The sequence below is a fragment of the Sarcophilus harrisii genome, chromosome 4 (genome assembly GCF_902635505.1).
Source record: "Sarcophilus harrisii chromosome 4, mSarHar1.11, whole genome shotgun sequence".
In the NCBI taxonomy this organism is placed as follows: domain Eukaryota; kingdom Metazoa; phylum Chordata; class Mammalia; order Dasyuromorphia; family Dasyuridae; genus Sarcophilus; species Sarcophilus harrisii.
This window is the reverse complement of record NC_045429.1, coordinates 7,107,314-7,179,001: the sequence shown is the minus strand read 5'-3', so window position 1 is coordinate 7,179,001 and position 71,688 is coordinate 7,107,314. Positions and strand designations below refer to the sequence as shown.

Here is a 71,688-nt window from a genome sequence, read left to right as displayed (position 1 = left end):
TCATTCATTTTTATAATACTGATGTGGCTCTGTGTGAGTTCATGCAAGTCTTGCCATGTCTCTTTGAAATAATCTTTTTCCTTGTTTTTAATAGCATAGTGATCTTCCACTACCTCTATACACCCCCACTTATTCAATTATTTTTCAATTGATGGACAGCTTATTAGTTTCCAGATTTTTTTTAAAAATTGCTACAAAAAGAGCTGCTACAAATATTGTTGTAAATAAAGGAATTTTTCCTCTTTTGTTGACCTCTTTGGGATATAGGCTTAGCCTTGGCTTAACTGGATCAAAGGGCACACACTATTTAATAACTTTTTTATTATAATTCAAAATTGCTTTTTTCCAGATTGGTTATGTCCGTTCACAGATCCATCAATAGGATATCAATGTGTCCCTAAACATTTGTTATTTTTCTTCTTAGTCATCTTTGTCACTCTGATGGGTGTGAAGTAGACTCTCAGAACATTTTTTTCATGTTGTTATATATAGCTTTGGTAGCTTCCCTGGAGAACTGTCTATTCATATCCTTCTATTAGGGAATGGCTCCTTATCTTATAAATTTTAATCAGTTCTTTTTATATCTTGGAACTATGACTTTCATCAGAGAAATGCTACAAAGGTTTTCTGCAGGTAATTATTTCCCTTTTAATCCTAGATTTATGGACAATTTTTTTTTAATTTTATAAAACCAAAATTATCCATATTGTCTTTTGTGATCCTCTCTAATCCTTGATTGGTGATGAGTTTTTTTTCTTTTTCCCATAGATCTGACTGGTAATGTTTTGCTGTTTCTCTGATTTGTTTATCATGGGACTTTTTAAAAAATATCTAAATCACATATCCATTTAGAGCTTATCTTGATATAGATTTTGATCTTAATCTAATTTTTTCCATGTTGATATACAATTTCTGAGCAGATTTTAAAAATCATATTATAAGTTTTTATTTCAGAAGCTTGAGTCTTTGTTTTACCAAATACGAGGAGGGTATTTGAGAAATTTACTTCTACATATTGTATATCTAGTCTGTGCTACTGATTGATGTCTCTATTTTTTTAACCATGTCAAATTACATTATTATTGGGACCTGACATCACTAGATCTTTTTCCTTTCCTTCCTTTCTTTTATATTATTTCACTGAAGAGGCTTGATCTTATGTTCCTTTCTATAGGAATGTCATTATTTTTTCTAGGTCTATAAAGTAATTCTTTGGGAATTTTATTATAGTGCATTGAGACCTAATTTAGGTAATATTGTCATTTTGTGATATTAGCTCACCCTATCCATAAACAATATCTTTCCAATTATTTAGGTCTATATTTCTGTAAACAGTTGTTTGCAATTGACTTTATAGTTCTAGTGGTATATAACTTGGAAGATAGGCTTCAAGTTATTTTATATATTCTGTTAAAATTTTAAATGGAATTCCTCTATTTCTCTTATTTCTGGGTTTTATTGCTGTTACATAGAAATGCTGATGATTTGTGCAGGATTATTTTATGTTCTACAAGATGGCTAAACTTGTTAACTGTTCCAATTAATTTTTAATTGACTTTTTAAGGTCATTTCAGTACATTATTATATCATTTGCAAAAAATGCTAATTTTACTTCTTTATGTATGGTTATTTCCTTGATTCTTTTTTCTTATTTAGAAAAAGTGGCAATGGACAGCTTTGTTTCACCCCAATTTCACCCCTGAAATGATTATAATTTATCTCCATTGCAAACAATGGTAGCTCTTAGTTTGGGGGGGGCTATTTATGATTTTGAGAAAAGGTACATTTCTTCCCAGGTTTTCTAGTTGGTATTTTTTTAAAACAGAAATTGATGGTATATTTTGTTAAAAGGTTGTTGGATCTGTTGCTAATAATCTTATTAGATTTGTTATTTTTTACTAAAAGACTGAATAAAATTTATAATTTTCCCAATTAGACCAGCTCTGCATTCTTGTTATAAATCCAAGCTGGAAATGGTAATATAATCTCTGTGATATGTTGTTTTAACCTTCTCTCTATTACATATTTTTTAAAAGTTTTGCTTCACCATTCATTAGGTATATTTGTCTGCCATTTCCCTTTTTCTGTTTTGATTCTGTTTATATATAATGACCTTATCTCTATCATGGAAGGAATTTGATAGGACTTCTTATTTTGCTTTTTTAACATACAATTTATTTTATTTTATTTGTTTTATTTTTTCTGGTTATACATGTATATTATTTTTGTTAATATACACATACATACATCTAGGAGAGGGGATGGGGGGAAGGAGGGAAAAATCTGGAACAGAAGGTTTTGCAAGGATTAATGTTGAAAAATTACCCTTGAATATGTTTTGTAAATAAAAAGCTTTAATAAAAAAAAAAAATGTAAGCTAAACACAAACACACACACACATGCATAGATACTTTTCAACATTCACCCCTGAAAACCCTTGTGTTCTAAATTTCCTCCCACCCCTTCCCTTAGATGGCAAGCAATACAATACATGTTAAACATGTACAATTCTTCTATACATATTTCCACAATTATTATGCTACACAAGAAAAATCAGATCAAAGAGGGAAAAGGGGGAAAGAAAACAAAATGCAAAGAAACCATAACAAAAAAAGTGAAAATACTATGTTGTAATCCACATTCAGTCCCCACAGATTCTGGGAGCAGATAGATGGCTCTCTCCATCACAAGTCTATTGGAATTGATCTCAATCACTTAATTGTTGAGAAGAGCCACATCCATTAGAAGTGATCATTGTATAATCTTGCTGTTGCCATATACAATGATCTCCTAGTTCTGCTCATTTTACTTAGCGTTGGTTTATTTAAGTCTCTCCAGGCCTCTCTGAAATCATCCTGCTGACCTGCTGATAGAACAAGAATATTCCATAACATTCATATACCATAACTTATTCAGCCATTCTCCAACTGATGGGCATCCACTCTATTTCTAGTTCCTTGTCACCATGAAAAGGACTGCCACAAACATTTTTGCACATGTGGGTCTCTTTCCCCCTTTAAGATCTCTTTAAGATACAGGCCCAGTAGAAATATTGCTGGATCAAAGAGTATGCACAATTTGAAAGCTGTTTGGGCATAGTTCCAAAGTTTTCTCCAGAATGGTTGGATCAGTTCACAAGTACATCAAACAATGAACATTCAATTTATATAATATTAGAACAAATTGTTCTTTCAGAGTTTGATAGAATTCACTTGTAAATCCATCTAGTTATGGAGTTTTTTTATTCTGAAGTTCAATTTCGAGTTATTCCATTTATCCCTGTAAAACTGAATTGTTTAAATTCTCTATTTCTTCTTTAGTTAATTTGGGTATTTTATATTTTTGTAAGTATTTATTTAGTTAAAATGGTAGGATTTATTCATTGTAGTTGAAAAAAATAATTTCTAACAATATTTTTAATTTCTTCACTTGTGAATTTCCATCTTTATTTTCTATACTGGTCACTTAGTTTTCCTTTTTCTCTTTTTAATTAAATTAGTCTAAGGTTTATCTATTTCATTTTTTCATACCCTCTCCTCCCCCCAAAAAAACTAACTCATAACTTTATTTATTAATACAATTGTTCGTTCTCATTAATACGGTTGTTTTTCTCAGTTTTGTTAATTTCTTCTTTGATTTTTAGGATTTCTATTTTGGTCTATAATTGGAGATCTTTAATTTATTAGTTTTCTAGTATTTTTAGTTGCATTTCCAATTCATTAATTAATTATCTTTTTTTGGCTAATGAAAACTTTTAGAAATACTGTATAAATTTTCTCCTTTCTTCTGCTTTGGCTGAATCCCCCAACTTTTGGAATGTTGTCTTATTGTTGTCATTATCCTTAGTGAAATTATCTATCATTTCTCTGATTTGTTCTTTAATCAACAATTATTTAGGATTAAATTATCTAATCTCTAGTTAAATTTCAATATTTTGCATAGCTCTGCATTTAATATAATTTTATTGCATTTCATAACTAAAAGATATCCATAATATTTCTGCTTTAAATGTCCTAAAATGCAATCACTTTGTAAAAGTGTTATACACAGGTGAGAAGTATGTATACTACTTTCTGTTTCCATTCAGTAATCACCAGAGGTGAATAGTATCTAATTTTTCTAAAATTCTATTCAGATTCTTGGTTTTTTCTTGTTTTTTTGTTGTTAGATTTATCTAGGTCCAATGGGATAAATTGAGGTTCCCATTATCATTCTTTTTTTTAAAAAAAAAGATCTCTCCTTGTAATTAGTTTAGTTTTCCTTTGAGTATTTAGAAGCTATGCTATAGCAGCATTTCAGTTAAATATTGAAATTAATTCATTGGCTGTGTTACCTTTCAGCAAAATGTAGTTTTCTTCTTTATGTCTTTAAATTTGATAGGAAAAGCCAACATAGGAAAGAAAGTGAAAGGGGAAGGCTAAGTACCCTATGCTGGGGCCTGAAGGAGGAGTCTGAAGGAAGGAATCTCAAGACCTTCATTTTTTTCTAAAATTTCTTCTTTTAATTTACCCACCTGTGCCCTCAAGGCCTTCATCCTTGTTCCCAAGGCAACCTTAGGAGCAATGATTTTCACTTCCTTCTGACAGCCTCATCTGTCACCATGTGAATTATCAGATTTGATAATTTGCCTGATTTGACAAATCTTTGTAAATTCTCCCCCACATCCTGGGTAAGACTCTGGGAAAACTGCAGAGGTTTATTTTATTAGGGGCAGGTTAACAAATGGATGCTTCAGCATCCCTTCTCAAGAAGTCACCAGGCACCAATAAGTCTCTTCCTCCTCTGATGGGTCTCCTGATGTAAAGTGTTAATTCAGAAAGTCCAATTCTCCTACTTCCTTCCATAACATAAAAACAAACAAACAAACAAACAAAAACCCTTGATATTGCTACTTAGGTCCAAGTATTCAGTGGTTTTCTTCTTACCTTTAATTCAGTTCCAAACTTAAGTATGGGTGAGGTACCCCCCTTTCTCTGGAGATCATATTTTTTTTTCTCTTCCTCTGAGAGTCTGTGATTGTTTTTGTGGTCAATACTGTCCCACACATTGTTCAATTTTTAATGTTCACATTATACCTCTGAAATGGGAAGATGCTACAACTCAGGACTTGATTTATTATTTTGTCCATTGCCTACACTTAAGGATGTGGTGGGGAAAATGTTACTAATGCAGATTAAACTTCAAGGAGAATCCTGGATACTCTCCAAAGGCTTGGTGTCTGAGGCTTCCCAGCACCCGCTGGGGTGAGAGGCACCCAGACTGGCATAGATTGTACAACCCTGGACATTCCCCTCCTGGGCATGGACTCCTTGGAGCCCCTCAATAGTAGAATTGAACTTTTGCCTTCTAGAGTTGACCATACTTAGGACAGTCATTTTAATGTCACCTTGCTCACAGTCGAAGTTAGTTGGTTAAAATCTCTAAATCTCCAAGATTTAGTGTGTAGAAAGAGGTGGTCTCCTGACTTACTAGTCCCCCAGGGTCTGTTCTCTGTATCCATCATTGTTCTTAGTACAACCTGCCAGATGCTGCATTTGATGAGAGTATTTCCAAGTGAACAAAAGTAGTTCGCAAAGATTGCATATCTTTGGGGGGAGTCTTGGCAAACATCATTGGTGAGGGACAATTTGGCCCGATATTCCTGCCCAAACTGCTTGCAGTTCACAGCCATGTGAGTCAATAGGTCCTGAGACACATTTGTCTGTCTATGGCATTGGTGTGGGTTTACGAATGTAATGATTTCAGGGAACAGAAACTTTACATGAGGAATTTCCTCTTATTTCCTTCTCTCAAGGTGAGATGGCTACAGGTTGGAAGCACTCAGGTAATTTTCAATATTTAGAAGGAACTGTCCTGAGCTTGTAAACTTGCAGAGGGCTTTGAGATAACCATCAGAACTATAAACAACAATCTGAGCTCTCTCTGCTCTCGGGCTATGCCTGGAGGCCCTTTCCTTCTCTCAGGTGCTTTGTAGAATCCTTTGCTCAGAAGCCTTCAGGGCTCAGCTCGAAGTTAACTCTTATGGGACCCTTTCCCTCTCTTAGCAGGAGGAAATGGCTCTGGAAATGACTTTATATTCACTCGGTGAAATGGAACAGAGTGGAGTATGAAGAGAGAGAAGTAGAAAGCTGTTCTTTTTTTATTTAATAATATTCCCCCCCAATTATATGTGAAACCAATTTTTAATATTCATTTAAAAAAATAGTTCTAAATTCTCTCTCTTCCCAAGCAGTAAGCAATTTGATATAGATTGTAGGTGTGAAATCATGCAAAACATATTTCCATACTAGTCATGTTTTTCATCATGAGGATTTTTTTTTAAACAAATGAAGAAATGATTAGTGTTTCCAGATGGTGGTCAGGTTGTGGAAGTGCCTGGGTCCAGTATTCAAATCCAGTTCTCTCAATTCAGTTTCAAACAGCATGATATTTTAAGACCTGATATTTGGCAGGAAGAACTTTTCAGAGTAAAGGTTGACATTACATTATGACTGAAGGGCAAGGAGAGACTTGGAAAGATTTTATGATGGAAGAAGGAAGTATATTTGCGAGAATTTTAGCAGATAATTCTGGGAACCAGCAGTTTGGTAGTCCTTAATCTTCTGGCATGTTTGTACTCATCAGGGTTGTACAAGAACTGAATCTGCTTGAGTAATTATGGGACAAAACTATCCAGCCTCTCATATTTTCTTTTTACCTTAGAGGATTTTCTTTCCAGCTTTTGATTGTAGGTAAATTTTGAAGGAAAAGCATTGTCTTTTTCTGAAGAATTAAACACTTAATTATCTACTTGTTGGGGATCAATCACTCAACATGCATTTATTAAGTACCCTTTATGGGCCTAGTGCCATGCACCAGAAATACAAAGACAAAAATGAAACAAGTCCTACCTTCAAGGAAGGTGTCCTACCGAGGGAGAAAACATGTCCATATAAAGATGAAATAGCAGTGGGTCAATCAAATCAAGAAATATTTATTTAATATATGTCAGGTACGATGCTAGGTGCTAACGATTAAAAAAGAAAAATAAGTGAGTTCTCCCCTCAAGGAGCTGACATTTTATAGAAAATAAATACAAACATTTTATACAAAATAAATATACATTTTATACAAAATAAATACAAGGTAATTTGGGGTACGCTACCAGAGCTGAGAGATCTAGAAGGATCTCTTGAGGAGATGGCTCTCCTGCTGAACTGTGAAGCTCAGGAGGGTTGCTAAGAGGTAAAAGCAAAGAGCAAGCACACTCCGGGAATGGGGGACAATTTTCTTTAAAAGTAGGGAAATGGGAGGTGAAATGTCATGTATGAGGTTTAGCAAGAAAGTACCAGAGAATTCATGAAAGAGGTCATGTATAATAAGCCTGAAAGGAGAGATAGGAGCTGGGTTGTGAAAAGTTTTAAACACCTAAAGGAAAAGTTTGTTCCTTCCAAGTTTCTTCCTCCACTAGTTATTTGATTGCTATAACATAGCTTCAGAGACAACATTCCTCCCCAAACCTCCTTAATGAGAGTATCAGCCATCATGGTAAGTAAGTAGGTGAAATCTAGACTGTTTGCTTTGGGAAATATATCACTGACACTGAAAATCAGACACCAAAGAAAATTTAATAAAGAAGAATCTTAAGGAATCATCCTAATGTTTCTGGCCAGAAGAGAGCTCTGAATCTCTTCAGGAAGAGGAAGTGGAGCAGCTTTACACTTATTAATTTGGCACAGTCCCTCCCTTCAGAGAATGGACTGGTCTGTTCCTTTCTGGGATACAATCTTTCTGATATATCCACTATATGTTAACCTCTAAATATATAGAAATAGGTTCCTCCTCCCTCATCATATATCCTATGTTCAAAAATGGCAGAAAATTCCTCCCATGGGGTATGTTGTTTAATATTCAATTAATCTATTAAGCAGGTGCAGTAGTGATTTGGTCAAAGCCGGCATTGACAGCAACCTAGTTTGGACTGGAAGATAATATCTTAAGTTTGTGGTTTTCTCAAAACCAAGGGACTCTTTCTGATTGGCTGAATCCACCTGTGCCTTCCTGGCTCCTCAATTCCTTGTTTGCTCAAGGCTTCTATTAATCACTTAATTGTGCTCAGCTCAGATTCATCATCCCCCCTTTCTGACTTCTGGGGACATGGAATTCTGGGGACAAGGGAGATGTCAGTCTTCCACAGGAATCATGGCTACTTCAAACTGCAAAGGGGCAGAGTTAGGTCATCCTATAGGGAAAACCTTTTAAGAACCTTATTTCATTCAGATTTATGCATCTAGCAATAGATAGAGATGAACTAAGCCAAACATTCATTTGCCTACTTATTTAGGATATGATGATCATATATTTTCAGATAGAAAACGCTAAGGTCTCACATACTAGAGTTGTGTTTTATAGATTCTACTGACCACTTGTTCTGGTTATAGAAATTTGCTATAAGAGGAAAAAGCAGGGACATGATCATAGCATCAAAACAGACCCTCTGGGCTTCAGCCTGAGAGCACAGACATGACAGGAGAAAGCCTCCTTAGATCTGTTTGCCTTTAGGTAAATGGATGCAATAACAATCCCACTATGTAACCAGACTCAAGGAATAATCAGGTAGGTTCTTATGCAAAGAAACACCTCTGGAAAACCGAGTCAGGAGGATCCTCTTGATGAGGTTTAGATTTGGGGTGCCCAAATGAAATTGGGGTGTCTGGTGGTCAGGGAATTAAATAAGGTCTAGTGGAGGCACAAGGCTACGGAGTTCTGAGGATTGCCTTTCTGGCACGCCTAGAAAACCTAGATTGATAAAAGAGGTTTATTATGGGGATTAGAAGTAAGGTTCAAGTCTAGTTAAGGAAATAGGTGAGAGTAAAGAGGCACTGGAAACAATCCCCAGTGGGGACCCTTGGCGTTGGAACCTCTGCAGAGAGGATTTTAGGTTGGCTCTTTTTATAATTTGAGATTTAGCTAAAGGTTTTTTTTTTTTTTTTTTTTTTTTGGGGGGGGGGGGGGGGGGGGGGGGGGGGCTGGACAAGCCCAGATCTCCTATTCAAAGGGATGCTTTTGAGCAGGATTTGTGAATCAAAGGTCCTAGCTTCTTGACTTGATAATGCATCAGCCAGGAGGGGCTGGGAGTAATCTGAATCACAAATCAATCAGAAAGGACCACAAATCAGTTTCTTAAAGGGACCACAACCCGCTTCACTCTTGCTCAGACACTAACCTTCACATGTAACAGTTCAAGATCCCAGTCCTCTGAGTAGCTTGTGGCAATTTCCTTTCAGTTGATGGATGACTGACTTGATGATTTCATTAAACAATCATACCTGAATTTCTCTACTAATCCATCCTTAAGTACATTTTGTTCCAATGTTATTCCACTAACCCCTCTTAAGGCAGCAGAACTCAGGGGAAAGCTTCCAGCCATGCTATCAAATGGTCCACCAGTAATCAGTAAATACCTGTTTCCTCACTGTTGTCATTTCAGTAAAATCTAAGCTGAATAACTCAAGTTAGCTGACTGATTGTGCCCAACAACTTAAAACTTAATCACAAAACCCCCAGAACCTGCTAAAATGTTTCAGCAGTTCTGTAACTTGAAGTATTTCTGCAGACCCAAATTGGCCAGTTCTAAGTCCACAGAAATGTCAGGTTTTTTCTTTTTCCTTTTTTTTTTTTTTTTTTTTTGATGTGGCAGTTAAAGACTTTCTCTATCTCAAAATTAGTCCTTCTTCCCTCTTGAGATAAAATCTATATGCATAAATCCAATTATATACAAAACAAGCCCTTTTAAATCCAAAATGTGCTGATCTTTTCCTTGATAATTTGGCTGATGAATACAAAAGATGAAATACAGGCTCTCTCTCTCTCTCTCTCACACACACACACACACACACACACACACACACACACACACACGCAAACTGCTTTTAAATTTCTTTTCCTTTTATCTAGTACAGAGTTGTCTCTTCTCTTCCAGGTCCTTATTTCTTGACTGCTTCCTTGTTCCTACTCTGAGGAGTCTCCTTTTCCCAGGAATTCTGCCCCTTTCCCTAGGTCTAGAACCTGTTCCTCTCATCTGCAAATCCAGCAAGTTTCGGCGCAGCCCAAATCTGATCCCTCAAGACTTCTCTGCCACACACTTGTGTGTGGATTTCCTGTAGATTGTTTCTACAATCCAGCAAGTTTGGGCGCAGCCCAAATCTGCTCCTCAAGACTTCTCTGCCTCCTCAAGACTTGTGTGTGGATTTCCTGTAGATTGTTTCTGCAATCCAGCACAGTTTCTAGAAAGGAACTTCCAGATCCACAAAGGGTGCTTCTTATCTTTGTTCCATATATTGACTTGCCCCATCTGACAGCAGAATACCTGATCATTAAGTTTCTTCTGGCTATCTCAAGGCAATTCCAAACAGGAAGCATGAATTTGAAAGCACCAGGGGTTCAACCTCCAGACTGTTGAACTCAATGGGAGTGCTCTTCCTAAAGGGTCTGAGGTCCACAAGTCAAGTCATATGTTGGGGAACAAAATTATTTAAAAAAATAAACTCTTGACGCTGAAAACCAGATATCAAGGAAAATTTATTAAAGAAGAATCTTAAAGAATCATATTAATGTCTGCCTAGAAGTAGACTTCCGTCTTCTTCAGGAAGACCATAGAAAGGTGGAGAAACTTTATACTTATTAGTTTGGTGCAGTCTCTCTTTTCAGAGACAGATTGGTCAGTCCTCTTCTGGCTTACAATCTTTCTGATACACCCACTACATGTTTTCCCCTAAATATGTATAAACGTTTCCCCTCCCTCATCATATATCCCCTATTCAAAAAATGGCAGAAAACTCCTCTTATTGTTGAGGTCAGGAAGCGAATGTTGAGGTGTAGACCACATGTTGAGGTCTACATTTGGGGTACCTAAATGAAATTAGGGTTTAGTTAAGGTCTAGTGGCAGGTTTGGGATACAGGGAGTCAAATAGAGTTCCCCTGCAACCCCCTTGGATTCGGCGCAAGGATACGGCGGTATATGAGGTCTAGTAGCGGCGCAGATTCCCAATAAAAGCAAGATTTGTGAGTCAAAGGGTAATTTACATTAGCTAGGGGGTTTGGGAATCAAAGATTGGAATCTTTCCCGCATCATTCCCCCCTCAAGCAGTTGGAACTTAAATTCATTTAAGGAAAAAGACATGGGGCAAAGTCAGTTATTGAGACAGAATTGAAGATTTTCTCCTTCCAGGATTTTCCAAGTTCAGGGGTCCCCTCTTCATCCCCCCCTCAAGCAGTCACATCTAAAGGCATGTGGGAAAAGGGGCGCTGATCTCTTAACTGCTTCGTGCTGGCAAGGGTCGTAGAGATTTGGGGTTCATGCCAGGAGGTGAGGCGTGAGGTGTGGGATTTGGGGATGGCAGCAGGGCATCTAAGGGGTGTTTGTCCCGGTCAGTTGTTCCCAGTCAGTTGTCCCATGTTCTCCAGGCTGAAGGGCAGTTGCAAGTCCAAAGATTGAAGCCCAGATGTCGGGAGCAGGTTAAAACCGGGGTGTCATCCAGGATGGAGATGCATCAGGAAATGCATCAGGCTGCCTGTAAGAACCCATCTAACAAGGAGAAGTAGGAGAAAATGCTGGGAGCAAAAGATTATTTGTCTATAGTAAAAGTGTTAAGTAGCCTAGAGTTTAGCCCTTTCATTCTTAATTTCCAGGAAAGCTAATTTCTCCTGGGGTTGGTATTAAAGGGTGTGGACTAAGAAGTCAGGGTAGGCAAGAGGCCTATACATCTAGTCAAGATAAGAATGCAATTTAAGCTCTTAGAAATCTTTTAACTGTGCTGCCTTTCTTTAAAAAGAGTTGGTTCCTTAATAAACAAAGGCCTTGAGCCTTCCCCCCACTTTCCCCACTCTTATGGGGGAGGGGTAGAAGGGGTCAGAGGGAGTGTAAGGTATCTCAGCACTGCCAACCCAGTTACGGCCCCTGAGGTGTTGGGATTGTCCTGGGATAAAGGGAAACAGGGCTCAGACCCCATCCCTACTGGGGAGCAGGACGCTGGAGACCACCAGCCCCCTGTGGTGTGACGAGTTTCTCCAGTGTTCCTCCTGCTCAAACTCAGGACAGAGACTGGGGTTTCTCGGACAGTTTCTGGGACACCTACAGGCCTAAGTCTGGGAGAGATTTAAAAAGGCGCTTCTGTCGATGAGGCAGAAGTTGCCCTGAGAAGAAAAGAGCTGAGAGTCTCAGGTTGGAGGTAAAGGGAAACCAACAAACAGGTTTTAGCAGCAGAGTGGAAGAAACATGAGTTTTGGACCCCGAAAAAGTTGAGGTGGTGGGTGGGTCCTAGGTTTCATTAGGTTCAGTTTTTCAGCTTTAAAAGAGACAAGTGTGCTGGGTGTGTTTTGCTCGCGCTTTTCTGAGGGCACAAGTGTTAATCAGTCCCAGGATTAGAAAGAAAAAAGCACTTTAGAGGATGGACTTGTCCCTAGAGAGATTGGAATTCAGCTAATCTATTCAGAATTCAGGTGTTGAGATTAAGGCATTTTCTCAAGCCCAGTGCATTGACACAGCTTAAAATCTCCAAGGATGAGGGAGGGAAGCCAATTCATTGCAAACCCCAAGACTTTCCCATTCTATAACGTAACCTTCATAGACGTCTCTAGAAGGTGTCACAAAGGGCCTCCTAGAAGGCCGTTTGCCAAAGAAAAACCAGGATTTCGTCCCTACGATGTCTCGTAGGCAACTAATTTCCCAAGACTCCTGAGTCTGCCAGCAAGCTCAAATTAGCTGGAGATTTGAGCCGCCCTTATAGAAGGGTGATGTGGTGGGCTTGCCTCGGTGAAAAATCTCCTCAGAGGGCCACCATCATTAAGGGCAAGGTAGCTGAGAAGTGTGCTAGGAGTGGGTGTGGTGTAGTAGGAGTGGGTGTGATCTCCACTTCAATAGCTCCTCACTTAACTCTAGACATTATGCATATTCTATAGCCCCCGGGCTCCCTGAGCCAAAGTGTCTCAAGGAATGGGGGAGGGACACAGGGTACAAGTCTAGAGAGCTTGAGAAAAGCACAGATAGGAAAGACAGACTTCTTTCCTAAAGGTGTTCACCGAATTCTTAAATGGCTTCAGTTTCTCCCATTAACTCATTTCTTGCTGCAATCAAGGAATGAGGGGAGAAAAGAAAAAAGAGCCATCTTCTAAAGAATTTAATTTGCCTCGACCTGAATTTTATTCTCAGCTATCATTCCAAAGGTCTTCTTGAAGCTGCAACCTGGCCAGGGTTGGACCCCAGAAAAGAACCTTTTAATTGTTGTCAGGGCCATCGAACGCCAATTCAGAAAATAGAACAGAGTGTGCTAAGAGCAAAAGGTTTTAGGACTGAGAAAATTAAGAGCGTAAGAGTTCCCACCTGTAGGGTTAGGTAGGAAAGTGAGAATGAGAGAGACAGACCTAGCCTGCTTTACCTAGGTTATCTTTCCACAAGCAGCTGAGAAAAGGTTTTAAGTAGTGCCCTGAAGCTAAGAAAAAAACCGAGAGCAGTTTAAAATCCCCAGTCTTTGTAGACAGCCTCCATGCAAAAGCGTAATTCTGAGGCTTCTACAGTTAAAAGGCTGTTCCGGGAGGGGGCATTGCTCTAACACAGGATGACCAAATCAGGGAAACCGAGTCCCATTTAAAATGTATGGGCTGAGCACGCTTCCTGAGTGCTGGAAGCTGCGGCTTTAAGAGCCAGGTAGTTCAGATTGCCAGCAAAGTTCTGTTTTAAAAGTTGGTGAAAACCTTTCCGGAGATTTGAGAAGATTAAGAGTGAGTCCCCAATCTCCCCACTGTATAGTTACCCCAAAAAGGGGACAGGATAGGAGTATTTAAACGGCAGGTTGCCAAGCCACATGGGAGAGGTCTGAAACAGGCCTCGAGTTTCTACACTCCCCACTCCATGGAAGAGGGAGAGGAAAGGCCAGAGCGAGGGTGGGGGAGAAAGAGATGCCATCTTACCCAGCGCGGTGCATCCCGAATGGCGAGGGCTCCTCTGGCGATTCCATGCTGGAACTTGAGGGCGGGGCAGCTCATCTAAGCCCCCAAATCTTGCTGGGAGAGCAAGACCTGAAGGAGAGACCGCTCACCCCTGTCCAGGGAGTAGCAGCCGTGGGCAGAGACATTCTCTAACTTCACCCCAAGTCAGGGACCTTTCTCCTCGTGGCTGGGGCCTGACCATTAGAAACTCCATTGCATTTAACAGTGGAGTGGGAGAAAGGCTCAAACACGGCTCCTCTTACATTTCTCTGGTTATCTCCCCAGCACAGATCAAAGAGAGCGCTGGCCTGGGACCCCCGAGAAGGGTGGGGTCCCCAGAACAGCCATGTGTCTCTTTGGTCGGGGGTGGGGGGTGGTGGGGTGGGGTGTGTGTGTTAAAGAGACACTTCCTCTTGTGTCTTGGAGTCCCTGCCTGAGAGCAGGGCTTTCTAGTGATGAAAAAAGATTAGAAATGCATTGAGATGCAAAAGAAGGGCCTTAGTGTCTTAAAAGGATTTGGACAGAGGGAGTTTCCTCAAGTAAAGAATCTGCTCCAGGAAAGATTTTAGAGGCAGGGGAGTGTCTAGATTGTGGACAGGTAAAAAACTTTTAGTTTTCCAAATCCTTGCAGCCTCTCTCCTATCTCTTAGAGACAGAGAGCCGACAAAAGAGGCCTTTTGTCAAACCGCAGCAATTCCTCAAGAATTGTGCCAGAGCTTAGAGCTCCCACCCACGACCCAAGCCCGACCCGAGGGCGTTGGGGGTCCACTGCAAGATTAGTTAAGAAAAAGTCTTTTACCTTATCCAGAGTTCCGGATTGCCTGGTAAGAATAGAGGCCTTTTTCACCTGAAAGTCAAATAGGGTGAGACGGAACGCAGATATTCTCCCCACTATCTTTAGAGAGAGAGATAAAATAAAGAACACAGATTCTTCCCAGAAGAATATTGCCTGAACAGCTCAAAACCCAGATTGGTTCTGAGTGCCCCCAAAAGGTTGGGGTTCGGTTTAGTTGCCAAATTATCTAGCTTCCGGTGTTCGTTCCCGGTCAGGGAACCAAATGTTGAGGCCAGGAACCGAATGTTGAGGTGTAGACCACATGTTGAGGTCTACATTTGGGGTACCTAAATGAAATTAGGGTTTAGTTAAGGTCTAGTGGCAGGTTTGGGTACAGGAGTCAAATAGAGTTCCCTGCAACCCTTGTGATTCAGCGCAAGGATACGGCGGTATATAAGGTCTAGTAGCAGCGCAGATTCCCAATAAAAGCATTTATTGGCCCAGAGAGCTAGATTAATAAAAGAGGTTTATTACTGAGTTTAGAAGTAGGAGATAGGTGAAGGTAGAGATAAGGAGGGCACTGGATAGAGGGTCCAGTGGACAGAGGGTCCTCACATGGGGACCATGTTTGGAATCTCTGCAAAGAGGGCTTCCCAGTGTGGTCCTTTTAAGTCGGAGACTTAGCTAGAGGGGCTTTGGGGTGTAGCCCCAAAGTTGGCTCAGATCCGGGTGGGGCTGGGACAGGTCCGGACCTTCTATTGGAAGTCAAAGGGACCAAGATTTGTGAGTCAAAGGGTAATTTACATTAGCTAGAGGGGTTGGGAATCAAAGATTGGAATCTTTCCCGCATCATTATGGGGTATGTGGTTTAATATTCAGTTAGCCTACTAAGCAGGTGCAATAGTGATTTGGTCAAGTCAGTCCAAGGAGATTGGGCTGGATTGGCTTTTAAGCTTAAATTTGTGATTTTCTCAAAATCACAAGACTTTCTGATGGGCTGAGTCCACTTTTCCTAACTCCCCAATTTCTTGTTTACTTAAGGCTTCCATTATTTATTTAATTGTTCTGTAGAATCTTAGCCGTTCTTAACCTCTCAGGTCCTGAAAACCTCTTGGTCAGTAGTACTCACTATCCTACATTATCGGGAAGCTTGCAACACTCTGTAGAAGAAACCCAACTTTTCAGTATTTTTCACATTACTATGTGCTAAAAATCTGGAATTACAAAGGAAGGGAAAAGCAATTCCTACCCTCGTGCAGCTTGCATTCTAGCAGGAAGACAGAATGTGAATAATTAGGTGCATATAAGACATATGAGTGGATGGAAGATAACTATAGAGGAAGATGACCATCAAGTCATTTGGTGGACAGGGAAAAGAAAGAGTCCTTTGAGCTGAATCTTGGAAAGCTGGGGATTCTCAGAGGGGGAAAGTGAGGAGGGAGGCCTTTCTAGACGTGGGGGAAAGCCAGTACAAAAGCATGGAGGAGCAAGCGGACTAACATGGCTAAGTATTAAGAGGGTACTGAAAGGAATCAAGCAAAGGAAGACAACAAAAGGTGAAAGGGCCAGTGGGAAAGAGCTTCCAACGAGAAGCTTCTGTGTGCTCTTAAAGGCAATGGGAGCCCCAGAGGTTTCCTGAGTAAGGGGATGACAGGGCTAGTGCTCTGCTCTTGGAAAATGACTTTGGCAGGGTTATGAAGGAGGGAGAGCAATGAGCTGAGGAGCGGAGACCGATTACAAAAGGCCAGAGAAGGGACAAAGGGAGCAGAGGAGGGGATTTCTATTAGAGAAGTTGTGAAGGGATTGGATCTGAGGGCTGGGGAGAGGGACAGCTCCAGCTAAGAGGCTGGGAAACGTGTGTGTGTGTGTGTGGCTTCCACTGCAACAGGAAGGTGCAGAGGGGAGAGTTCTGAAGGAGAAGGGCTGGGACTGGCCAAAAGACAAGTGAGGCATCCAGCTCAAAATGTCCACTAAGACAGTTGGTCAGCGAGCTCGACGCGGCTGAGAGATGGAGCATGGAGGCGGAAGAGGAAGGGTCAGCACGGAGAGCAGAGCCCGCAGAAAGCAGTCTAGTGGAAACGCAAAGCAGAGCGCGGACCCCGGAGGGAGGGGGCGGCCAACAGCCCCGGAGGCGCCAGGGGGAAGGGCAGGGAGCGTCCGCATCGAGCCCGGCCGCTTAAGGAGCCGTCCTGGCCCCGGCGCCGCGGCTCCGATCCCGGTTTCGTAAACATCCCGGCCCGAGCCGGGGGAGGGTCGATCGCGCTCTTTGCGCCGGGTCAGCACAATGGTCGGGGCAAAGGCTAGGTGGGCTTTGAGCCGGGGGCTGGCTGCCCTGGCCGGACCATGGACCGTGACCTCGGCTCATTCCAAGTTCGCTCCTCCCAGTTTGCCCAAAGCTCCCCCGAGCCCTTCTCACCCCGACGGGAGGAGCCTCGGGCCGGGGGACAAGTCCGGCCCCGAACTCGGGGGCCCCGGGAACCCAGCCAAGTGGCGGGACTGAGCCCAGGTTGGAGGCTGCCGTGGACGTCAAGGCAACGCCTCCAGCGCCCTCCAATGAGCGACGGGGGCTCGCTCGGGGCGGCTCCTCATTGGACGGCACTGTCTCCGCCCCGTGGGTGACCGACGCGGGCCCGGGTGGCGATAAAGTAGCAATTCCCGGCCGCGGTCCGTCCCTCCGAGTCCGTGCGTCGGTCGGCCGTGTGCGCGCGGGCGTCAGGCTCCCTCCTCCCGCTCGGCGAGTGCTGCGGCGCCCGGGGCTCCGCCGCCTGCCGCCTCCTCCTTCCTTTCGCGCTCCTCCCGTCTCCTCTCCCTGCGACCGGCCAGCCCGGCCCTGCCCGCTGCCCGCAATGCAGAAGGGAGAAGCCCCCGAGAAAGGCTTCCGGCCCCACTTCCCGCACTTCGCCACCAACGCCATCCACGTGGGCCAAGAGCCCGAGCAGTGGTCCTCCCAGGCCGTGGTGCCGCCCATCTCGCTGTCCACCACCTTCAAGCAGAAGGCGCCCGGCCAGCACTCGGTGAGCCGCCCACTCTCCCCACAGCGTCTCTTTCGGGGAGGGGGCCGGGCCGGGAGGAGGAAGGGGAGGGGAGCCCGAAGGGCGCTTTTCTAAGCCCGGGGCAGCCTGGGACTCCGTGCTCGGCCTGCCCAGGAGGGCACCTCCCACGTGCTAGGAGAGTTAGGGAGGCTCGCTGAGCAAGACTGCGTGCCCATTGCATCAGGGCGTCACGGTCCGCGAGCTTTGGCCCGAGCCCCAATTCGGAGCCGAGAAAAAAGCCCAGCGTATTCGTTTTATAGACTATGATACGGGCCCGCAAAGTCACGCTTAAAATCACTCGTGCGCTTGAATTGGCAGGAATCGAGCGCTCACCATGTGCCAGACGCTGAGGAGCGCCGGGGCTTCCCCTCCCTTCCCTTCCGTCCCCCGGAACAGCGCAAGGTCAAACGGGACAGACTGACAAACGGCAGCATTTGAACCTGAATCTGACCTCAAACCCAGCGCTCTAGTCCGAGAGGGAGACAGGGGAGGCCAGGGAACGGAAGAGAGACAGAGATAAGGGGACTTCCCAAAGCCACTTCGAACGAGGGCTGGGATTAGACCTGAGGTCTCTGGGCTGCCAGTTACGAGGCTCGGCCCCGGTAACCCAGGTGGGCGGCCTCGGAGCTGAGCAGTCAACGCCTGCCACCCTTGGACTAAAATCCAAGGTCTGTTAAAATTTCAGTGCGCGACCCGGGCCAGGAAGGCAGCCTTGAAGTACCTCATTGCAGCAGCAGGGAGTTAAAAGCACAGTCCATTTAATGGGAGTCCAATAATAGTTAACTGGGGAACAGACCGTCCCAGGTAGCTCCTTGTGGCTGGCTTGGCACAGGCCGTGGGGCTGATAATGCTAATAAAACAGCCAGTCGGGACTTCCTGCTTGCTAAGTGGCTTCTTTCCTCCTTTCCCTGTTTGTAAAGTTGGGGGGAAACAAAGAAGTGAGATTTGGATAGTCCCAAGGGTTTTAGTGGAAAACCAAAGAAAGCTCCTAGCCTGGCTTTTTGTGTTTTTTTTTTTTTTTTTTTTGAAGGGCTTTTCCAAAGGCCCCTCGGGGGCTGCTTTTGAATATTTTGTAACTTTCTTTTGTTATGGAAATATTGGCTTGACTCTTTCCTGCCTGTTGATTGGCACCCTGCAGGGCTAGAGAGGGGCCACAGTCCCCAGCAACCTAGAGCGAGAGGTCAGCAGCAGCCAGGTGGGATTTTTCTTCCTTAACTATTTACAGAAATCAAATTTTGTAAATGGTTTTGGCTTGGGGGAGAAAATTCGTCTTAGGGATTTGCTAAAATGGCTAAGAACAATTTCATAAGACTTGGAAAATGAATAGAAATTCTTACATGTGTGTATGCATGTATATATGTGTGTGTGTGTGTCTGTGTGTGTGTGGAGTGTTCCACCCAGAGTTTGTTCCAGAGGCTACTGGCCTAGGCTCCTGCCTTTGCTAGTCCACTAGTTCCCTTTCACTTCTTCGGGATTAAACTTGGCTATGACAGTTTCGCTTCTGTGAGTTGTCTTCTTTTCACTTTCAGTCTTATCACTATCAGGTATGTGTCTTTGTGTTGGTTCTGCTCATTTGACTCTTTTTCAATTTATTTCAAGACTTCCCTTGCTTCTCTCTTTGTCCTTTTCATTGTTGTTTTTTCAGCAATATCTTATCTTATGTTCATAAACTGACTTTTTGAGCCAGCACTGTTGATGGGCAATTGCTTTGTTTCCATTTCTTTGCCACCACAGAAAGGACTTATTTCTTATATAAGGGGAGTTTTGATCAGGGAGCTTTTGGGGGTTCAGTTCCACTACCTTTTTCACTTTTGCAATTAGCATATTATATTCAGGAGACAAGAAAACAGAATTTCTTACTACTAGACCCCTAAATTCCCCCTTTCCCCCTCAGAGCTAAATGTCTGTAAATGATTTCTTACAGCAACTTGGAAACAACTTTTAAAGAGACCTGTGGCAACATATGACAGATTTTTGTGGTATTAACTCACTGATCCCATAGGGAAAAATAGGGGTTCTTCCTTATCATCTCTGGCTCTTGGAGCCTCCCACATCATACCCATCCATTTTGTGCTTGAATAATATCTCCCCCAATGGGGTGTGATGAGATCTCTGCATTTCTAGTCATTTCCTGGAAACTAACTTGGGAAACAGGGAAAGAGGAAGAAATAAGCATTTATGTAGCATCTACTGTGTGCCAGGCACTGGACTAAGTGCTTTACAAATATTATTTAATGGTTGATCCTCACAATAACCCTGTAATATAGATGCTGTTACCCTCAAAAGTGAATCATCCAGAGTCACATATGGATGCTAGTAAATGTCTGTGGTTAGATTTGAATTCAGGTCTTCCTGATTCCAAGCCCAGTGAGTAACTTCAAACATGAAGGATTAAAGAAAGTGAGGGGGAATTGAACATGGTAAGCAGGGAGAAAGCTATGTTTTATTTTTAAAATGTAGATTTTTATTGATACTGTGTTTTGTTTTGTTTTTTTTAGCTTCACCTACATTCCTCTTTTTATTTTTCCCTCCTATCTTTTGGAAGGAGATTTTATATATATATATATTATATACACACCCACATCATCATCATCATCATCATCATCATCATCCTATCTCAGTATAATATTTTTTATAATCCTTTTTTAAAGAAAAAGAGAAAGAGAAAAAAACCCACAGCAAACGCATGATTACATCAAAGCAGTTTGACATTATAGACAATGCTCCATAACCATTCCTCGCCAGCCCTTCCTCCACATCTGCTTTCTAGTAAGTGGGGATGCTGGGCCAAGAATGGTACCTCGTGGTGTCTAGGCTTACTTTGGGAGTCATGTTTGTGGTTTCCATTTAAAGAACCACCAGGCCTGGCAGGATGTGTCTCATAGCTTCCTGCTGTATCCTAAATAAGACTCTGAATCAATATTGGTCTCGGTACTTAGGGACGGTGACACAGGCTGAAATTAGTGGTAGGCTTTCATCAGGTGGATGCTGCTTTTTCCGTAAGGGCTAATGAGTTTATAAGATGTTTATGGGAATTTGGGTGAGAGCTAAGAATTCACTTGGAAAAATGAGCCAGCTGCTTCCTTCCCATGAGCCTTTTGCTTCTAGGATTTCCCAAGTCAGCCATGGTGACCTAAGTTCAGACTTTCTCTGACTTGAACTATTAAGATAACTTTGTTGTTAAGTTACCTATTAGTGTGGCCCTCTCCTCTCAACAGCGATGTGAGGGATAGCTTTCTGCCCTCAAACCATCTATGTGCCATCTACAGAATTCTCTTCCAATGCCATTCCCCTCTTCAAAACTGTCCAGGATTTTCTCCCTGATTGGCCAGTAATAGGTCCCGGGCCAAGCCCCAGTGGGTCCTTGGGTCCGATTGGCCCAGCTTAGATATAAATAGCAGTTATTTGTTTTGGTGAGAAACCTTAAAGGTCTTCGATTGATTGGTTTGACTTGGTGAAAGGAGATTCTTTGCCCCAGTTGCTCCCCAGTCTTAATCACTAAAAGGGTATTGATTGCCTCAGTCAAATTCAGACCTGTAGAAGACCTTAGCTTCAAAAGGCCCAGGTCTCCCACTGCATCCGGGGCCATCTCCAGTCGTCCTGATCTCTGTCTGGCCACTGGGCCCGCATGGCTCTGGAGGGGAAAGTGAGGCAGGGCCCCTTTCCCAGCCCTGTCTCAATCCAAATCCAATTCACTTGTATGTCATGGTCATGTGACAATGAAGGACATTGTGGAATCAAGAAAGAACTCAGCCTGAGATTCCAGGCCACACGCAGCCAGGGCAGGGCAGGGCCCGAGAACTTTTGTGTCAAAGCAGCCAGGTTTCCAAAGGGCTTTCTATACATTATTTTCCACCTTCCTCACAGTGACCTTGATCTCTGTGTTTAGCTCCAGTTTAACCCGAGTCTGTCTTGTTTAGAGGTAGTTGTGTGACTAACTTAGACTGTAAAATTCCTTAAGAACAAGGCCTGGCATCTTTTGCTCCTCCTAGCTTCCTTGTGTCCCTGGAGCTAGCACCGTGCTTGGCACCTGGGTACTTGATACTGCTGGTTAACTTGCCTTGTTGTTGGAATGGATGCTGTGATTATCCCTCTCCTCCAGGTCTCAGGAGCATCCTACTTAGGAACTGTCCGAGGTAGCGTTTGAACCCAATCCTTCCCGGCTCTTAAGTCTGGGATTGTGGCTACTTTATCTTTCTGCTGGATGTGCTTCCTTGCCTTAGAGAGAGGTTTAGAGCTAGAAGGGGCTAAATAAGCTTTCAAATGCCAACAAAAATGGCCAAATAATGCAAATTTGTATAATTATAGTGTAAAATTTGAAACAAATTAGGAATCAAAATTTGGGAGGGGGAAATGATGGTGGGCCCTTTGATGGCAATAAAGTCTGGCTCTGATACTTGCTGAGGTTTGTGGGTTCTCCACTCTGGCGGACCAGGGCCAGCCAACCAAGGCAATGGGGCAGGAAGGTTAAAGGCTGCACGTTATTGCATTCTGAATCATTGTCCTCTTCAGCCACTTTTTTACAGATGAGAGCCAGCTTGGCAGAATGGATGGAGCTGGTCATCAAGGCAGAGGCCCCGGCAACAAGTTTTCACCCTTTGCAGTATGCTAAGAAAGAGACTGATGTTCAGAAAGGTCCCCTGGAAGTTCCTGGAGGAGGAAGCAGAAACCTGGGAGAGAGAGTGGCTTCCTCAGGGGTGCCCAGATAGGGTCAGGGGTCTGATTTGAATTCAGGGCTTCAGACTCCAGAGCCAGAGCCAATCTTAACAATAGGTGCATCCAAGACCAGGCCTGGAGGCAGAAAGCCCTGAGGTAGAGTTCAGCTTTAGGCATTACTAGTTGTGTGACCCTGAGCAAGTCATTAACCTCTTAAAACAGGGACCTCCAGGACAGGGTTGTCCTGAGGACCCAATGAGGTAATATTTGTAAAGGGTTTCACAAACTCTAAAGTACCATGTAAATGGCAGCTCTATGCTAGCCAGATCCTTCTCCACACTCAGTTTCCTCATCTGATAAAATGAAGATTATGTTAGATCAAGGGTTCTTAACATGGAGTCTGTGAACTTTTTTTTTTTAAATATTTTTAGAACTATTTCAGTATCACTGGTTTTCTTTCTTACCTTATGTATTTTATTTCACGCATTGAAAACCAGTTCTGAGGAGTTCAATGTCTTCAGCCATTGTCCACAGCCCCGAAAACTTCAGAACCTCCTTTAAGGAGTTGCTCTTTCCTGGTTTTAGGATGAGAATTCCTGTCCCTTCAAAACCCAACTCACAAATCGGCTTCTTAGCAGGTGGTAGGGAAGGGAACAAACATTTATTAAGCACCTACTACTCAATACTAAACCCGGAGCCTCAGTTTCCTCATTTACAAGAATGGGGATAATAATAGTCATGATAACTACTTCACAGGGTAATTGTGAGGCTAGAAGGAGTTTGGTAAATCTTAAAATACTGTGGCAGCTTTTATTATTGTTGCCATCAACACCATTATTCCTCCCTAGAGATGGCCCCTCCTTTCTTGTATTTCAGAGAACTTACTACCTCTCCTGTATACTCATCATACTCTACTTTGTATAATACATATATCCTATGAACTATGCAGCTCTCTCTTACCAGATTATAAACCCCTCAAGTAGCTTTTTTTTTTTTTTCCCATTTTTTCTTCCTCTTTCCCAGCACGCACTTGGTGCATTTTGAGGGGAGGGAACTTGCAGTGTGAATCTGTTTACCAGTGCGGATCTGCAGTTTGGAGATTTGCCTCCTGCATTCAAAAGTTAAGTTGACTTGTCCAGAGTCACCCAAACAGTGTGGGGCTGAAGCAGTAGCTCAGCTCATTTTTGTGGCTCCTTTCATTGCATACAGTTGACACTTAATGAGTGTAGAATTTGAATTCATGCCATGACTCTCCATTTGTAAGATTAAAAGTGTAGAGTAAGGGAGTTGAACTCTGTTGGTTTCATTTAAGAAGATGGAGGAATAATCATTACAAATGACTTTATTATTGAATTGAAATGACACCTGGAAAAAAGTGAGCTACTTATTTCCCAAATTGAATGAGTTTGAGATTCAGTACCTCCCCACCCCCCTTTTAAAATACTTTGAGCTTCCACAGTGTCTATTCACCAACATAACAAAAAAATGTCTACACCTCCTGTGCCAATGCTTTTCTTAAGCCTTCAAGTCCTGGGGGAGAGAGCGAAAGCAAAAACAAAATGAGTAATTAGCATTATATGCCCTTTTCTTCTGATGGTCAAATCTTCTTTCTTCTGATGGTCAAATGAGCAAATCTTTGGGGCTCTATTAAGTCAAATAAACAAAGCTTTCTTTATTAAGCATGTCCTTTGTGCGAGACTTCACACTAGAACTGAGACCCCAGCTAAAAATGAAAGCGTTTCCGCCTCCCTGGGGCTGATTTTCTGTATCAGAGACTGTCTGATCTCTTCCAAGTTCTCATGTTTCCACTCCTGGGCCTCCCTTCAGTTTCTCACGGAGAATGCAGATGGGAAAGGGGCTGCTCCTCCACAGAATCATTCTAGGAAGAAGAGGCTTGACAATGACTGATCTAGCGGTGGCTACATTGTACGTTGATTATATTGTATCTTGGCTACCTTGCATCTTGCCTGCATTATATCTTGACTACTTGTATCTCTGCTACATTATATTCTGGCTACATTGTATCTTATCTGCATTATATCTTGACTACTTGTATCTCTGCTACATTATATTCTGGCTACATTGCATCTTACCTGCATTATATCTTGACTCCCACATTGTATCTCTGCTACATTATGTCCTAGCTACATTATATCTTACCTGCATTATATCTTGACTACATTGTATCTCTCCTTCATTATATCTTGGCTACATTGTATTGTATCTCTGCTACATTATTCTGCTACATTTATCTTACTGCATTATATCTTGGCTACATTGTATCTTAGCTACATTATTTCTTGACCACACTGTATCTCTGCTACATTATGTCCTGACTACATTATATCTTACCTGCATTATATCTTGACTACATTGTATCTCTCCTTCATTATGTCTTGACTACATTGTATCTTAGCTACATTATTTCTTGACCACAATGTATCTTTGCTACATTATATCTTGGCTACATTGTAGCCTTGTAGCAGTTCAGCCCTTCCATTTCTCTAGGGACAGAGCTGTGGTTCAGACTTTCCCCTCTCCCCTTTGACCAATCTCCTGCTTCGACTGGGTCAAGATGAAGGGACTTCTGCGGTAGCTTTTCATTCTCCCCTTTAGAACCAAGTTGACTCTGACCTTTGATTGATGTAAACAACAGCTGGAGAGCCCGGGAAACGTGGGAATCCCACTTTGGAAGTTCTTTGTGCCACAATGTGGCCAGTTTCAGAGATAGAAGGAAGAGAAGGGGGGGAAGGAGAAAGAGAGAGAGGGAGGGAGGGAAAGAGAGAGGGAGGAGGGAGGAAAATGGGGAGGAAGGGGAAGACAGAAAGAAAGAGAAGAGGGAAGGATCTGGAGCTGGAAAGCAGGAATGGGAAGGGCAATAAATAGGACAAAAGAAGTATTTGCACACCCTGAATCTGGCAAAAAAAAAAAAAAATTCCCATAATTTGGGTGAGCAAGTTAAAGTAGAAGTAGAAGTCTATATTGACAGAGCAGTGCATTTTAATCACATCTGAACTGGTCAAAGAAAGAAAGGACAGGAGAAGGGAGGGAGAGAGGGAAAGAGAGAGGGAGAGAGAGAGAGAGAGAGCAAGCGCAAGAGCAGGACCGCTCCAGCACTCAACAGGAAAACGGGAAGGGGAAGGATAAAGGGAAAGGAGAATAAGGAGAGCAATTAAAAATTACTCTAAATTGGACCAAAAATAGTTCTAGCAGGTTTGGGGATTAGAGATAAGGTTGGTATTTAGATTCTTTATTTCTGACTGTCACCAGTACATTTTTCTTTGATCTGGAAGCCTTGGATTTTGGCTGTTATCTAAAAGGAATTTTCATTTGGAAATTTCTTTCAGAAGGTGTCTGGCAGATTTTTTTCTGCTGTTTTTGTGCTCTGCTTTTAGGAGCACTGGACATGTTAAAAAAATGATTTCTTAAAATTTGATGTCTGGCTTTTCTGTCAGTCACAGCTTTCAGGTAGTTCTCTAATTCTTAAATTATCTCATTGATCTATTTTCCAGGGTGATTATTTTCCCTTATATCACCTTAAATTTTCTTTATTTTTAAGTTTATTGATTTGTTTAAAATATTATCTTATCTAGTCATCAGCTTCCTTTGGATTTGTTACACTTTAGGGAATTTGTCATCTAGACCAAGTTTTGTTTTTATGGCCAAGATATTAATTCCTTTTCCACTTCTTTCTTCCATATCTCTCATTTCTTTTCCTGTGTTTTTCTTCTGGTGTCTCTGTCTACAGAAGATTCACTTCCAAGGCATCACTCTCATGAAAAGAAAATTAAACTTCAACTCTCTTTATTCTTTAGGGTTTTGAATACAGTCGCTCTGGAAATCCCACCCGGAATTGCTTGGAGAAGGTGGTAGCAGCTCTGGATGGTGCTAAATACTGTGAGCAGTTTGTTTTCAAAATGTTTTCCAACAACCACATAGAGTCCCAGGTTGATCTGTAAATATGGGTGGGGCTCCAGAGCATCTGAGCAGGAGAAAGGTCCATAGCTGTCCAGTCTAGGAGTTCTTAACTTTGGAGCTGAGACCTTTTTAAAATAAGTTGACAACTATATTTTTATAAAAATGAAATTTTGTTTTTATGCCTTGGAAAAATTTCAGGAAGAAATTTCCATATGGATTTCACCAGATTGTCATCATGGTCCATGATACATATAAACATGGCTAAGAGCTCCCGCTCTAGTTCAGTCTTTCCTTTTAAAAAGGAGAAAATTGGCTCAGGGAGGGCATGTAACTATAACTAAAGAGCAGCCTTTACGTATTTTAAATCTGAATTGAGTCTTTCACAATCTTTAACTGGGCTTTGGAGAAGTTAAAAAGAAAAGCAAACAAGTAAATGTGAATTCACCTTGGTTTTGAAATTGCCAGTGGACACGGAGGGCTCATGGGAGAGAGTCGAGGCACTTGGACTTGGGCACAGAAATCTGTCCCGGGCTTCAGATCCTTCCCCAACTTTTTCTTGTTGTGGGAGGATGGGCACTCGGCTCCAGAGCACGCTGAGGAGCCTCCCTTATTATGTAACCTGTAGCCCTGACCTCAGAAAGCCGTGCTCCGAGTCAGAGGAGATCATGTAGGAACATATTCTGCAAGGATCAAAGTCTTAGGATCATCTCAGGAAATGAGGGAAAATGAAATGTTCTTTAAAAAACATGACTTTGAAAAACATCCACAAACATTACCACACACAAAGACCAGAGGATAGAGTATGAAACCATGAATCTCAGTCATGGGCTACTTATTAAAAACAGAGATTGAATTTTACATGACAGGTTAATGCTGTCCTGCTTTCAACGAGCATTTATTAGGCACCTTCTGTGTGCTAGGGACCATACCCGACACTGAAGACACACAGAAAAAAGAGAGGAAGGGCCCTGAAGGAGTTTTCCTCTGGTGCAGCGCCTGGCACTTAGTGACCTTTGTCTTTGGCAGTTCTTATGATCTTGTGAAACGACCAAGACCATATAATAGGATGATCTTGGGCCCACCCCCCGTGGCTCCTCCCAACAGGGCATCCAAGTTGCCTGATTAGAGGGACTTGAAGTAAATCTTAAAAGTCAGGGCTCATCCCCCCGAGCATCTTGACCTTTCAGGACTCAGATTAAGATTTTCCATGACTTTATGATGTTTGAAAAATGAAGTTGGCAAGTGAAGGTGAAAAAGTGACTAAGATAGGACGTAGCTCCCTCATTTGTTTAATAAATTTCTCAGTCATCTCCTGTGGAGTGGATAGGGTCAAGGAAGACCTGAGTTCAAATGCTGCCTCAGAGACCCTTCCTCCCTCTAGCTGTGAGTTTGGCCAAGTCCCTTAAAGACTCAGATTCTCGGTTTCTTTACTTGTCACGGGAGCTAATGACCGCATCTGATGGGGGTGGGAGCATGAATCTGTAGTGATCGGACCCTGATAGTCCAGAAAGGCCGGCATCCTGACACGTGAGGGGAAGCTTCGAATCCTGGCTCAGCCACTGATTATTGGTGGTCTTGGCCAAGCCGGGGAACTCGGCCCGCTTTGGTAGCCTCCGTTCCAGCGCCCGGTCTGTGGCTCGGGCTCCAGGGCACCGTCTGTGCCCGCTCTGACTCGGCTTCCGTTCTAGGTCTGGCCTTCGCTTCAGGCTTGGCCGCCACGCTGAACATCACTCATCTCCTGAAGTCCGGGGACCACATCATCTGCATGGACGATGTGTACGGAGGTAAGGGGCGTGCCCGGCTCTGGGGGCTGCGCGTGGGGGGCAGTGCCACGACCTGGGAGGCATGAGATCGCCTGTGGTCAGAAGGATGCTCTGATGGCCCAGTGACCGGCTTGGGACCCATGCCTCTACTCTGCCTCTGACCTAGAGGCAATGGAACACATGTGGGGTCGGTGCGCTGATCTCCCTGCGCTGCCCGGCTTCCAGACTGTAAGCCAGCACAGTGGGTGCAGCGAACACACCAGGGACCCATCCTGAGTATTCAGGCAGCCAGGGCTTTCTAACAAGTCTCTGGAGGAAGGGACACAAAACCGACCCCCCGAGAGTGACCTCTGACCTGCACAGGAGGCACTTGGGAGGATCCTCACGGCTTGTAGTTGTGTGGATTAGGGGGGTGAGATTGTAACAGAGCGGTGGGGTGGGGTGAGGTGGGGTGATGGGGTGGGGGTGGGGATGATGTTGATGGTGATGATGATGTTCCAGAGTCTTTTCTGGTTTTCCTTTGTGATAAAACTAGTTATCAGAGCTAAGGTGTGTCAGTCAGAAGGGTGGGAGAACAGGGTGGGAGAACGAGGAAGATTTCATGTCCTCTCCCTTCACTTATTAGATGTAGTGTTGTCAACTCATTTGCCATGGGCAAATTAGTGCCTCAGTTTTTTCACCCATAAAATGGGTGGACTAGAAGGCTGCTTCCAAATCCGTGATCCACAAAATGGAGAAGGAAATAGGACTTGAAGCAGCATAGGGAGTTATGAATTCTTAGTGACAATTTTCCTAGATTTCTTATATTCTTTATAAGGTGTTATTTTTAGAATGAAGTTTATACAATGAAAAACATTGAGGTTTCTGCTAATGTGCTTCCCCCCCCCCCCCCCCCCGAAGACGAGCATATTTTTGGCAAAAAGAAAACTGAATACTCAACAGTTTGTTTCCAATTCATCTTTCTCTAAGTTGGATGATTCTGGTCTTTGCTGGGAAGCACCGGAAACACGTCTCAGTCGTGCTCCAAGTACAGGAACGCGAGATGGAGCCGGTCTCCTTGAAAACAAGGCTTTCATTATTGATGTGCTGAGGTCCTCCAGGGGAAATGCCAGGCTCTTTGAGAAAGGCACAAAGGGAAAAGAGCCGGCCTTTTCTCTTCCTGTTCGGAAATCTATATTGGGACTCGGGTATTATTTTAAAAACATCCCTGAAACGTGAATTGTAGTTATTTTCAATTCAGGAAACATGAAGAAATTGTCCCCGTGTGTGTGTCTAGATGTATCAGGGAGCGCCTTGGGGGAGGTCTCAGGGGGTTGACATGGGGGGGGGGGGGTACAGTGGAAGGAGCGCCCAAGGTGGGAGAGCTCCCTCCACAGCTTCCCAACAGAATGACTCCAGAGACAGACAAAGACAGACAGAGACACCCAGAGACGGACACAGAGAGATAGAGAAGAGAGACAGAGACACACAGAGACAGAGTGAGACACATACACACAAAGAGAGAGAAAAAGACGGAGACAGAGAGACAGAGACACACAGAGACAGACACAGAGAGATAGAGAAGAGAGACAGAGACACACAGAGACAGAGTGAGACACATATACACACAGAGAGAGAAAAAAACAGAGACAGAGAGACAGAGACAGACAGAGACTCATGTTTCCTCAATTATAAAATGGTGTGTGTGTGTGTGTGTGTGTGTGTGTGTGTGTGTGTGTGTGTGTATGTGTGGAGAGAGAGAGACAGAGAGAGACAGAGAGACAGTGGGGGGAGGCTTGGGTTAGATGGTCTCTAAGGTCTCCAGCCTTTGGGTTAGGTGGTTTCCAGCCTAAAGATATGATCTTGGATGTTATTGAGAAAAAGTACAGTCTTTTTGTCTCTGGGTCCTTCTACCAACTGTTCATTACTTTTAGCTTTTAAATTTTATAATGGCTTTCTGCCCTCCCCATCCCTAATCTAGCAAGTTTTAAGTAATAAAATTGGAAATAAACAAAACCTGCCATCTTTACATTTTGTGCTCGGTGTAGAATTAGTTATACTTGTGTATTTTTAAAAATTATTTAAATTATTCATCTTTTGCATCACTTTCATTTGCAAATAAATCTTCCCCCTACGGGCTCCTCCCGAACCCTCAAATATATCCCTCCTTACAGTGAATTTAAAAATATTCCCCTTTGAATCTGATCTGATGGTAGTGGGGGCACTTTCTGGGTAGATGGCAGTTTCCTTGGATGTTCCAGGATTATAGAGACAACACTGGGCTGGGAAGTGCCGCAGGGGGGAAGTTCCATGCCTGGAACTCGGGGTTTTCCATGTTTGCTTGGATCTTTTTCTGCTGCAGGGACAAACAGATACTTCCGGTGCGTGGCCACTGAATTGGGTTTGAAGATTTCTTTTGTTGACTGTTCCAAACTCAAGTTGCTGGAGGCTGCAATCACCCCAGAAACCAAGGTACTGACTGGGACCTCGGTGCTCACTCTGTCTCTCCATCTGTCTGTCTCTCCATCTGTGTCTTTGTCTGTTTATCTCTCTCTCTTCCTGCCTCTGTCTTTGTCTCTCTGTCTCTGTCTCTGTTTCTGTCTCTCACTTTCTCTTTTTCTTTGTCTCTCTGTCTCCGTCTTTCTGTGTGTGTGTGTGTCTGTCTCTGTCTTTCTGTGTGTGGGTGTGTGTGTCTCACTCTGTCTCTGTGTGTCTTTGTGTCTCTTCTCTATCTCTCTGTGTCTATCTGTGGGTGTCTTTATCTGTCTTTGTCTCCGTCTCTCTGTCTGTCTCTGATTTTTTTTAATGGGAGAACGTATCTTCCCATAGAAGAACTTTTTTTTTTTTAAATTTTTAAATTTTCTTTCCTCTTCTGACTGTGCCCTAGCTTCTAGCACGGGCAACTTGCCCAGTTTACCTTAATCACTTTTTTAAGATGTAAAGACAGAATGTCCCAAGTACAAGGACCTTTTAGTGCTGGGCCTTCCAGAGTGTCTCAGCAGAGGCAGAACTAGGTGGGGGCCAATCGGGTTTTGCCTCAGGTGGGATCCCTGTTCCAGGACAAGGCATTCTCTGCGACTTGCTGTGAAGTTCCCTCTTAGGGGGCAGGGTTCATCTGACTCGAGTGATCCTGGCACAGGCTGATGAAGGTGCCCTCTCCCAAGAAGAAAGAGAAAATCTCTGTCCCAAATGCATTGTGAGCCAAACCAGTTCTCACGTTGGCTGTGCCTGGGGCGCCTGCTTCATCGGGCTTTCCAGAGGAGATCTGGAGCAGGGCCTGGGTTAGGCCTCTGGGATCCTGCTTGGCCACGGCACTCAGCAGAAGCCTTTCATCCTTAATCTATAATGCATTGCTAGGAAATGAATTGTTCTTCTGCTTCTTCATCCTGCAACCTCAGACAGTTTTTCCCAGATTCCTCTTTTCCTTTTCCTTTTCTCCCCTCCCTCCTCCTCCTCCCTCCCTCCTCCGCTCCCATTGCCTCCTAGTGCTCTGCCAGCCATGGCCTCCCCAGGAGCAAGAATTACAGGCTTAGGCTCCGGCTTGTCACCCTTAGTCACCTTTGCCAGCCCGATTATTATCATACAGTCTTTTTGTCTCTGGGTCATTGTGCCAACTTTTCATTACTTTTAGCTTTTAGATTTCACAATGTCTTTCTGCGTTCTCCATCCCTAGTCTAGCAAGTTCTAAGTAATGACATTGGAAATAAAACCTGCCAGTTTTACATTTTTGTGCACGGTGTAGACTTAGCTGTGCTTGTAGGTTTAAAAATTTTTTTTAAAATTTAAATTATTCATTGTTTGCATCACTTTCATATTATATTCATAATTGGCTGGGCCTTCCAAGATGGCGGACGCTTCCTCCAGGCCACCACAAACAGAGCTGCTATAAACATTTGTGTGGACGTGCTCCTTTCTGTCGTCTTTGAGCTAAAGCGGAGAGTGATGTTTCTGGGCCAAAGCATGTGCTGCAGTTCAGTGACTTTGGGGGGGCCTATTTCTAAGTTTCTCTCCCGAATGGTCGGACTAATTCACAGCTCCACCAGCAGTGCCTCAAGCTTCCTGCCTTCCTACTTGCCCTTTTCTGTCACCTTTGATAATCTGAGGAGTGAGAGGTGTGAGAGGTGGACTTCAGGGTTATTATAATTTGAACTTCTCCTTTAGTGACTTTTAGCATTTATTCTCCATATAGCTTTGGAGAATCACCTCTTCATATCATTTGCCCACTTGGGGGAGGGCTTTTGTTTAGATCTTTGAATCACTTCCCTCTAATTCTGGACTGGAGATTTTGTCTCATGTTCAACAAACTTCAAATACCGGCATACAACCCGAAAGATCTGTGTTTTTTATGTGGAGCAACCTTGGAAATTTTGAGGTTATATTCATAGATAATTCTTACGATAAATTTACTTTTTTCCTTGTTTGAGGTAACTTCCCTCAGTTAGGGCAGTAGGAAGAACTGATTCTCAGTCTTTACCTTGTAAAGGGAACGGTCCCACTATCTTTTCCTTTTGGATAGATAAGTCAGGGGAACTAGGTGGCTCCAGGAAGCAAGCCCTTTTCCCAGGAGCCTTTGTTCTTTTTAACCAGCTTCCCTCTGCTTTATACTCACATTCCCAGGCTGACCTGCACATATCCCCTAGCTGCAGGGATGCATATTTTAGATTCTTGCATAATTATTATCTTTTAACCAACCAACCAACAAATCAGTGAGCATTTATTAAACACCTACTGTGGGCAGTGGGGAAACAAAGTAAGATATAACTGAAACTAACCTTGCCTTTAAGGAAACAACATATACGCCTATAATTACATAGAAAATATATGAACAGAGGCTCTCAAATAAGTATTTAATATTCTTTTTTGCTGTAGCCCCTCTCTCTTTCATACTACAGAAGTGCATTTGCACACCCCATTGTGTGTCATTCCTGAGCAAGAATCTGTGTTTTGGGATGTGCTCTCCATAGAAAGACAAGATTGGGGTCATGTTAACATCCATTGACTACATTCATTGAATTATGTTTCAGCTCGTTTGGATTGAAACTCCCACAAACCCCATCTTGAAGGTCACTGACATCGCAGGCTGTGCTCAAGTGGTCCATAAATATGACAACATTATCTTAGTTGTGGACAACACTTTCATGTCGGCCTATTTCCAGGTAAGTGAAAGCTCCCATGTTTATGCAACTGTTTATACAGTTCACCATTTACAGAAACTTTTTGCATGTAAAAATATGCATATCTATGCGTTTGTAAACTTTAAAATAATCCATAAATCCAGCTATTCTTATTACATTATAGTAATTATAATACTCATCAAGTCAATTAACTAATAGTACTTTGAAATGCTATTATACATATTTATGAGACTTCACATTTAAACCAGAGCTTCTTAAACTTTTTCCTTTTTGCCTGAGAAAGTTTTATATGATCCCAGGTATATAAGTGTATAAAATAGGTATACAAATCAAATACTTCCTGATAATAAACCATAATTTTATAACCCCCACATTCAGTAATGAGACCCTTTATGGGGATTTTAAGACCACACCTTTGATCTCTACTCTGGTGCCTTCCCTTCAAAAAAGAGGAAATTACAGTAACATTTTTAACTTCCTGCCTAAAACTTGGACAAGTTTTTTGGAGCTGTAAATACTGTTTGTCAAATAATTCTTTGGGCACGGCTGTCCGAAGAAAGGCCATTGGCCATTTTCCCAGTTTTTTATATACATATATATATAAAATATATAAAAGACAGCTGTTAAATACATAGATTCCTATATATATATATGATAGCTGTTAAATATATATATAAATATATATTCATATATATATGATAGACAGTTGTTAAATATATATATATATATATGAATATGATAGACTGTGGTTAATTGCATCATTTCCACATCTGAGGGTTCCCTCCATGGTCAGGCTCTCAGATCTGTTCCAGATGACCACCCCCCTGTTTTAAATGAAGCCTTCACACCCCATGACCGGAGAATGAGCCAGCTGCCTCCCCAACCCCAAGTCCCAGGCTCCCAGGTCCCAGCATCCTAGCCCTTTGACTAGGCCTTGGCCATGTTTGCCGAGTCTCCGTCGCCTTAGATGTGGTTTAATGGTTTTCTTCAGAGAAGGCAAAGTCTGATGGTGATTAATATCTAACTTTGTGAGTCAGTGTTGTGGTTAATGGAAGTACATCGCGGCAGGGGAAGATGCCAGTTGCCAGAAAAGAATTTTTGGGCTGCGGGGCCGAATTCTCGGGGTCCTCAAGGCTCTTCCCAGAGTTCCGCACAGGACTGGTCTGTGCATGGCTTCGATAATGCACCCCAGGGACTAAGCCTTCCCTTGGAGAGCTCACACGGGACAAATGCAGGAAGACCAAGGGTCCTGTTGGCTGGGTGACGGTGAGCAGGCGAGCTGCCAGAACCGCACCTGCGGGCAGGTGCTGAGGGCTTTGCTGGGCAGACCCGCCTTCCCAGGAGTTCTCTGTGAGCCTGTCCATGAGGTTCTGGAATACAAAACCTCTTTTCTTGTCGGGCTGAAACCCAGGAGGTCTGATGATCCTGTTGTAAAATACGCCTTTTCTTTGGTTACTTTGAACATAGTCATATGAAGAGCGGAAGGTTAACAAACAAGAAAAAACATGGTAGGAAAAAAAACAAAACATGGTGGGAAAATGAATGAGCTCTTGTTCAGGAAATATCCTTGAAGAAAACTGGCTGATGGTACTTTGGCTCTATGGGACTCATTAGTGAAAGAGTAATCAGGCTGGTTAAGGCTCACACCAAAGTGTGAACAATCTTGACCATAACATGGGGTTAAAATGACAGAAAGTCTCTTCAGATTGGTTTTTGCACTTATTTTTGAGATTCCTTGAGAGTTAGGGGTAACTATTGGTATCTTTATTAAAAGAAAAACATGACCTTGGGTCCCTGTGCCATCTCAGACGTGACCATTAAGAGATTAAGAAACCTGGGATTTAACTGAGCTTCCAAAATCAGTTATATCGAAAATCTTAGCTTCCCCCACAGCTCAGTCAGGGGAATGGGAAGGAGGGGAACTTCCTAAGTTCTCATCTTTGTGTCCAGAGTCCTTGGCTCTTAGGAAACACTTAGTAAATGTTTATTGGCTAAATTAATCGAGTGAACTTTGCTGAAGGGCCCAGATTTTGGGGGGAAAGGAGAGGAAACTCTAATATGGAAAAGGATAGGAAATAATTCAGCTTTACTATTTGTGTTACTAACTAAGCAGATGCTTAAGATGGTCTAAAGACCTTCTACAGAGCTGGTAGAACAACACTGTCAGCTTTGGTAATCCCTCCCCAGATCCCCTTGCGCTCCCCATCTTCCACATAGAAACAGTAACCTTCTGTTTCATTTCAGCGTCCTTTGGATCTGGGAGCTGACATTTGTATGTACTCAGCCACAAAGTATATGAATGGTAAGTATGAGCACGCTCTCTAATTGGTTCTTTTCCATTGATGGCTGAAAAATAGCTCAGAGTTTGACATTTCAGTTTCCATTTTTTCCACAGCAAGTTCAGTTTTCCCTTCTGATTCATGTGGAGTGAAAATAGTGTCCTGCTCCACTCTGATTTTGGGAATGCCCTTTCTTTTCTCCTTTGGAAGAAAGATAGGAATGATCTTATAGTGTTGAGAATACTTGGTACTCAAAGTAATGTAGTAATGTAAGTCAAATGGAATATTTGTAAGAGAAAAAAAGTGTTTAGTACACATATTGGATCCTATATAATGCTTTTATTATATAGCACATATATAACATATATGCCTCCTTCCCTCTCCTTTCCTCTTTTCCCATCCCTCAACTTGGAAATTAACAAATAGAGAATTTTAGAGCTGAAGGCACCTTAGTATTATTTGGTCATGGAATCACCAAGTTTTAGAGTGGGGAGGGATGTCAGTGGGCTGGTCCACTCCATGCCTCTGCAATAACCCCCAGAGTGCTCACATTCAGCCTTTTCTTTCCTTGGGAGAGATCCTACTTCCCAAGGCAGCCCCATGATTCTAACAGGTGGAGAGTTTTTCCTGATGGCGTTTCCATGAAACGTGGGCTTTTGCTACTAGCTTTTCCTTCTGCATCCAAATAGAACAAATTGAATTCGGCTTCTAGGTGGCAGCCCTTCATATACTGAAGAGAGCCAGCCTTTCCCAAAGGAAACCTTCCCAATTCTCTCCAATTATCCTTAGGGAGCCTGGGCTTGGGCTCCTCCACCATCTTGCTTGCTCTCACCTCTCACTCTCCACTTACTAATGCCTTTCCTAAAATTAACTTGAATATAACACATTTGGAATGTGGGTTGACCCAGGCCGATGAGCTCATTTTACAGAAGAGGCCAGTCCGAGAGCTCCAGATCAATAATTGAACCCAGGCTAGCATCCATTCTCCTGGGCTGTCCCGCCCTGCCTCCAGCTGCCCCTCTTCTCTAGGAAGGGATGAGTAGATAAATGTGCTTGGTTATTTTTATGGTTAGTGGAAAGGGACTGTTAATCTTTGCTCAGTGGGGTGGGTTCACCCCGGCTCCTTGATTCTAGCCTTGTCTCTGTACAATTCAGTGGGAACAGGGAACTAGTTTTCGATATTTAGATCGGAAGCAATATTCCCAAGATTCCAAGATCTGAAAAATCTTTCAAAAAAATAATGGTTGGTCTCGATGGAATTACCCACCCTCTGAAAAAGTATTTGGGTTTTTTTTCCTAACTGCTTTTCGTTTTCACAGTGTTTTCCCGCCATTCAGTGCTTTGCAGTTGCTTTAGTGGGCTTATTCCTTGAGATATTCTCTTCACTTGAATACTCTGCTTGACAGGTTTAAAGGAGAACTGACATTCATTTCTGTTCTTTTCTTTCTTTCCCATCAGGCCACAGTGATGTTGTCATGGGTTTGGTTTCAACAAATTCTGAAGACCTCCATAAAAGACTCAGTTTCTTGCAAAATTGTGAGTATCTCATTTTGAAATCTGGGGAGCAGATTCCCTGGCCCCCGCCCCGGTGGTTCCCTGAAGCCTGTTTTCCATTTAGTGAGAGAGAGAATGCCTCTTCTCCTCTGTTTGCACCTTTGATAGGTTCAGCCCTGCCTTTTTGCATTCTTCCGTAGAGAGAAAACTGCAAGCTCCAGCTTTCTTTTCTAAATTTTCAGGGGGGTTTCCCATGAGGAATCTCTCTTTTTTTTTTTTCCCATGAGGAATCTCTTATCCTGATGGAGTTCTGGGTTCTTTATTCCTTTCTTTTTAAAGGAAACTTCAGAGGCAAGCCCAGGGGTGTGGGTAGGGAGATGATGTGATGGGTGGCTAGAATATCATTACCGGCACCTACTCTGGCTATCTCCTTTCTGGCTAGTCTCTGGATCACAAGGTCATGGCTGACTCATCTAGAGATTTTTTTTAACCTTTAAAATCATGAAACCCCAGGTTCATGTCCTGCCTCTGACATATAGTATATGACCCTATAGTAGTAGTAGAAGCAAAATTATTTTATCTTATGGAGTGTCAGTAGCCAGTGTCATCAAACTCGAGTAGAAATAGGGGCCCCTAAACCGTTCATCGGGATCCTGGCTTAGAAAACCACATGCTAACATTATCAGTGTTCTGTTGTATTTTTATTCTGTTAAGTATTTTCCAAGTGCTCTAATGGGTGGTTTGGGAGCCCACATGGTGCTCTGGGCTACTCTTTAAGACTGTAAGTTGTCTCTGCCTCGGTAGAGCCATTCTTTCCCTGGGATTTTCCTATACCATGAACCCACCCATCCAGTTATATCTGTCCCCAGTTTAGGGTCACATCCAGACTAGTGATTACTAAAGGACTTTGTCACTTAAAGGCTAAGACATTTTTTAGATGTAAAATTTCTTTTATAGTTCCTGCTTTGGGACACAAAATACAGTGAGTTAATCATGATTGTTTCATTTTAAATGGTGGTGAAAGGAAGAGCTCACGTTCCCAGTCATTTTCCTACTTTGTTTCCTTTTTTATTCAGTTAATCTGAAGTAGGGAGAACCTCCTGACCTTCTCTGCTCCCATTTCTGGTTTCATTTTATTAACATTGTTGGAGTTCTGCTTGTTGGACTTTCCACTGTCATTGTCATTGTGTTTTCCTGGGTCAGCTTCTTTCACTTAGCATCTATCTGGTCATGGGCCACAGCTAGATGGGACCCAGGGGCCATCTAGTCCAAACCAGTCATTTTCCAAAGAAGGAAGACCCAGACCTAAGTTAGCCTAAGGCTAGCCAGATAGAAAGAGTCAAAAGGGGGACCCCAGAGCCTGAGCTCTGCCCATTGTCCCCCACTGCCTCGTGCCTGCCTTCTGGGTTTCTGGGGACTCTTCACATTTACTGCTTCTCATGGCATTGCCAGTTTCTGCCATGTTCATGTACCACAGCACATTTGGCATTCCTGGGCTGATGGGCACCCACTCCGTTCCCAGTTCTTTGAACCAGTTGGCAGTGAGTGCCTGGTCATTGACTCCTATCACTGTGCTTCCCCTTCTTTCCTCATCAGTAGCTTTCTGAAAAAATAGAAACATCCTCTCAGAAAAGAGACATTAAAAAAAATTCCCTAAAATGGAATGGAAAAAGCCAAGAACTCCTTGCATGGGTGACAACCACCACTTTTCTTTTCTTTTCTTTTCTTTTTTTTTTTTGGAAACACTAGGAATGAACACTACCCCTGGATGTGGGGGCAAGAGAAGAGCATTTTGAATTTTCTGCTGCTTCACAAATAATATTATTTTAGTGGCTCCCTAAATTCCCGGGGAATAATAAACCAGGTAACACCATAATTAAGAGAAAAACAGCCATTTTTCTCTGTGTGTGCTTTAGGATTTTGTAGATTACTGGATAAAAGATTTAGAGTCAAATAGGCAAAACCAATAACAGTGATTTCATCCTAAAGCAGTGCAACATTTTACATCTGTAGTACCCCCCCCATTAAAAAAAAATCTATTTTTTCCTTTCCATCTTACTAATTCATTAAGAAAGGCAAGAAGGAAAACTACATTTATTTTAGTATATAGTCAAACAAAAGAAACTTCAATTACTGTATCCAAAAAGTCTCACTTTGTCTCCTAAATCCTAAATCCTGTCACCTCTGTCTGATAGATGCTATGTATTTCCTTTGATCTGTTGGGGGCCCAAATGCTTGATAAAGTGATTTTTTTTCCTGAAGCTTTCCAAGTTTGTTAGCGATATTCTCATATGAATTGTTCTCCTGGTTTTTCCTCATTTCCCTCAGTCTGGCACTTTCAGTTTGGAAGTTGCTTTATTTACCCATTCACTGACTTGGAGTCAATAGAGAGCCTGCCTTGGAGTCGGGAAGAATGGAGTTCAAGTGCTGCTTCTAACACATTCTGCCTTGTGTCCAGGGCCAGTTTAACCTCTCTATGTCCCAGGCAACTAACTGAGCCAGTCTCCATTAGCAGAGGGAGTTTCCTCCCTGAGAGTTCCCTATATTTAGGAAATCATAGGATGAACCAAAAAAAGAGCATCTATGAATTTCTATCTTTTGAGAAAAGCAAAAGTTGCTTTTTGTTGGTCTTCCATGTTTTCTGGTGAACCTTGAGGCACAGCTATGTTCAGAGCAGCTGATGGCATTTGGGGGGTTCCCCTCCATCCCTGCCAGTGCTTTGTGTTCCCCCTTATTGAAGTTTTAGTTGAGCCCAGGTTGGGTTGGTGCTGATGGGATCTGGCCCTCAAGGTCCAAGTTGCCTTTTCTTATTTCCGGGCTCTCTTCCCCTTGCAGCCCTCGGCGCTGTCCCGTCGCCTTTTGATTGTTACCTCTGCCTCCGTGGTCTGAAAACCTTGCAGATCCGAATGAAGCAGCATTTCTCAAACGGCCTGGCGGTGGCCAAGTTCCTGGAGGCGAATCCTCGGGTGGAGAAGGTCATTTATCCCGGTGAGTTGTTGTGCCGGCGGGGCCTTCTCCCAATTGAGCCCGTCCTGAGGAGGACCCCCAATGGCTACATTTTCCTCCCTGTGTTGCTGGGTCTGATGTCTTCCTCGCCTTTTATGTGCAGATAAAGCTGGGTGGCCTTTTCTGTCTCTGAACCGGCTCTTCTTTTAGGGCTTACAGAGATTGCCAACCATTTCCCTTCCTTGGGGAGCTCTGACCTTATAGACGTGAATGGATGAAAAGTACTAAATAATTATAATATATAATAAATAATTATTAATAATAATTTAAAAAGTAATAATAAATGATAAAATCCCTAGCAAGCTGGCTCCCTTTCCCTTGACTCGCCCACAGCCCCCGGCCTTCCTCACCTGTGGCTATTTGCTAGTTGCTCTGGCCTGTGGTTAGGGGAGCCTCAAGGAAGCAGCCCTGGGTGCTTGTCCATGATAGAGAATGGGCTGATGGTTCTTGAGGCATCGAGTGTTGTCCCAGGGCTCCTAGGGGGCCCAGTTGAGATCATATATATAGCATGTGACCACACAGAGGCCGAGCGTCCTTAATTTGGATCCCAAGTTCCATCCCAGTGCCTTTCAGTAACACATCCCCCTTGCCGATCGCAGGTCTGCTGTCTCATCCTCAGTACGAGCTGATTCAGCGCCAGTGCACCGGGTGCCCGGGGATGGTCACCTTTTATATCAAGGGTGAGCTTGCGCATGCAGAAGCCTTCCTTAAGAAACTAAAGGTGAGGAGGTATCGTCCCTGCCGCACGGGTGGGGTAGGCAGAGACATGCCAGTCACTGGGGGCAGCGTGGCAGGCAGAGAGCCAGTCAGACCCTCCCTTTGTGGCTGGGTGACCCTTCCTGAGTTGCACAGTTGTTGTTTCTGATGAGATGGTGTTTAGAAAATGCTTTGCAAATTGGAAAGCACCATGTTGCTATCACGTATGTGATGGATATAGGAATATAATATGTGCTACAAAAATATTACCTATAGTGTATATATATAAGTAGAATTCTCCTCTAAAAACAGCCAAATAAAAACAACTCCTTTACACAGTATCTTCATAACAAGGTAGGTCATAGCATTGCATAGCATAGCAGAATCCTAGTATTGGAACAGCTTTCAGAGGCCCACCTCCTTATAGATAAGAAACTGAGGGAAGTTAGGTGACTTCAGAAGTGGACGCCCATTTTACAGGTGAAAAACCTGAGGTTTGGGGAAGTCGGTTGAGTTGGCCAGAAATAGAAATGAGACTTGATCTGGGGGTGCCCTGACTCCCAGGCCCCAAACCCTTTGTATTTCAAGAAGTACACAAGAGTTGAAATATAAAGACACTGTAAGATTAATTTTTTGTAACATCCCCATAGCAGAACAGAGGGAAGCCCAGGATCCAGAATTCTGGCCTTTATAGCCCGCAGATAGACCATTATAATAGAATAACAAAAGGCAAGAGCAGAAAGTTCTGGTGTTTAGCTCCCTTTCCAGGAGTGTATTTATACACGAAACATTTCTTCATTGTTGCTGTTGGTCCCTTTGTTTACTGCATTGCAGGACGACCCCATCTTTTCCTGCCCCGATGTTTGGGACGGTGTCATTGGGCATTGTTAATATATTTTCAAGTGTGGATTATCACTGGCCATGAAATTCCACGTTTCTATCCTTGTTCTTCCTTTTTCTTTTCCTGGACTGACTGGGATCCTCCCAGCCTCAGACACTGTAATGAAAAGCCATTTTGGTTTGGTTTTCTGGCCTTTGTAGAAGTTCTCACTAGTTCTGCCACCTGGGAGGTTTCACTTTTGCTCTCTTTTGCTGTAGATTTTCACACTGGCTGAGAGCCTGGGAGGATACGAGAGTCTCGCCGAGATCCCGTAAGTTGCTTTCAATTCTTATTTACCGTTGAAATCCTTTTCCTCCCTGTCTTCAGCACATTGGACAGCGCTTGGGACCCAGTAGATGCTTCATAAAGCCTTGTGGGCTGGTGATGATTGGTGGCACATGGAGTCCAACTTGAGTTTCTAATTGATTTTCAATAGAGGGCAGACACTTAGGATCCAGAGAGTTGCTTACAAGGCCCCTTCCTCCTCACTCCTTTTTATGGATTTGTAAGTGACTGCTCCAGGAGCAGAATTGGGGCAGACTTTGGATTCTGGCCCTGCTTCACGTCATAGGATCCGAGATTTGGAGTTGGGAAAGACGTGAGAAATTTGGCCTTTTCAGAATTTTACATTTGAAGCCAAGATCCCCGGTGGGGGGTTCGGGGCGGCGGGGGGGAGGGGGCGGAGAAGGGGGGGGGAAGTGATTTGGCCAAACTCAAACCGGAAGAATTCCCGGTGTTCTCTTGAAGTCCAAGCCGCACCTGCCTCTGGGTACCGAGAAGGGTTTAGCACCGGTCCTTGGTGTTTTATTGATGCCATTTCCCAGGTGTAGACATCCCTCCTGCACCTCCCATCTTGCATGCTCCTTTAGAACAAAGAAGAAAAGTAAAGGGGGGAGTGGAGAGTCCGGGTGTCCTGTCTGGTGGGCGCCCACCCTGCTTCCTGGCCCGTCGGCGGGGGATTCCCCCCTCCCGGTGGCGCAGACCCTCGCAGTTCTTTTTCCGGCCCCCGCTTCCTTACCTGTGTCAATCCCCTTGAGTCTTTGCCAGTCTCTTTGCCTTTTCCTCGAGCACGGTTTCTTGCAGCCGGGTGATGAGCCACGGGCCGCCCCCAGTTTGGCCGTCTCCCATCAGCCCTAGTGTGTTAGGGGGGCCCGAGGCCCTCCTGAGGCTCCAGCCTGACCCTTTCTTGAGGCAGCTGCGGCCGCTGGAGGCCCGTCGGGGTGCCGGGTTGGCCCCCGCTTTTATGTCTGCTTCCCCCAGAGACCAGAGGGGAGCCGGATTTCCCCCTCGGCTCGGGGCGGGGAGGACGCTCCTTTGGGGCCCTGTGCGGGAGCCGGGTGCTCCCCAGGATCGGCTTTAGGAAGGGCCCCTCACAGGGGCCCGCAGCTTCATGGCCCCGTCCGGCCTGACTCTCCTTCCCCCTCTTTTCTCCCCCCACCCCCCACCCGTGCCTGCGGCCGCTCTGTGAATACGACAGGTCGGTGCTCCACGGGAACTGCTCAGGGTCCTGGCCTGCCAAAGGCTGCCTGCTAGTCAGCCCGGGGACACAAGAGGGCGCCCTCAACACGGGGAATCTGTGTGAGCCTCCCGAAGCGGCTGAGCCAGGCTCGGCCCGAGCTGCCAGGGAAGGGCTCCCATCCCCTCGGGGGTCGGGAGCGCGGGCGCGGGGATCCACAGGCGGATCCACGGTGTGCGAGCAGACGGGCAGCATTTACACACACAGTATACTATCTGTACATATATGTACACACAGACACACTCTCTGACACACAAACACCCCCCCCACACACACACACACACTCTCCCCCACATACACCCCCCTCACACACACTCACACCCTTTCCTCTCTCTATACACGGATGTGGGCCATACACACACGGCCATGCGCCCTGGAGCTGGTTGTTAAATTTTCGAGCTTAGCAATTGCTCCCTTATTGTTTGTGTAGCTAGAACCTGGGCTCTGGCCCGTCCGCCCAGAGGCTAATGGGGTCAGGGGTCACTAGGGGCTCTAACTTCAGGGTCACTGGCGAGCCTCGCCGGAACCCTCGCCACATCCAAGGGCACTGCGTTTATCCCCTTTTTACAGATGGGGAAACTGAGGCCCAGGGAGGCTGGAATGGAGCTATTGGCCCTGCTTTCACTAAGACAAGCTGGGTGGGGACCCCCCCCCCCCAACGTTAACTGTGCCGCTTTCCCTCCCCAGGGCCATCATGACTCACGCCTCGGTGCCAAAACAAGACCGGAAAGTGCTGGGAATAAGCGACACTCTGATCCGGCTCTCGGTGGGCTTGGAGGACATTGAAGACCTCCTCGAGGACCTCGACCAGGCCTTGAAGGCTGCGGTGAGTTCTTGCTCTGGGCCCGTCTCTGCTCGGTTGCCACTGTCCCTCTTGGCATGACTCATAGGATCCCGGCTCCGGAGTGGGGAGGGGTTTGGAGGCCCAGGAGGCTGGCGAGGCCTCCCTCCCCCCTTCCTTTTCCTCCTTCTTTCCACACTGAAGTGACCCATGGAGGGCTCTTGATTGATATCAGTGGTTAAAGCCTGGGGCACTTTGGGAGCAGTTGGCAGTCCTCCTTCCTTTGACCCTGGTGGTTCCCCTGGAGGCTGATGCTGCCACTCTGCCCATTTCCCAGATGGGGAAATGGACGGTGGAAAGGTATTGACTTCCTTAGGGCCAGGTGCTCATGGACGCTCAAGGCAGGATTCCCAGCCCTATTTTGACCTTGCCTCTGACCTCTGCTTGAAGTCTTAGCTGGAGGGAGGATGAGAGAGAATATCTGGTAGAGAGCAGCTCACTGGGCTGTGGCCACCACAAGTCAACCCTGGGCTTCTGTGGCCTCCAATCCTGTGGCCTCTGTCTCTGGGGCCTACATCCCCTGTGGCCTCCATCCCTAGGCCTTTGTGGCTTCCATCCTTGTGCCCTTGGTCCCTGGGCCCTTGTGGCTTCCATCCTTGTGGCATCTGTCCCTGGGACCTCCATCCCTGTGGCCTTTGTCCCTATGGCCTCCATTCCTGGGGCCGCTATCCCTGGGCCCTTGTGGCCTTCGACCCTGGGGCCTCCGTTCTTCCTGCTCCGTCCCTCCTGCTCAGTCCCAGCGCAGCATGTAGCTCTAATGTTTTGTCTTTTTGTCTCCTTCATTAACACAGTGCCCTTAACTCCGCCCCGTGACTCCGGTGTCGGGATGTGCTCCCAAGGGCCCGGACTCCTGTGACAGCCGCCGCTCCCGGGATGGATGACAGCAGAGACCTCCAAGGAGCCTCCCGGGACTTTCTCTTGAAGCTTTCTCAGTGGTGTCCTCCACGTCGGGCACCTCGTTCGCTTCTGTGCTTTAAACTCTAAATGATTGGACTTTACGGTTTGAGGTGCTGCTCTCTCCCCTCTGATTGTGGCATTGCGGGCCCGTTTCTGCTGACGCTGTTCCCTTGATTGTTCGCACTCTTGCTTCTGGTCCGAGGGGCCGCGGTGGCTGCCGCCATCTTGCCCCTTCCTTTCGGCCCTGCAATGCCCTCTCATCCTGTTGACTCTGACGGTTCTTCCCTGTCTGATGGCCTCCGGAATCATCCCCGCGACAGCCGGCTCTGCTGGCCCACTGCGGCCTGGAGCGGCCCAGTGCTTTACAGAACATGGCCAGGACATGAGATCAGATACTTGAAACCATAATGTGAAATTCTGCTGGTTTTCAATTGTTTCTTAAAAATCTTGTTTTTCATTTTAATAAATCTCCACAGCATCCGTGCCTTGCTTTGCATTTCATGTTGTTATTGGGTGTGACGATCCCGGTTTTGCCCCAGTGGGTGCTCTTTCTTTTTGTTCCGGTCTTCAGTTTCCATAGGCTCGCCGTTCTCCTAGAGATGTTTATTTCATAAAATGAATCTGAATCCATCCTGACCCGCTTTCCCGGCTTTAAGTAAAGAATACTCAATGCCGTTGTCCTCTGAATCTCCCCGCTTCTCTCCCTCCTCTGGCAGCATCGGTAAAGGCGAGGAAGCTTCGGGCTCCTTCCAACTTGTTCCAGTTGGGCTCAAAGCTCCTTTCAGAAGGAAGCCTTTGTTATGTCTTTCTCTCGTTTCTGAGATCCTTCTGGCCAGGAGTTCAAGCTTATCCACTCCTCCTGTGTCTACTTTCAGCATCTCGTTTTAGATCCTCCCTCCTCCTCCCATCCCTTTTTCCTTCCTATGAAATTGAGCCTGGAACAAAAAGCTCAGGATCACGCGCCTTCCAGCAGGAGTCCTTTCCAAACGGGAGGCAGCCTTCATTGCCTGTGCTACTTGTCCCTTCCTCGCTGCTTGTCCCTTCCTCGGCCAGACTGCTTGTCCCTCTCCTGGGTTGCTTGACCCTTCCTCAGTCTGGCTGCTTGTTCATTCCTTGGCTGGGCCCAGCAATGCCCCCCCGCTTTTACTGGCTAACTATGCAAACTGGCCCCTTCTTGGGTCTGAAGCTCTTGGAGAGCCCCCTGAGGGACTGGGGACTTATCTGGGGTCTCAGGAGCCAAGGATGACAGATTGGCTCATTACCCACTGCACCCTCTGCCTCTCAGGGGCATTGCCTCATAAAGACAGGAGTCCATCTGACAGTAAATACGGCATCATACACCCATAATTCTCCGTGTGCCCTGCCCATTCTTTTGTTGCATAATTCCTGCTCTGGGTTTTTCAGCTGCCCATCAGGCCATGGACGGGCCCCTTGGCCATCTACTCTGAGTGGGTCTCTGAGTTCATCCAGTCTGGAAGGGCGGGGAAGGTTGTGATCTGTCAGGGGCATGGGAGACGGCAGATGGCACTCCTGAGCCACGCACCCAAAGCCATCCTGGAGAGCTGGCCCAACGCTAGGTTCTACAAACCGTCTTGACTCCCTTTCTCCAGCAGTGCCCTAGGAATGAGTCTGGTCAGGGAGACGGGCCTCCCAGGTGCTGGCAGAAAGCAGCAACAGCTCTTGGGAAATTTGTATCATAGAGTCATGGAAAGATGGCCACAACATTGGAGCATTTCCCTTCTCCGGGTCCCCATTTGTCCACTGAGACAAGGCTGGACTCTGGACAACTTCTGACCCAGCTGGCAGCTGCTGCGTGTTCTGGGGACTCCGGGACTCTCAGAAACCCCCACTGGTGGGCTTCGCCTTAACAGTCAGCCAGGAGACACAATTCTGACCAAACAAAGGCATTTATTAAGATAACACAGTATAAACAATGGCTGCAAAACATTTCTCCTTAAAAGCCCGACATATACTCCCTCTTCCATAAATACATACACTGCTTATGGGAAGAGTAAGCAAAAACTTAGAGTACAAAGGTAATGGAGCACACGTGTAGGGAACACATGTGCCGTGGTAAATCAACTGATATTTTAAATATTGTTCTGACCATTCAAAATCTCAACTTGAGTATCTCTTAATTTTAATTCTCACTCAGGTAGTCTTTCATTTATTCAATTCATTTTATAAGGATTTATTTATTAACTTTAAAAAATTTGGCAAATGTGTGGAAGAGCACGGACCTATATAATATATGGATGAGAATTACATATGTAAGGGCAGACATGTAAAGGGGCAGTTCCTATCTCTGATACTAAAAGGATCTTAGGATCATAGAGTTAGAGGCAGAATGTATTTTTGAGGCCATTTAGTTCAACACCCTCCTTTAAAGAGAAGGAAATTAAGGTCACAAGAGAAACAAGAGTCCAAATGACATGAACCCAAGTTCTCCGATTTCATTTCCATTGGGTCGCTGTGATCCTCGAGGTTCCCGATGTTTTTTTACATGTCCTTGTGCAGCTCTTGCTGGGTCTGCCTCCTGTTTTATCTATGTTTCCCATGTTCTCACTGCTGCCTCTTCCCCCTAAGAAGAGTGGACTCCATCACTTCTCTTTTGTTTTAGAGCCCCCAATTTTAGTTTCAGCTCTTTTAGTGACAAAAGCTGGTCCCTCCCATATCCGATCATCAGACCTGGTGGAGAGGGAGTTAACCCCCATCTTTTCTCTTTCTCAGATTCTCAGCCACCAGGAGGCTGCTTTTCTGTAGAACAGAATACCCTAGCAGCTCATTACAGCCTCCAGGCGTTTCATCTCCCTTGGGATCCCTCAACAAGCATTTACTACTGGGGGTAACTGCTATGTGCGAGCCCCATGTGGGGCTCTGGGGCACAAAGTAAATACAAATACAGAGACATCCATTTCTCTCTCCTTATGCTTCTCCCTCCAACATTATTTCACAACAGCTGTCTCTCTGCTCCTTTCTTTCTGCATTGCCCCCAGCCTATGCCCTACTGGGCTAGGAGCCCCCTGCCTCTCTCAGGACCTCATTTTCCTTGGTAGCTCAGAAACAAAGGCAGGGTCGATTTTTCCTTCTGGATGACCCTCAGGTATCTCCTTATGCTACTTAGATTAATTACTCCTACTAAGTCTCAGACTGAAGCCACTGTAATAAGTATCGGGAAGGAAGTTTGTTGGGAATATATTAGACATAATAGAAAGGGGTTATTAAAAACATAATTTTGCGAGCTAGTGATTTTTCGCCATATAGACCATAATACATACATTTATTACGACTGATCCATGGTTCCCAATGTAGACACTGCCATCAACTAATCAACCCCAGAATGCAGCTAGGACACCAATAGGGACATGGGAATTCCAGCCTCTTCTGAGCTCCTCAGTGTTTCCAATGTTCTTTTCCAGCCAACGTGGGTTGGGGAGGGAGACCTGGGCTAAGACCCAGTGAAAGCTAAGGTCTCTCTTTCCCTCTCCCCCACCCCTATTAAATGGTTCCTTCTCTAAAGGGTTGCCTAGAATACTCCCCTCACAGAAGTTTCTTGGGTTCTAAATTAAATTGCTAATTTATAGAACACTCCAAATTTCCTTGGTCTATGGGAACAAGAGTCTCCTGAAATACACTTCAATTCCAAGGATTTAGTAATTAGTCCAAAGTCTTAGATTGACATCTATGGATGGTTTATCCTCCACTTTAAAAGGGGTGAGTGATGAATCGATCTATTTTTTTCTGCAAAATGTCCCTTTTTGAAGGAAAAGAGGGAGGGAATAAGTGTTTATCTGGTGTTTGTTATGTGCCAGGTCCGGTGCCAAGCCCTTTTTACAAATACCTCACTTGATCCTCACAAGAATCTTCAGGGTAGGTTCTGTTAGTATCCCTATTTTACAATTGGGGAAACTGAGGCAAACAGGTATTTTGTTTGTTTGTTTGTTGTTTTTAGTGACTTGTCCAGTATTGTACAACTAGTAAGCAAATGAATTCCATCTGAAAGCCAAAAGTCAAACTGTTCCTGCCTTCAAGAAGCTTCTGTTTTACTGCATGGGAGAGAGAATATGTAATACAGAAGCACGTATAAAATAGAGTATTTTAGATAGGGAAGAAGGACACTGGAGGTGGGGAGGACGGGATCCCAAGACCCCAGAGAGGAGAGATCAGCGAAGGGAATCTCAGCAGGTGGAGATGAGGGTCAGGATCCATTCTTCCTTGACCCAGGTTCCTGGCACTGAGGGATCAGCACAAGTGAAGCTGACTCTTTGACAGGTCTTCCTGACTCCAGGCCCAGAGTTGGTCTATCCACTGCACCGGCAGCTGCCTCCAGAACTCTTTGGGGATTCCAGTTGGAACAATGTGCAATGCAAATAAATCTCAGCCTACAGAAGGATGGCATTAAACTTTGATTCTCCTGGCTGTGCTGCATGCTGAATCAGAGCCACCATTTGCTGATTCTTCTCTCAAAGCATTAACAAGCCAAAAGCTTGAAACTTCTTTTTAACAGAATATTAACCATGTTTCTGAATGCCCCAGGGAAATACCTGCAGCCTGGTGAGGGACGGATACAGGCAGAGGAAAGATCCTCACAGACTTTCTTATGAGCATCTTGAGATAATACTTGGCAGCATGCTCACAGATTTATTTTTCAGTTTACTTCCCAGCTTTCCTTCTTCGTCTCCTCAGCACTCCTGGGGAAACTCAGTAAACATTTAATAAATGCTTTGAAATTACTCAATTAACCAATATTTAAAGATAGATCTATTTTTATTGGATTCAGCTAATATGGAATGATAATAATAATTATTCATTCAATAAGTATTTTCATTAAGCACCTACTGTGTGTCAGGCACTGTGCTAGGTACTAATTAGAGACAAAGACCATCCAGAGAGAGATTTATACAAACCAGTTATGTGATCATTGGAGTGGAGGGCCAGGGAAGGCAAGGGTGTTGGAACTGTCAGAAAGACTTCATTTAGAAAGGGAGACATGCACTGAATCTTTGAGGTCCGATTAACCTCTTCATATGTCACAGCCTCCTTTGGCAGTCAGGTGAAACCCTTTGGACCCTGCTCAGAATTTTTAAATGAATAAAATTAAATACATAAGATGAGTTAGGCAGTCAGTAAGTGCCTACTGTGTGCTAGGTTTTGTATTAAGCACTTTATAAATATATCATAAGAGAGAAACTTGCTCCAAAGGGGTCGGGAGTCCTGAGAATCTGGCCCTGGGTGGGCCAGACTGTGCCTTTCTTGACATTGATTTTAGGTTTTTCTTCCTGGTTCTGCTGACACATATGGCAGCCTCTTCCTAATCCACCAGCTGCTCTGTGAAGATTGATAGGACTAAAAAAATTCACTGATCAGTTGAACTGAGCATGTGTGAAGTACTTACTAGATCCAGCGCTGGGCACTAAGATTACAAAGCCAAAAGTCAAACCTCTTCTACCTTCAAAAAGCCTCTGTTTTACTGGGTTGGGGGGGGGGGGAATATGTAGTACAGAAGCTGTATAAAATGGAATATTTTAGGTAAGGAAGAAGGATCAAGGAGGTGAGGAGGATGGGATCCCAAAAGGCCTCAGAGAGAAGAGATTAGTGAAGATGGAATCTCAGCAGTTAGAGACAAAGGTTGGGATCCGTTCTTTCTTGACCTGGTCTCCTGGCATAGGGCACAGGGCCTAGCACTGGGAGATCATCACAAGTGAAGCTGGGTCTTTGACAGGTTTCCTTTTTCCTACTGTTTCCAAAGGGTGAGGATCCCCACCTATGTGCAGTACAGGTGCCATGAACCAAACCTGGAGGGGAAGCCCTTCCCTTTTGTGTTTTCCCTCTTTGACTTCCCCTCCAAAGGATGGGCTGGGAGTGTTTTGGTTGTGTTCCGTGTCATTGGTCCTCAGTTCTGGGTGGAGGATGAGCCAGGGTGACCTTGGAATCAGGACTCCAGCCAGAATGGGGCAACGAGCCAAACTGGCAGGGTGAACCAGAGAAGTCAGGGGGCCTTGGACTCAAGTATGAAGAAGACTTTGTACTTGGAACCAAGCCTGGATGCTCTATAGAAACTGAACTAACCTATGAGCCTTTTCCCCTTCCCTTCCCCAGCTCTGAGGTAGTCTGGGGAAGGTGGGACAGATTATGCCTTTCATACGTTGGGGAGCATTTGTACATGTGGGATAACTTGGGAGTAAATCAATCTCTGGACAAGCTTCGAAAAATCTTGTTGGCTGATTGAGAATGTGCATTCCAGGAGTCAGTCAGCCAGTCAGTGAGCACTTAATAAGTGCCTCCTAAGTACCAGGGCCTATCTCACACTTAGAGGACCATAAGTCAGTGAGCTGGACTCCTGCAAGGGATTAGTGTGGTCTTTGAACTTCAGTTCCCTTTTTTTGTAAAATGGGGAGGGGAGTAATGAATATTTAAGCCAGTTCCATTGGCTTTGCCAAGCCCCCTGCTAAGTGCTTTATAGATAGTACCTAATTTGCTGGAATAAAGGGCCCTTCAGGGACCAACAGGATGAAATTCAGTTGTAGACCTAATGTTTACTAAGACAGGGAGGTGGTGATTTCTGGGACAAACCATGGGTGTAGTGATGGTAAACGACCACTTTTTGCAAGAGTTAGTGATAGAGGAGGAAAGGAAGTGTACCCATAGCCTGCCATGCCCCCTGGGTTTGAAGAAAGCAGATTTCAAGACATTCAGATGCCCAGGAAGCAGGCAAGAGTGAAACTCCAAAGATAAAAGGAAATAATTGCACTGCTGAGAGGAAAATAGAGTGTGTCTGAAGAGATGACTGTGGACCCATAGAAAACTCAGGAATTGTCGGGCACTAAAGCTCCAGGGAGTTGAGATCAGTGAGAATGACAAAAAGGGGTAAAAAAGCAGATTGTGAGCAAAGGGAGGATTGTGGAAGGATCAGCTCTTTTCTCAGGGAACAACAGAAGCAATGGCAGAGAGCAGAGAGCTGCTGACTCCTCTTGCTTCTGTTTATTTTGCCTGGGAGAATGACCTTGGCAGTGACAATGACCAAATAAAGATGACAACAGATAAGGGATGGTGGGATAAAGCACAATTGTACCAAGTTCAGTTTAATTAAAGTCACCTGGTCCAGAGGAATGACATCTGAGAGCCTGAAAGAACTGGAGGATATGAGTGCAGTCACTCCTGTCAGAGACGTGTAAAAAGATCTCTGGAAAAGGGGAGCTACCAGGAGATTGGGAAGAGAATCATTGGAAAATTCCAGACCATTGAATTTAATCTTGATTCCTGGGAAACTTCGAGAATGGAGCATTAAAATAAATGAAGACCAACTTCCCGCAAGCAGACATCCTCAGGGAGAATTGGGGTGCCAGAGGTGAGCCAGAGCACCTCCAGGACTCCACTCTGACCCTGCTGGAGGCAGCTCTGCCAGTTGAGCCTCTGTTTCCACCTTAGCCTCTCTGGCCATCACTAAGAAGGACAGTCCTTGGGGACAAGGGACCCACTAGTCTTCACCACTGACCTACTCTTGCCTACTGCTCCTCTCCTGGATGTATTCCTTCTCTCTGGTAGCCACCAAAGACTAGTGTCCCTGTTCCATTTAAGTGACTAATACCAATTTATAGAGGGACAGATTCTTTGGAGAGATAGCAAGAACAGAAGTATAAACACTTTCCTCCACCACCTGGCTGGGGGATTATTGTCCCTTGGAGCATCTCAGTCTCTGGGGAGAGTGGGCTCAGACAAAGCGGGTTCCACATCTGTTGGTCTCACAAATGCAACATCACAGCTAGCTAAGCCCTGATCTCAGCTAGGGATGCTGGGATAGGTCTTGAGGGGTGATAATAGAATAATCTGGGCTGGCTATATAATCGGGCTGGCAAGGACTCTCCTCCTGTGTGGGGGAATGCTCACTCTCCTCACCTCTTAAAGCTCACAAGATTGATATTATTACCAAACTCCTTCACTTAAAAGAACTGAGGCAAAGAACTGAGTCTCATATTCCCAAAACATGAGAATACAATTGTATGCTGAGGATACAATCAGTCTCATGTGGGAAGGTCCCGAGGCACTGCCAATCATGGTACTATGACTTCAGTCAGAGAGAAGTCAGTCTAAGAGGGCAGGACAAAATCTTGTAACCCCCCACTCACCCCATTAAAATATTTTATTTTCCCCCAATTATACATGAAAACAATTTTCATTTTTCTTTTTGTTGTGAGCTCTAAGTTCTATCCCTCTCTCTTTTCCTTCCCCCACTCTGAGATGGTAAGCAATCTGATATAAGTTATACAGTTCCATCATGCATTAAACATTTTGTGGAAGAAAACTTGGAAGAAAAGAAAAAATGAAAGGAAGAAAGAAAGAATCTGTTCCCGTCTGTAGTCAGATAAGATTGGATTTTTCCTCTGGAGGTGGATAGCATTTTTCATCATGAGTCTTTTGGGATTGTTTTGGATCATCGATTTGCTGAAAAGAACCAAGTCATCAGAGCTGATCATTGCACAATGTTGCTGTTACTCTGTACAATGCTCTGGCTCTGCTCACTTTACATCAGTTCAGGTAAGTCAGCTACCCCATCCCATTTTGCTACACAAAGAGACTCCTCACCACATGGTTAGCGAGCAGAATCAGTTATATAAAGGCAACTCACGCTCCAAAGACTTCCGTTTTCCATCAACTTAGCTCTCCTGGAAGCAAGGTCCCCAGTCTCTTCTACTTGGGTTCTTGCCTCAGTGGTACTCCACAGATGCCCATGAAGACAGAACCTTTCCATGCCTTAATTTTCCTATATATGAAATGGGAACAATAATAGGGGTCCTACACATCTCACTAGGATATTATGTTGCTACAAGAAGATTAAAGGTGGGAAGTCCTTTGAAAAATGAAAACCTCCCATTCTATTTATTTTGCAATTAAATGAGGCCATCAGTGTATCTTCCTGAGGCTCCCGTTAATGAATTCAGCTTCAGGTAAGCTCACCTGGGAAACACTGCACCTGACCCCAGACCTCCTGCCATATGCTGGTCTTTTAAAAAGTAAGTAACCACCACTTGTTTTTAGGAAGTTTTCCCATGTACACATTTTTTGTTTTCAAAGGGAACCAGTGACACGACAGGGTGATGTCTTGACTCCTGCATCAGTTGGGTTTAAGTGAGGCAGGGTTACACAAAACCATCAATCTCCCTCTGTCTTCTAGGGTCATCAAAGTCCCGTCCTGATGAAATGGCCTGGAATACAGTGGGTGACCTTGGTGCCTTTGATGTCCACCCAAGCTCTGAGCACCCCACGGCACCTGCTTCAGCCACTTCCACGGCCATTGGAACGACTGTTCTCCTCCGCCATTCTGCGGGGGCAAGCCTTCCCATGCTTTGGATAGACACCCCTACCTCAAACCCCTTGCTTCCCCTTAACCTGCTTTAGCCCATCTGGCAGGACAGTTTACAGGGGTATGGCCACTGGGCGTGCTACAGCTTCCTGGAGGCACAGGTGAGTTAAATGCCAAGTTGACCCTGAAGGTGGAGGAGCAGTCCTGGAAAGGGCTGCAAGTGCTGATCCTCCAGAACACTCCATGCGGCCCATGTATTTCTACTGGAAACAACTAGATCCAGTCCAAGTAAGAGAGACTTACTGGGTATGAAAGTGAGAAAGGTACTTAGGAGGAGAAAATGTAGTTTCAGTATAAAGACCTTGTATAGACCTTGAGGAGTGGGATGACTCAGGCTTTGATATGTCTTGTTTCTAGGCTAGAGCTGGACCCACAAAAAGTGACAGCCTCCACGGGGGTGCTAATATCACAGTCTCCCAAGGGTGGCTGGCTGGAAACTATTTCCCTTGAAAAACTTCTGGGAAAGAATTTTAGACTCAAAGAGGGAATTAGAACTTTAGAATTTTAGAGACTTTAATGTCCCTCTTATTACCTTAGAGACTTTATAGTCCTTAGTACCTTAGAAACCTTAATGTCCCTCTTATCACCTTAGAGATCTTATAGTACTTAGTACCTTAGAGACCTTAATGTCTTCTTGGTGTCTTAGAGACCTTATAGGCCTACTTAATACCTTAGAGACCTTATATTACCTCTTAGTACCTTAGAGACCTTATAGTCCTTCTCAGTACCTTAGAGACCTTATAGTCCTTCTCAGTACCTTAGAGACCTTATAGTCCTTCTCAGTACCTTAGAGACCTTAATGTCCCTCTTATTACCTTAGAGATCTTATAGTTCTTCTTAGTACCTTAGAGACCTTAATGTCTTCTTGGTGTCTTAGAGACCTTATAGTCCTACTTAATACCTTAGAGACCTTATATTACCTCTTAGTACTTTAGAGACCTTAATGCCCCTCTTAGTACCTTAGAGACCTTATAGTCCTTCTCAGTACCTTAGAGACCTTATAGTCCTTCTCAGTATCTTAGAGACCTTAATGTCCCTCTTATTACCTTAGAGATCTTATAGTTCTTCTTAGTACCTTAGAGACCTTAATGTCCCTCTTAGTACCTTAGAGACCTTAATGTCCCTCTTAGTACCTTAGAGACCTTAATGTCCCTCTTAGTACCTTAGAGACCTTAATGTCCCTCTTAGTACCTTAGAGACATTAATGTCCTCTTGGTGTCTTAGAGACCTTATAGTCCTACTTAGTATCTTAGAGATCTTATATTACCTCTTAGTACTTTAGAGACCTTAATGTCCCTCTTATTACCTTAGAGACCTTATAGTCCTTCTTAGTACCTTAGAGACCTTAATGTCTCTCTTGGTACCTTAGAGACCTTATAGTCCCTCTTTCCTTCTCCTTTTTACATATGAGGAAATGAGACTCCGAGAAATGTCCCATTCTCAGAGATGTGCAACAATTGACCTCGGAAGCCCTTTAGTGCAACCTCTGAATTTTACAGATGGGGAAAGTGAGGTCCAAAGAGGTGTCATAGTCAGGGCTAGAAAGACCTTCAAAGCCTTCAACCTTGTCATTTTGTGGGTGAAGTCCAGAAGTGTCATTCAGAAAAGAAATGGAATGAGAAGGAACCAGAGGAGTCCACTGATCCAATCACTTTCTTTATTTAAAGAAAACATGGAGACTCAGAGAAGTGTCAGACTGTCATGGAACCAGAAGTGAAAGAAACCTAAAATTTGCTCTAGTCTGTACTCCTTGTAGGAAAGATGAGGAACCTGGGACTCAGCAAAGGGTCAAGGTCACAGACTTGGGAATGGAGGTAACAGAAAAGGCCTTTTAGTCTATACTCGCTGTCTTGCAGATGGGGAAACAATCCTAGAGAGATGATTTCCTTAAGATCACACAGAGAATAAACATGAATTAGGTAAATTACTAATATTAGTAGGGAGCAAATTCCAACCTGGGTTCTCTGACCCCAGCGTTCTTTTCCAGTTAATAAATCATTCCACAACAGGGATTTCTTTAGTGTCCCCTCCAGGCCCGGAGGACAGCTTGTGCAAAGACTCAGAGGGGGGGATGGCCAGTTGGCCAGTTGGGTTGGGGAGCAGTTCCATTACACCTGAGGAAGGTCCTTCCAAAAGAGGGCCCGTCTCCATGAAGCCAGAGCCCCCGGAATCTATCTCACTTCATTTTGCTCCTTCGGCTCTGAAGGTGCTGGGATTAACCTCCCTCTGGATCTCCTTCCACTTGAGGTTCTCTTCCAGTCTGACTCACTCAATGTGAATTATTTACCAGGAAGGCTGCAGGTGAATATCCACAAGGGCATCAGGAAGGTTCCGTCTGTCCTCCAACAAAGGCTGCTGGTCAGAGAAGGCCTCTGAGAACCTCCTGGGAAAAGCCAAGAACAGGTGCCTTTTGTTATCCTGCCCTGCTCCTCTGGAGAGGGGGGTTGCCTCTGGGGGTGATCATGATCCACTTTATAATTTATGTTGCTTCCACATGAAGAGAGATTAGCGTTTGTTCCCTGGCTGCTGGACCCAGTAAAGCACCAAGCAAAGGCTACTTTATGAGCATAGAAAAGCTTTTCTGTGACTTTCGTCAGAAGGAAGCACCATTAAGATGGGGTTTTAAAACGAACATAAGCACTTACCATCCTGTTAAGGGTAAATTGGATTTCAGCGGGTCTGGCCACTTACGGGGATTGGCCTGGGGTCCTAATGATCCTCACTGCTTACAACTACATAGTGCTTTATGGGCACAGGTTTGAGTCAGGAGCCTCCCTGCAGATCGGGATCCAAGACTCAGAATTTACAGGAACAGAGAGCATGTGGTCAAACTGTGGTCCAAGGCCAGGAAGTAACTGCGCAAGTTTTCAAACTCAGGTTTTCTTTTGAAGTCTTCTTTTTTTGAAGTCGAGGCTCTTTCCCTTTCCCCCACACTTCCCGTGTGACTAATTATTGAGAAAGGTGAGGATTAACTGTGGCCGGAGGTATCTGCAGAAGCCCAGAGCAGAGCCCATGGCCAGGAGGTTTGGAACACTTCCTGGGAAAAGCCGCCCTAGGTGGGTCACCCACGGAGGAAGTCACTTTGTGGAAGTGGTTACCGAGGAAAGCCTGCGGATTCTTGTGAGGGTCTCAACTCCAGCTTCTCTCTGACTGCATCCGCTGTGGTACTGGACATGGGATCCATAGCATGTGATTCCCACGTGGCTCAGTAGACTTCTCAGCAGAGGTTGGTGAGATTCAGGGTTTGGGGAGTTAGGGGTTTGAAGGGTGATGAAAAGGAAACTTGTCTGTCTATAGGTGGGAAGGAGCCGTGTTCCACACAGAGCCAAGTATATGGAACTGAGGGAAACCCACAAGAGCCGTTGTCTTGCCACCTATTATGAGTGGCTGACGAATGAGTGTCCCAGTGAATTGGGGAGCCTAAAAGATTAATTGGTAGCTCTGAAGGAATGGGTGCCAAGAATGCTCATGGCTCCGAGGGACCCATTGTCATCCTGTTTTTATGAAGTGTCTTTAGCTTTGAAGTTATACATTAGTAAGGTTTGGTTTGGGGGAGAGTCAGTAGAAAGGAGGTTCATGAGCTGAGGGCTCAAGATTAAAAGAGAGCAGTCATTTTTAGGAGGATGAACTGAAGCCCTGGGTACCATACAAGCATCTTTTGCATCTTATGGTCTAAAAGAATTTAATAGTATTATATGTGTATATACATACAAATATATATATATACATATATACATATGTATGTATATTATATATATACATACATATATATATGTATATATATATGTATGTATATTATATATATACATACATATATATATGTATATATATATATATATATCTCTATGCAGAAGGTCTGTAGACCTGACTTGAATGATCTGGTTACTGACATTGATTCAGATGTCTCTAAATATTGTCCCCGGGGCTTATAAATTACTGGATGGTAGTGAACGGAGGGAGTGCTGAATTTGGAATCAGAGCACCCGCTTCTCCCATTCACTGACTGGGATTTTGAACAACTCGCCAGCCCTTTTTGGGAATGAGTTTCTTCATTTGTAATTAAATAAAGTATGGAGCACTTTCTATGTGCTGGCATTACTCTAAGGCAGGGGTCCTCACACTTTTTAAATAGGGGGCCAGTTCACTGTCCCTCAGACTGTTGGAGGGCCAGACAAAACTTTGTTTTGTGGGCCTTTAAATAAGGAAACTTCATAGCCCTGGGGGAGGGAGATAATCGTCCTCAGCTGCCGCATCTGGCCCATGGGCCGTAGTTTGAGGAACCCTGCAGTCTAAGGTTTAGGGATGAGGTGAAAGCAGACCTTGTCTTAAAGAGCTCTCCTCTTAATGAGAGACCACATGTAAATAATTAAGTGTATACAAGATAGAGACCAAATGGTTAGGGGGCAATCTCAAAGGGGAAAGCATTAGCAGCTGGAAGGGCTAGAAAAGGCCTCTTGCAGAAGGTGGGATTTTAAGGAAAACTGGGGAAATTAAGGTCCTAAGAAGGGAGCAAATCACTGGCATGGGAGATAGCAGATGCAGATAGAGAAATGGGATAGGGAGACTTAGAGTTGAAGAACAATAAGATCAATCAGGTAGTATATAGAGAGGCTATAAAAATATTAAAAACTCTAAATATAGGAAAGAAGCAGGTTGCGAAGAACCTTAAATAATAAAGGCACTGGACAAGATGATTTTATGGTCTTTTCACTTCTGTTATCCTATGAACAGTTTGCTTTTTAAGGCATTATCAATTTCTAGCTGCCATGTGGTACTGCTAACCCCTTCCTAGTCCTACTGGGCAGGGTGAAGCTGTATCTGGTGTGCCCATTCACCTGACCATAGCAAGAACACATCACCATCACTACTGATGGGGCCTTTATGTAAGGATGTGTGTGTGGTGTATTTTGCCCATGAAGGATGTGCATGTCTACATGGATCTGTCTAGGCGTGGGTAACCCACAGGGAAGCAAGAATAAGCACCTCTAGAGTTTCTTCTCCCTCTCTTTTCCAAGGGAGACTCTGATTCCTGCCAGGAAGGAAAACAGGAGGCTGGCCAGGACTGGCTCACTCTTCTCTCCTCAGAGTGAGATGATTCCAGGGCAGTTATATCATTCTGTTTCCTTAAATATTATTAGTCTAGGGGAAATAAATTTGCAGGATCAAATTCACTGCTCCTATTTTTCGATAGGGAAGGAGTGTCCTAAGTTTTATGTCCAATGCTTGATTCCTTTCCCACCAAATTTTAGTTGTACAACAAACAACTCACAGTATATAACAAATAAACCTACTTATTCAAGCTGATAAAAACCAGAAATCAGAGAAGGTTTACTTATGATAATAGACCAGATGATATAGAGTGAATGAGCTCTCCAGTTGGGAGTGAGATAACTCAGCTCAACCAAGAAAGAAATCCTCAGATCCCATCCAAGGGAAAATTCCCCGAAGTCTCTAGTGCAGTGAGTTGGGGACAGGGGACATGTTCGATGCACTAGTTCCTTTACATGTTGGCTTTTACCCAGGATCTCTTCCTTTAGAGACATGAAGAGAGTCTGAAACTCCCCGTCTTGTCTTTCAAAGCTGAAAGCTAGAAGAACAACCAACTCTATCTCTTACATGGAATAATCTCCACCAAGAAGAAGAGTCTTATCCAACAGGCTTTGAGCCATGGTTCGCAAAGCATTTAAAAAATATCTCACTTCATCCTCATCGCAATCATGGGAGGCAAATGCTGCTATTATCCTCATTTTACAAATAAAGAAGGCAAGAGAGGCTGGGGAGAGGCTCAGTTACTTGCCAAGGATAACGCAGCTGGTCATAGTCTTAGGCTGGATTTGAACTCTGATATTTCTGACTTCCAAACAAGTGCTTTAATCATCGCAATCCCCAACTGCCTTTCATGGATGTCCAATGAACATTTCTCTCCCCTGAACCTTCCCACAGGAAAGTGGCCAGCTCTGTAGTTCTAGTGAAGGAAGGAAAAGTAAAAGACAGAATGAGAGGTGTTAGTAGAAGCCAAGGGCAGTAAAATCAAGCTATTTTCTTTTCTTTTCTTTTTCTTTTTTTTTAATAGCCTTTTATTTACAGGATATATGCATGGGTAACTTTACAGCATTAACAATTGCCAAACCTCTTGTTCCAATTTTTCACCTCTTACCCCCCCACCCCCTCCCCTAGATGGCAGGATGACCAGTAGATGTTAAATATATTAAAATATAAATTAGATACACAATAAGTATACATGACCAAAACGTTATTTTGCTGTACAAAAAGAATCAGAGTCTGAAATATTGTACAATTAAGCTATTTTCTTTTATAAGCAAATCAATCCTGAAAAACAGCTCGAAGGAGATCTGAATGTGACAGCGGATGACGCAAGCTTTAAACATCCCTATTTAGAGGCATGTGACTTTTTTGAGACTAATAACTGATGTATCAGTGTTTCTTGTCCTTAAGAACTCATCAATAACTTTTACAAAGCACAAGAGAAACATTAGGAGAACAAATTGAATTCCAGACTGTCCAAGTCTCCAAGTGTTTATGACACACACTGGGAATCATTTGACTTTAGCTGTCTGTATTCTGTTTTCTCACACTGGGCAAGCTCTGAGACTGTTTTGGCTGCTTTTCCAAAATATCTCCTTACCTCAGGATCTCTTTCACTGGGTCTTGAAGAGCTATTCACATCCGTCTGTTGAATTTTTTTTTTTCCTTTTCCTCCAATAACCTGTAAGATAGTGCACTCCATGTGCTAAGGGGAAAACTCATTTTCTTCGTAATTCTATTTGATTGAATCTATTTTCTTTGAACTTGTCCTTTGGTGGCTGGCCAAAATTTACATGTCAATAGGGGCTCCTTTGTAATTATTTTAACTAGATATTGACCCTAAATATTAAACGGGGGGTGCTTTTTCCTGGGAGTTTCTGTATTGAGAGGTTGCTTCTCGATAGAAATGATAATTTCTGTCCATAGATGGACATAGATCAGCAAGGGTCAGTAAGATTGTATTTGCTTGAAGTCTTACAAAATGAATCAAAAAGAAGTTTAAATAAAAAGAAAAAAAAATATGTGTGTGTCAAGGTTGGGGGGAACTGCTTACATACATTAAGCATGATACTTAATGCCACAGTAATATCTACCATTTATATGACACTTCTTATGTGCCAAGTGCTGTTTAGCAATGATCCTTACAATAATCTCGAGAGATAGGTGCTATTATTATCTCCATTTTACAGATGGGAAGACTAAGGGAAACAAGTTAAATGACTTGACCAGAGTCACATGGCTAATAAGTATGTGAGGCTGGTTTTGAACTCCAGGCTTGACAACTTTCCACTGTACCACTAGCCACCTTCACCTAGGAAGAATGACAGTTGGAATTCTTAGAAATTTACAGGAGAAAAAATTCAAGAAAGAAGCCAGAAGTACAATCCATGGCTTTAAATAATGATATAGAAATGCACAATGATATATAAATGAAGAAAAAAGCAAGAATTGGACCTTCCAAACTAAAGAGACACATTTAGCTTCAAAGGGATCCCTGAGAATATAGATGCTAAGAATTACTTCCTTAGCATAAGAAGTATACCTCATGACAATCCAGCACAAGTTCATCAAAAAGAATTTATGTTAAGCCGACCTTATTTCTTTTTTATTTTGTATTGCTAAGTTGGTGGAATTACTAAAGCGATAGATCAGTGATATGACTGATATATTTTACTTAGATTTTAGTGACGTATTTGATGAAGTCTAAGGCTATGTGGAACAATGTTCAGGGGATGGTGTTGGAGTCAGGTTTGTTCAACCATTCCTATTTGCCCCTTACTCTGAAACTGATTTGGTGTCCAAATGAGTTTCTGGAAAATAGAAAGGAAGTATCTGGAAATCTCTTTATCCTTTTGTTAGCTCCAAGCCCCCAGCCAGAGATAGTACTTCTGGCAAAACACTCCAGTCTTCCTTTGGATGCCCAAATTGCCAAATATTTTTTAATGGATTCTTTGGCTCTTGCAAAGTCTGTGGTGCTCTACTTTGGAATATCATTGTTTTCTTTTTCTTTCTTCCTTTAATCTCCTGCCGCTGAGATGCTATTGATCTTTTTTTGTTTCTATCTGTTTTGAAATTAAAGCCAAGAGATAGTTAAAGCTAAATCAAAGGATACTGATCCTGATGATTCATTAACCTTTCAGCCAAAGAATAACAGTGACATTGACATTTTATAAACACTTCCCGAACATTCATTAAAAAATGAAAATATGCCCTCAGAGCAGCTGTTGTTCAATACTTTTACAGGTGGTTACATTGAGCTCTGTGGAGATGAATGTATTTGCCTAAAATCCAACTCAAAGTGATGACATTAGCATCAGCCTTCTAATCTAGAATTTCTGCCAGGGTCTTCCGTACCAATGAATCCTTCCTCCCCAATCTCATCCTCCATAATTATCTCTTTCCTTAGAAACGAATGTTGTCTTTGAAAATGGAACCATATGGAATGCCTTGGATGGTGCAATTCATGCTTAATACTGAAAATTGGCCCATCTTACCAACTGCAAAATTCCCTGACCTGTCTTGTGTCTCATTTGCAAAAGGAACATAAATGGAAAGAGAGTCAAAACTTTCATTGTTTGTTTTTCTTGGTTAGAACTTGTGTGATTCATCAACACAGTTTTCCAGGCATGGAAATACCCTGTATCAACGAGTATCAACAATTTGGCTGAACCTTAGATCTTTGTGGGTTGTCTGGAACATGACGACAATAATGGACTAATTAATATCTGTCAGAGTCTAAATTTTACCCAAGTCTTCTTCACTCCAAGGCTGACTCTCTCTTCACTAGAATAACTGACATTTAGGTCAATCAAGAAGTCAACCATTATTTTTTAACTTCTTACTAAGTGCTAGTCACTGTGCGGGGCGTTGGGGATACAAAGTCCCCCAAATCTCTCCCTGCTTTCAAGGAGTTTGCAGCTATATTGAACTTAAAAAATGCTATGTTGCATTGAGATGGGCAGCATGGAAATGACTTCCTTTTAACAGATAAAGAAACAGGGTCTGAGAGGCTAAGTGATTCCCCTATGGTTATCAGAGGATTCTATGGTAGACCTCTTCCTGATTAAACTCTAGTTCATTGCTGCCTCCTGGACCTAGATATAACAAAGCAGCAGAATTTTAGCAGGACTTTCCAGCTCTAAATCGGTTCAATGATCAAGGGAACTGTTTGAGATAGAAGGGAAGGACTGTGTTTTGTCCCTTCTTCCTTTTGCCCCCAATGACCAGAGGATGACTTTCTGAAGTTTAAGATGTGGCCAGATTTGTCTTTTAGTAGCACAGTCCCGGGAACAGTGGATAACGTGCTTGCATGTGGAGCTGAGAGGATGTCACCTGAGTGATCTGCAATGGCAGTGACCCTCAGAGGCTGGCAGAGAGATCTACATCTAGGGGGAACTTAATGGAGGTGCCATGAAGATACAAAGGGATTGTCAGTCCCCAAGAGCCATACATTCTCTTTGGTCACATGGACCCTCTATGTGCGAGTCCACTCTTCTCAGGGACCATGTGTGTAATTGTGGAAGGATCTGTTTTGGATTTGGGGGGTATGTTCCTTCTGTTTTTACTATCTCAATTCTATATCAACAATGCTACAAACAGTTCTGCAGCTGTTGGACAGATACTGGAGAGCACTGTGGTCGGGAGCTCATGAACAATTGTGCTAAAAATCCCAACCTTTCTGGCTTATCCCTAGAATCCTTGGGCAGATCCTCATCCAGGCAAGTGAGATTTGGAGAGGATGCTGCATAAATGTACAAAATAATTTTGGGAGAGAAGGTACTTTGAGTCATCCAACACTGAGGCTTAATTCAAAAACTTCATTTGATCTGGAGCCCCTCGAAAGCCATTGTGTTCTCCTATTCATGGACTCCTTCCTCTCAATATCTTCTTCTTCCTCAATTTTTGTGGTACTGCATTTTCTCAGTTCTTTTATTTCCCTGACCTTTTCTCCCTTCTTCCTATCACTTGTAGCTCTTGCTGAACTAAAATAAAATTGTTGTAAAGGAAGGCTTTGGAGGTCAGGAAGACAGAGACAGACATTAGAAAATAAGTAAAATGTAAAAACAAAAGGTACAAAGCAAGTAGTTTTTAAAATGATGTCCTTCTTGCCTTGTGAAAGTTCCTTGGTCTCCTTATTTGTGTGTCCCTTTCCAGATTATGCATTTATGTTAAGCCATTCCCGATCCTCCTAATGTCCTTCTCTCTGACATCTTCTCCAATTTGTTGCATCCATATTTTATTTATACAGAACTCTTTGTGTGCCGTCTCCCCTATCCGACTGTTTTTTGCCTTTTTTTGCACCCCTTTGGCACAGTAACTGGAACACAGTAGGTGCTTTTTGGCTTGATTAGATTGAAATATATTAATGTGCATTATTGGATCAACTGTGGCAGGGAGGCTGTGACTCCCACCCAAGTGACATGTCTCAGTCCTAGACTTATTTCCTAAAATGCCGAACCTGTCATTTAAAGGGAAAATTGAGAATTAAGGTTGCCAGGGTGAGGCAAAGGCAACAAATTTATATTACGTATAAAATCACGCAGACCAGAGAGGAAAGATTGAGAAGATCTGTGTGAGTGTCTGGTATGTCTCGGGAAAGCTCTTAATAAATTTTTATTGACTAAGTAACCAAGTGACCATTTCTAAACAGCAGCTTCTCCTCCTCTGCGGGAGCTGCCAAAAATGGCCCTGTTCCTTTCCAAAGTCCAACCCAATATTGGTGATGGGGATGCTAACTTCACTAGAAAATAAGAACAGAGGATGCTGGGGAAGAAGGGGGTCCTTACCCCTGGATGTCCAGCTCACTGTCTCAAGGCTCAGTCCCCATACTGCTACTTCACAGTGAGGATGACGGCAAAGAGGCTATAATTGAATTGTCTGTGTTTCTGAGGCAGTGCTGATTAAGATGTTCGGGGAAGGCTTGCTTGGGGATCTCTAGGATTGGGGGGCAGGGTCCCTGGGGCCCTGGGATTAGTGAGCATAAGAGAGCTAGACTTTGTTTTAGGGCTCACAGGGACCAGTATGAAATAGATTGTCAAGCTCAGGGAATAGTGGGAATTTATTGTCTGGGTCATACACAACCCTTTGTGACCTGTGGGATTTTTTGGCAGGGATAAGTGCCCAGGGTCACATAGCTGGTGCATTAAAATTCAGGCCTTCCGACTCCAGGCCTGGCACTCTACCCATTGCACCACCCAGCCTCTTCCAGACTACTCAGGGTCTGTATACCAGACTTCATTAATGAGCAGTACATGAGTGAAGGCTGGAATATTAGTGAGGCTCGCCATATTGGGGCAAGTCTGAAATGACAGGCTGGGAAGTACTTTTTTCTCTAGGACGTGGGGAGCCACCAGAGTTGAACGATGTCCTTCTTCTTGTTGGATTATCAGCAAACAAAAACCAGTTGAGACTGAGCCTCTCTCCAAAAGATAATTCTCTCACCCTAGTCTCTCCTAGTGAAACCAGGGGGGTTGGATCTCCCCCAAGGCGATGATTAGGCAGCTCCCTGGTGCAGTGGGTAGGGTATGAGCCCTGGAGTCAGGAAAACCTGAATTCAAATCCCACTTCAGGCTTTTCACTTCTTTGCCTCATCTGTAAAATGGGCTGGAGAAGAAAGTGGCAAACTACCATCCAGTATCTTTGCCAAGAAAACCCTAAATGGGCTCAGAAAGAGTAGGGCATGACTGGAACTAATCAACAACTACTAGGGAAACCAGGTGGCTTCATGCAGCTAGCAGTGACACAAAATTAATGGCTCTTCATTGTTTCAAGAGTGTGATCATCCACACCTAAAGGCCAACCCACCTTTCCAGCTTAACCCCCTCCCCCCAAGGCTGCCTTTCCTGTATCTCAGTAAAGAGGGTTTTCCCATCTCATTGGAGCCATTGCTCAGACTGAGGGGTTCAATCTGACCCATTTTATTAAGAGCTCTTAAAATGTTATCATGCTTCAAGTGCCTCAGTTTACCCTGGTTCTATTTTACTCACCTGTGCTCCTGGAAGAAGGATGGTGCAATGGCTTCTCCTTTGGGATGTTAAGTATAAGATGCTTACAGGGCCCTTAGAAGTTGTCCATCAGATAACTAGCTTTGTGTGTCTAGAGTTTGGGAGAGAGGTGGTCCATTTATCCGGGAATTAGCTGTGTAGAAATGATAGTCAATCTCTTTGGAACAGCTGAAATCGCCAAGGAAGGGGATTATGATACAGCAATAAAGAAGGATCAACTCTCTGAATGGAGAGAATCACAAGACAGGGATTTGAATTGTACTTCTGCTATTTCCTACCTCCATGACCTTGGACAAATAATTTTATTTTTGGATTGATTGATTGATTACATGTATTTGAAAAATACCATTGAAAAATAAAAATAAAAATAGCTTTCAGCATTCATTTTCATTAAACTTTGTATTTCAGATTTTTCTCCCTCCTTCCCTTACCTCCTCCTTCCCCGAGACAACAAGCAATCCTTTTAAACGTATTTCTATATTTGTCATATTGTGCAAGAAAAAAACAGAGCAAAAGGGAAAAAAAACACAAGGAAAAAACCAAACAGAATGTGAAAATACCATGCTTTGATTTACATTCAGTCTCCATAGATCTTTGCCGGCTCTATCCCTGTCTGATCCGGATTCAGTCTCCTTGGCTAGACACTGTGATCTACCTCCAGAATCAAAGTTTCAGAGTGAGAAGGAAGCTCAGAGGCCATTTGTCTGACTCCTCAGGGCAGGTTAGGTGATTCCCCCACAGTCACGCAGGAAAATCTGAACCCAGAGCCAGCCAGCTTTGATTTCCCTCAAACTAACCTTCCTCTGGTGAATGTCTTCCAAGGGTGTGCCGGGCCCTAAAATCATGAGATTAAATATCATGAGATAGAGGAGACCTTGTATTTTATTCAAATAATCCCATTTTATAGACTAGATAAATAAATCCCAAAATATTAATGCAATATTAATGTTCCATAAGAAACGATAAACAGGATGATTTTAGAGAGGTCTGGAGAGACTTACATGAACTGATGCTGAGTGAAGGGAGCAGAACCAGGCGATCATTGTACACAGCAATAACGAGATTATGTGATGATCAATTGTAATGGAGTAGCTCTTCTCAGCAATACAATGATTCAAGGCAATTCCAAAAGACTTGGGATGGAAGATACCATTCACATCCAGAGAGAGAACTCTGGAGACTGAATTACTGAATACAGACAATTGCTGAACACCTATTGCTTGCCAGATTACCAGGAGATCACATCATTCTGGGGCAAACAATGTAGATGAATATGAATATGAAAGACTTTCATAGGAAGGACCCTTAATTTGGGGGTGAGGGTAGTGAGGAGAGGCTTCTGCCTATAGAAGGAACAAGAATAGATCTCTACTAGGAAATGGCCACTATGAAAGCTGGAGAGTATAGTGGGGAGAACTGAGGACTGAAGGCATTGTGGGTATGGGGGGCAACCCAGGTGGGATTCTGGGAACAGAGAAGGACAAATGTGTCCGGTTGCTTCATCTAAATTCTTCCCACATTGACACAGGTTGTAGATACCGATGCTTTAACAAGAGCCTTTGGATCTGGTTACATGGCTTGATATTTGTGTTTTTACTGAATGTATCAAAAGCATGCTCTGATTCAAGATATATATATATATATATATATATATATATATATATATATATATATGTGTGTGTGTGTGTGTGTGTTTAAATTGATAATAGTCTTTTATTTTCAAAACACATGCAAGTACATATTTTTCAAAATTTATCCTTGCAAAACCCCTCCTTTAAACTTATTTTTATAGTTTTAAAATAGTATTTTGAATTAACATTTATTTTTTTCCCAGTTAACAAGTACCCATTTTTTTTTTCTTCTCACCCTCACTCACAGAGTGAAACAAATGCCAGGCAAAAAATATACATGGGTAAGTGAAACACTTCACCTTGACTGGCAACTAAAAATGTGTCTCATTCTGCATGTTTAGTTCAGACACTCAGATTGACTTATTTTTAGTTTTAAGATATTATTCTTGAATTAAAATTTATTTTTTTCAATTAACAATTTGCCCATTTTCTTTCCCTCTCACCCTCATTCAGAGAGTTAAACAAATGCTAGGCAAAAAAAAAAAATCTACAGTTAAGTGACACTCTTTTCCATCTTGACCATTATTAAAAATCGGTCTCATTCTGAGTTCAGACACTTACGATTAACAGTGTTTATTTTACATATGGCTTTTCAAGGATAATAGAAAGTGGTGATTAATAGAAAGTGGTGATTAAGAAGAAAGCGTCATTGGTGACATTTCTGTCTCCTCCAAGCTCATCAGAAGTAAATTGCAATGCTGTCAGCAGGACAACTCCAGCACAAGGACGTCTGGCATTTAAAAATTATACTTTGTGTGCTGGCTTGAATCTGGAAGAACAGTGTCATGTCCTAGAAGACGATGTAAGGTCTCATTGGTATATTTCATATGGAAGCCATTTCTAGCGGAACCCCTTCATTGTCGGAGGAGGATACTGGGGTTCAGTTCAGCAGAGGACAGAGGTGAGACCCCGAGGTCCTCCATCTGGCCGTGGGGCTGATGATGCTGAGGATGCTGAAGATGACTGAGCCCTTCAGTGCTCAGTGAGAAAGAGGAAGAGATGGATGCCCAAGTGGTCAACCCATGTCCTCAAGGTACTCGGATGTTTCCATGTTGGTGGTCCCAGGAACCATGACCACTAGGGTCCCACAGCTTCAGCTTCCTGGCACGCTTCCCTAAGCATCCCTAGTGCGTCGCCTGGCACACAGTAAGTTTGAGATTAGTTCTTGCTCATAGACTTGAGAGAATAAGTAGGTCCAGGAGAGCATGGCCAGGATTCATCTGCTGCTGATCTCTGACAGGGATTTATAACTCCACAGTCTTTCATACCTGAGTTCTCAAGCAGTTGACAGAACAATGCAATTCTTGAGACTTTTCCGTAGAGGAAAAGCCGGATGAAGAGGATCTTCCTCCAGATTCAGTGGCCTTTCCCTTCTATCAACACTTTTGTCTCTGTAGTCAGCATCGAAGAACTGATTTGGAAGACAGTCAGCTCCAGGCTGTGGCATCTTTTTCCATAAGCAAGCTGGTGTCCTCGTTATAGCCGGTATAGCCATCGGCAACAGCTGGTGCCTTTTTACCTTGACAGCCTAATTTCTTGGCTTCTGGATCTTTTTTTTAGCAGTCTATTATATGGAAGTAGGGCTGGAGACATGTCCTGCAGAGGATTTCTGGGAAAATGATAAGAATTAGAGAGTAGGAAAAGTAGAGAGGGGTTGCTATTTCAACCAGAGTACTTGAAAGTCCTAGATCCTTCCAAGTATTCCAGAGTAACCCAGAATTACCTAATTATCTATTAGCTAAATCCTATTTGAAGGGAGGAAAAGGTCCTAAAAGAATGCACTGTCCCAGATATCAGATGAAGCTTACCCAAACCATAAGATGAATATGAATATTCTTCTCTTAAAGTTGGAAATGGTGTGGTGAGTGATATATATATAAACACACAAACACACACACGTAATGCTCAGATCAACAGACCAATAAAACGAGAAATAAAATAACTCAAATCTCAGAAAAAGAAAGCAGACAACCCATAAGTGAACTCCCACAAGAACCTTTCTCTTAGAAGCTTTGGAAGATTAAAAAAGACCTTCATCTCTCATTGATAAGAAACTAGTTAAAATCTGAAATCCCCCCCAAAACAAAAGTTATATTGGATTATTTATTAAATTCATTTGATGAACACTTTATGTCAAAAATGGTAATTTAATAGTCTTAAATCTTATTCATTAATTTAACAGGCATTTATTTCCTGTCTACTCTGTGCCAGTCACCATGATAAACAATAGAGATACAAAAGGAAAAATGAACAGGAAAAACCAAAAACCAAAAAAAAAAAAAAAACAAAAACTGATTCTCTGGTGGGAAAAGCAACATATACACAGATCAAGAAATATACTATATTTGGGTAAATAAAAAACATTCAGGCTTGTTATTGGTTGGTAGGTCCAGGAAAGGCCTCCCAACCAAACTCCACACCATGTTGCCTCTTGCTGCCATTATTAATATTTTTATTATTGCAGCCAAATCTCAATCCCATAAGGGCTAAGTATGCAAGACAAGATTTCTATTTTTCTTCCTCCCTTTATCCCTTTCAGTAGCCAGTAGTGCCTCCAAATGGAGTGGACTTGGGGCAAAGGAACCCAAATGCATATTGACGTTTCTGCCTCCTTTTTTAGACCTATGAGCCGTGAGAATTGTTTTTTACAGATGCCCCCATTTTCCCTCATAAAACATCTGCAGGGTCAAGGCCAGAAGGTTTTGACGAAGGGATGCTTTACGTAAACAGAAGTAGAGTCTTTCCTATTGACTCCCATCCTCTGGCTAAAGGGAAGGAGCCTCCTTCCCTTCTCACTCGGTTCTGGTTATTGTCTCTTGCTGCTGTCACACAGTCCGGAGGCCTGAGCCCTGCACAGAGCAGGGTTGGGGAGGGGTCAGGGCATCTGTTCTGGGCCAATTTCACACGTTCCAGTGGGGGAAATTCAGAGCTTTATACCAGCCAAGAGAAACGACTGTTTATCGTCTTCTTTTTGTATCCCTGTAGACATCCTCAGTAATTTTTCTCTGACAAGATCTAGTGAATATCTTCTTGTCATTTCCCCCCTTTCCTCTGCACATTAGATTAGTTTTGACACAGCCCATCCTCTGGGATGTACAAAATGCTATTTGTGATTTCCTTCAAAATTTCTCCCATCCTCTGCTGAGGTGGAGAGCTCTTCTCCTTGAGCAGACCTATTCTCATGGCTTCCTTAAATTGGACAAGAGCGTTCATAAAATGAGTGATGGATCCTTCCCAAAGTTTAAAGGAAATGCATTCCTATTTTATCTCGCTCAAATCAAAGCTGCCTGTGCTGAGGATAATTTATATGTTTGACCTTTCTATGCTCGTTCAGGTTAAAGGAAAATGACTAACTTTTCTGTCCCATTTTCTGCAACTAAGGTATTTGCCATTTAGTCAAGGTGCAGATAACTCCCGGATTGGCTGAGTCGGTGCCACGGGAACCTCCATCACTCCCCAATTCCAGTGGATCTCTGATTTTATTGATGTGGTTCAGAATGCAACCCATCCCTGCCTGCCCATGCTGCTGCCCACTTCCTCCCATCATTAGGGCTGGGGAGGGAGGAAGGAATGTTGCCCCAAACCTGCCTCTTTTTGTGACATTTAGCATGGAGCACCCGGTCTATCCATTGCCACATAAGTGGATGCTCACTAGTGCTCAGAACTTGGGGATCCACCTAGAACAAGCCAGGCTATCCTCAAGGAGAGCTTACATACTATTGGAAAACAGCTCAGAAAGAAAAGGAAAAAAGAGGTAACAAGACTGGAATGGCTAGGAAATATTACAGCAGCCTGGTTCAGGGCAAGATCAGG

At 43.6% G+C, this 71,688-nt stretch overlaps 1 protein-coding gene across 1 annotated transcript; it reads left to right on the top strand.

The window, feature by feature from the left end:
• The first annotated feature begins 17,398 nt into the window (after nucleotides 1-17,398).
• Nucleotides 17,399-45,318, top strand: CTH (cystathionine gamma-lyase). The gene is made up of 12 exons (XM_003767254.4): nucleotides 17,399-17,755; nucleotides 26,245-26,326; nucleotides 28,036-28,131; nucleotides 30,452-30,561; nucleotides 33,114-33,245; nucleotides 35,469-35,526; nucleotides 36,962-37,039; nucleotides 39,833-39,985; nucleotides 40,603-40,724; nucleotides 41,798-41,850; nucleotides 43,783-43,921; nucleotides 44,728-45,318. The coding sequence occupies exons 1-12, from the start codon at nucleotides 17,588-17,590 to the stop codon at nucleotides 44,734-44,736; spliced, it is 1,200 nt and encodes a 399-aa protein (XP_003767302.1). The 5' UTR covers nucleotides 17,399-17,587; the 3' UTR covers nucleotides 44,737-45,318.
• The last annotated feature ends 26,370 nt before the right edge of the window (nucleotides 45,319-71,688 follow it).

Excerpts from the sequence above, each read along its gene's own strand:
- CTH (XM_003767254.4), top strand. The coding sequence starts at position 17,588 with ATGCAGAAGGGAGAAGCCCCCGAGAAAGGCTTCCGGCCCCACTTCCCG. Across the intron at positions 30,562-33,113 it reads CAATCACCCCAGAAACCAAG|CTCGTTTGGATTGAAACTCC; the intron begins GTACTGACTGGG and ends ATTATGTTTCAG. Across the intron at positions 41,851-43,782 it reads GAGAGTCTCGCCGAGATCCC|GGCCATCATGACTCACGCCT; the intron begins GTAAGTTGCTTT and ends TTCCCTCCCCAG.